Source organism: Pipra filicauda, unplaced genomic scaffold, assembly GCF_003945595.2.
Source record: "Pipra filicauda isolate LSUMZ 115617 unplaced genomic scaffold, ASM394559v2 scaffold385_size793830_pilon, whole genome shotgun sequence".
Taxonomy (NCBI): domain Eukaryota; kingdom Metazoa; phylum Chordata; class Aves; order Passeriformes; family Pipridae; genus Pipra; species Pipra filicauda.
This window is the reverse complement of record NW_024104515.1, coordinates 629629-695478: the sequence shown is the minus strand read 5'-3', so window position 1 is coordinate 695478 and position 65850 is coordinate 629629. Positions and strand designations below refer to the sequence as shown.

Here is a 65850-nt window from a genome sequence, read left to right as displayed (position 1 = left end):
GTTCTGGCTGCCCCGCCATGGGCAGGGACACCTTCCACTAGACCAGGTTGTTCATAGTCCCATTCAGCTTGGTCTTGAACACTCGCAGGGATTGGGAAACTCAAATCCCGGACTGCAGCATCCTCTGTCTCAAGGGACCAGGGACAAGGACTTCCCTTTGCAGTGCCAGGGTGCCCACCCGTCACTGCAGCTGTGCAGGGGTCGGCAGGGAGGTTGGTGTTTCTCGTCACAGCACAGTGGAGGGGAGGGAGCTGATGTGGAAAATTATGCAGCAAGATTCCTCCATTAATGACAAGGAAAAGGAAGAATCCAGTGAATGCATAGCTTCAATTGAGAGCAAGATGCCAGGGCTGCAGAGTTGTCTGGTGCAGTAGGATGTGCCAGAGAGTCAGCAGCACTGGCCGTCTGGGAAGAATGACAGGCTGTTTGAATAAGCTGGGAACAGCACAGCCTTCCAGGGCCTCAGAGAGGCAGGGATGCAGGGATGTATGAAATGCAGAGACATAGGAATGTGGGGATTCAGGGATGCAGAGATGCAGGCATGCAGAGATGGAGGGATTCAGAGATTCAGGGACATGTGGATGCAGGGATGCAAGTCCTGACCTCATGGCCCTTCTTCCCACCACACCCCTCTGCCCATGCAGACCCTCTCCCCAGCCCCAGGGTGCCGAGGCCTCCTCAGCTCAGCTCTGCTCTGCTCCTCTGACCCCGCCAGGGAACTTGGCAAAACAACGGGAGAGGATTGCCGAGCAGAGCCCAGCTCTTGATCTGTTCTAGGAAAAGAGAGGCCACACCAAGGACTTTCTGAAATTCCTTCCTGAGGCCTTGGCTGGGAGCTGCTGCCGCTTTGCTGAGGCATTCAGACCCTGGCAGCAATGGGGCTCAAGCCCCAGCCTGGCCATGCTGTCTTGCCCCTTCCGAGCACGCAGGTTTAGGGAGCTGCAGCCTTGGCAAGGGCTCTGTGCCCCAGCCCACACCCCTCTGCAGGTGTCTGGGTGTGGAGCCTCCCTGTTAGCCACCTCCTGGCCCCCCTTTGCCACCAGAGTCACGAGGTGGTGGCTTCTCCAGGCCACCAGCATCGCTCTCCCCGCCTCGCACTCGCAAATTCCTTTCACATGAACAGGAAATACGAGTTCTTCTCTTCTCTTTGTTTTTTCAGGAAAAAAAATATGTAAAAAAAATAATCTAATCAAACTTTGTTTGTTTGTGGTCTTGGTGATCTCCAGTTGTTTGGTTGAGGGTGGAACTCAACGTGATGCCATTGGGATGGCCACAAACTGGGATACCCCAAACCAGCTGCAAACCCAAGTGCTCCCAGCCCTGCCACTGTCAGTAGAGGTGGGGCTTGTCCCCACGTGGGGACAGATGGAAGTCCCCGTGGCTCCACTGGAACTGGGAGCACTGAAATCAGAGCGGGTTTGGCTGATGGAGCCATTGCTGGCCCCACTGCTGCCAGGCTGGCCTGGGGAGGCTGAGAGCACAGGGATTGTTGTGTGGTCTTCCAGGGGGGCTCAAATTAGCAAACCAGCATTGTTAAACAGCTGAAAACATCAGTAGCCTTTAATTATCCCCTTTTCCTCTGGGAGGAGGCATTTTGCACCCAGGGAGGCCGTGCCACACATCACTCTTTCATCACAATGTGATGGGATTTTCCCCCACTGCCAATGATTGGAAGCAGCCAAGATCCCATGGCACACCCTGCTCTGGCCTGTGGTAGACAAGCACCGCTGTGCCAGGACCCCAGAGACCCCCACCCATGGGAAGCACTGCTGTGACCCTCGTGGGACCCCGTTCTTGGATATGGCCTAGCACAAGAACATCCCTGCTCCTGCAAAGAGTTGATGCCAGTTTAGTCAGCAGCCCAAGGGGACTCTGAGCAGCATCAGTTCCCTTGAGAACCAGGATCACCCTCTGCATGCCAGAGCACCGCCAGGCCAGGGCTGGGGGCTCAGCAGGAGGGACCTTCTGCCTGCAGGAAGGTGATGGGACTTTACTATTGCAGTGGGTGGTGGGGTTGGTGCTGTTGAGAGCCTCCCAGACAGCCAAGGAAGAGCGGGAATGGATGGAGAGAGATGAGGGCACCAGACCATTATGCCCCTCTCTGCTGTGGTCCCCCCTGAGCCCAGACAGAGCCTGCCCCTGGTGAGGAGCTGTGAGATGCCATGGGGAGGAGAGGTGGCAGCTGAGAGCGCCCCGGGCGCGGAGGAGTCAGGGGATATTTGGAAATGTACTTTTCTTTTTTTTTTGCTTTCACAGTGCGGCGTGCATTTTTTACTTCATTTAATCTTTTTTGCTCAAATCCCCAAGTGAAGAATTCTTTCCATGAGCCAGAGCCTGCTGCCACGGCTCTGCGCCCAGCCGTGGCACTGGGGACTGTCCAGGGACCGTGCCCCTGTGTCCCTCCTCCAGCTGCAGCAGCACGGATGCTCAGGAGCAGACGTGAGGCTCAGGGCACCCCACTGGCACCCTCCCTGGTGCTGCTTCAGCTCCACTGTCCCACCCCAGCCCCCGTTTCTTCCCACTCTTGCCGTTCGGTGCTTTTTGGGGTGATGAACCTCCTCTGTGTGCTTTGAGTGGGAACTGCCCACAACCCATTTGAAACAGCTCAGGCTTTGTCTTTATTCCAGCTCCTGAAAATTGAATTTGTTAGTGGCATAAACAGGATATAAAAGGCTGAAAAAACATGAAAAAGGAGAGGGGAATGTTTTTCTCCATGACTTTGCCTGTGACCTGTGAGGACAACATCCCTGGTACCCCTGCATGTTAGTCAAACTCCTGATGGCAAACAGCCCCCAGGAACCAGCTCTGTCCAGCATCCCAGGGCACTACTGATCCTGGAGTTTTTTAATACAAAGGTCACAATTTCTGCTCTTTTCTCTTTTTTTTTTTCCTGGTGTTCTCCAAACTGCCGGTGGTTTATGGTGCTCTTTGACGTCAGCCACAAATGGGGCTGCCAGGTGGTAATAATTTTCCTGAATGTCGGCTAAATACAATTATCACTCTATTTTCACTTCAGAAATATTGAAGTTTGTGTTCCTCCTGTTATTAATTCTGAAAAAAAAGCCTTTACAATTCACCGTGGCACACGGCCGCCAGCCCTGGGGCACTGGCCGCCGCAGCAGGACTGGTGACCGTGGTCCACGCTGGCTCCACGTGCGCCACATCCCCAGGCTGTGCCGGAGGGGAGGGATGGGAGGCAGTGCCCAACAGACACAGGGACAGAGCCAGGAGCTGGGATGTCAGCAGGGTGAGGATGGAGCCCAATACTGGGATGGTGAGGAGGGACCTGTGTCCCTGTGGGACACCCAAAGCCCTGATTCCCGTGGACTACAAACTTAAAGTGGGTGTTTCCCATTCCTGTGCCAGCACAACAGGGTCCATAGAAGGACAAACTCCTAGACACGCTGTTTCCTCCTGGCTTGGTGTCCAAAGCATGAGCACATCCCTGTAGCTTTGGCCAGGACAGGCGGGAGCCGAGGAGCCTCCAGCTTTTGTCACGGAATTATCATATCCTGCTGCCAGGGTCCACAAGGATTGGAGTGATGTGAAGGTCCAAGTTCAGCTGCAGCCAGAGGATCCAGGGCAGTACCCAGAGCTGACACACTGGGGTCGGATTTTCAGCAAAATGGCTTAAAAGTAAACTCTGAGACAGAGACACCATCGCAGCCTTCGGCAGCTGAGTTCCAGATGGGCGACTCCAGCACCAACATCAGGCTCTCAGCCCTGGCATGTGCTGGGGTGCAGGTGCAGCCACACCCCCCAAGTTTTCCTTCCCTAAAGGCACTCAGATGGGCACCCCACTCGCTCCTGGCTGCACCTCAGCCTCCCACCACATCCCCTCTCCAGCAGCACGTGCACCGGGAGCTGCAGCTGCAGTGGGGCATGGGCAGGGCTGGCCATGGGCACTGGAGCCACGACTGCAGCAGCTGCCTCCGCAGCCCTCCCCGGGCTCTGTGGCTGCCGGGGGGAATTTCCCCATCCCCAACCAGGAGCCTGCCCAAAGCCTTTGTCTTCTGCTGAATTCCAGCTGGTGAGAGTCATCCACCAGAGTCAGAGGATTTACCCTCCTGGGGAATGATGTGCAAGAGGGAACCATGTAGTCACATTAAAATTATTGGAAAAAGGATGGGACTTCTGAGTGCTGTCTCACGTGGAGCCAGGAACATCCATCTGACTGATGCTTCCATCTGTCTTTCTCAATAGTTTCCTTAAATAGCCCAAATATTCAAAAAAAAAAAAACAACTATTGGAATTTGGCATAAATGGGTCTTAGGAGAACAGAAGAGGGCCAGCTACTAAAATACCGCTGCCTTGCTCCCTTCCAGTAACAAACACATGATTTTCATTGCAGGGAAGTCGATAGTCACATCTGCCACAGAGGATGCTCTGTGGTCACTGATGCTTTGGCTTTGCTGGGAGAGCAGTGCTGGCTGTGCCCAGGCTGAGGGGTACAGTGGGCACAGCAGAAGCACCCAACTCCTCTGGGGAATTCCAGCTCCCTGACAGCAAAATAACCTGCAGTCACAAACCACAGGCTCCCTGCCCTGCACCACACATCCCACCTTCTGCCTTTCCTTGGAGAAACTTTCCCTGAGTCCCCACTGTGCACAGATGGGGGAATGGCTGCAATGGCAGGAAGAGATTCTGGAGCAGTTTTCACACTGTGCCTCAGTTTCTTGAAGACCTCCCCTGCCTTTTGCTCTGTCTCACCGCCTGCCAGCTCTTCCTGGGAACCTTGCCAATGGGTGGGAGTTGGTTTATGGCCTGGCTTAACATGGGGGACTCCTCATCATCATGTTTGCTCTTGTTTCATCCATCTAGCTCTACTCAAGGAGCAGTGACAGAGTTGCAGTGGCGAGTTTCAGTGGCTTGCGTGGGATGGAAATTTATGTTGGCTGTGAGGATGGCTCTCAGAGAGAGCCTTTCTCTACAGGGATTCTGGAGCTGGGGGGCTTTCCCTGCCCCAATCCCACCCACTGCTGGACACGAGTTGGATAAAGACTTCAACAACCCCCAACCTTCATGTCCATCTCCTTTCACCTTCTCCACTGAACACCAAGGTCTCAGCACAATGGTTCGTGCAGTGAGGCAGTGCACCCTCCCTCCTCCCAAGGTTCTCCCCGTTCCAACACCCTCATCTCCTGGCTACCTGAGAGCGCTGCCCAAATGCCACCTCTCCTTGAGGAGTCCCAGCTCAGCCATAACCCTGTGACTGCAGAGGAGCCCAGCGTGGGGATGATGTCCTTCCTTCCCAGCGCCCGTCGGTGTTGGCCGGCACCGAGCCCACCCCGCACCAGCCGCCGGGTGTTCTTCCCGCTCTGACAGCTGTACGGAAATTGGAAGGCGATGCTGACATGTGTCAACAATAACCAGCGAACAAGCGCCAGCGGCGGCGGCTGTCCCCACCACCTCGAGGAGGCAGGCTGGCCACTCTTGGCTGAAATCACGGCACGTTGCGGCTGGAAGCAGGAGTATTGTTTCAATTATTTCTATTATATAAAGTCAGGCCATTTAATATATTCTGCCTCAAAGGGGCTCAACTAAAGAGATAAAATAAACACTGGAAATCTGCTCTGCTGACATGGAGCAGGAATTCGGTTTCGACACCAAACCTTCCCTCCCATCTCGCTGCTCGCCTTCCCTTTCCTCCCAGTTCCCTCTCCTCCTCTTGCTGCCCCTCGGCCTTCGGCACCACTTGACGCCAATTCCCTGTCTGGGTTTTGCTCCTGTTTTGGCAACTGGAGCACTCAAAAGCTGCACAGTCGCACCGGCGGCCAGGACCAGAGCAAGCCAGAGGAGCCGTGCTGGCGGGAGGAGAGCCTGAGCTCCAGAGATTGCTCTGGGATGAAGGATTTGATTTCTGGCAAAACTTAAACCTCTTGGGGTGCCACATCCCCTGAGAGCAGCCAGCATGGCGGGCAGCACAAACCCAGGAATGGCCGGATCATGGCAGGAGGAGGAGGAGGAGGAGGAGGAGAAGGAGAGCAAGTGTGCCATGAGCATGCTGCAGGATGCCCTTGGCTGACATCAGCAGTGAAGTCAGCCACCTTCACACCTTCCTTCTTGTCTGTGAGAGCTGATGGCATCCCAGCACCAAGGGATCTCACCAGCTCTATGCCAACACGGGAGGGTGAGATGGGGCTGCTGGGAAGGCAGGAGCTGCTTCCAGCAGCTCTGGCCAGGCAGGAGCTGCTTCCCACTAGAACTTCCCATGGCATCAGCCCAGTAGAGTTCTCCTCCCTTGCAGGGCTGTGCTGGTCCAGGTGTTCTAAACATGTCCACCTGTGGGAAGAAGCACCAGCCACATCAGGCTCTGGCACCAGTAGTAAATCTGCCACTTAGCCTTTCCCAGCAGGTTTCTCTGCTCCAAGCTCTGCCTCCCTAGAGTGGGGTCACAGGCAGTGGCACTGCCAGGGAGCCGGGTGGTGGAGGGAGCCGTGTCACAGGATGCAGTGAGGGCTGCGGAGCGGTGTGAGGTGGAGCCAGCATTTCATAAGAGCAGGGAAAGGGCCTCTGCAGAGCTGGCACAAGAGTGGTTGTGACTTTCCATTCCTGTGGGAAGCAGGCTGCCACCGTCCAAGCATCTGGGCTTGTTATGATGGGAGAGGAATGCCAAGTATTTTTCTTCCTTATCCGCTACCATCCGCTCAAACCCTCCTCTGATCAAACCCACATTCATCGACTGGGATGCACCAGGGCCCCTGCACCAGAGAATATCCCTCCCTGGCCTCGCAGCTGCTGGGAGCTCATGCCACCTGCAGAGAAAACCCTGCCCTCATCCACAGGCTCCCTCCATCCCCCTGCCCCTTCCTGTCTCTTTCTGCTGTCAGTCAGCTCCAGACATTTCATTTTCACTTTACTGCCTTGACCAGGAGCATCCCTGTGCCTGCATCCCTGTGCCTGCATCTGTGTCCACACCCATGTACCTGCATCCCTCTGTCTTCATCCCTGGTGCCTGCATCCCTGTGCCTGCATTGCTGTGTCTGCATCCCTGTGCCAACATCCCTGTGCCTGTATCCCTTTGCCAACATCTGTGTGCCTGCATCCCTGTGCCACTACCCCTGTGCCAGCATCCCTGCTGTCCTGTGGACTCGGTGGGACCACACTGTCCCCTCCAGAGCCCTGAGCATCCCAAAAGCAGCCACTGGGATGGTGCCACGGGCGCATGCCCTGGGGCGCCGGCCGTGCCGGGAAGCAGGCGGTGCAGCCTTGGAAGGTCATCAAGATTTTTCCAAAGATGAAAGTGTGCTCAAGTGTCAAACAAACTTTCTGAATTATCTTTCTGGACACTTCCTCCCTTCTGCTTTGGAAAGCGGATGAGGAACATTTCATTCCCTCTGCACTGGCGTGGAGCAGGGCTGCGTGAGGAGCCGGGAGCTGCCAGCAGCACCCGCGGCTCAGCCTCGCTTCTCCCCAGCATCACCCCTGAGTCACCACGGTGCTGCCCCGGCACCATCACCTGGGGTACCCCTCCACAATCCCCAAAATTCCTCCCGGCACAACAGAGGGGTGCCAGGCACCCAATTAGCTAGGGGACACCACCTCATCCCTTCCCACCACCATCTGGATTTGTCATAAATAGCCAAATTAAGGGAAATGAGAGGATTTCTCTCTTCCCTCAGGGACACCTGGCACCCACCAGCGGGGACGTGGGGATGGCTATTCTGCTCTGCTGCCCTTGGAAAATCCCCCATGATCCCACACAGCCAGAGATGGGCTGAGCAATGGCCACGTGTTGCCCTAGGGATCCAGCACTAAAGAGAGCTGTCTAATTAGTGCATTATCCTGTGAGGGGTCACCCTGGCAGGGCTCCTGCTGACATCCATTTGCCTGTGCCAGCAGCCAGAGAACGTGACTAGGGATGAGGCGCTTCCCTGGCCCTTGACCAGCATTTGACTTCCAGGTCTGGACAAGGAAATTCCCTCTTGGCTCCCAGAAAAATGGCACCCACATCACCTCCGGGTTAGAGCCATCCACACCATTGCAGCTGCCTGCAGCTGGGATTTGGAGACACTCATATATCTCCAATGCCCTGTTTTTCTACACTGGGATGGCAGTGCCATGCCCATGCCCACGGAGCCCTCCCCAGCCCATGCAGACCATGGATGGTGACGCCATCCTGCACGTTTGGTTGTTTATGGAAACTTTGGCTGAGCCAGAGGCTGCAAACCTGCGTTTTATGTGTAATTTTTCAATTTATTTAATAATTAGAAAAAAAACCTAAAGTGATTCCAACCATTATTACTCCTGGTTTTCTCCATTATTACTCCTAGTTTCCTATAACAAGGCCAAAGGGGTCTGAAATGGCTCCTTTGTTGTCTGATCATTAACCTTCAGGAATGAAACACAGCGGTGCCCGATGGGAACGGGGGAGAGAGATTCTCAGAGAGGGGGAGCAAGAAGGAGAAATTCAGGGAGTAGGAGAAGAGTAACCCCAATGCGCTGTCTCTGGGCACCCCAGGACACTGTGGGTGACCCTCCCCAGTGCACTGAGTTTGCTCGTGCTCAGTGGTGCCCAACACATTTGTCCCTCCCAGGTAAGGCAGACCTGGAGCATCCCGGGTGGGAAGGAGCCCTGCAGCCAGCTGGCACACAGGATGGGCAGGTGGGTGAGCATCTGCCCCAGAGGCATCCCTGTGCCCTCTCCAAGGGGAGGAGAGGGGCACCGTGTGCTGGTTTGCATTTGGAGATGCCAAGGGTGGGTGCACCGTCATCAGCGCTGTCATCGGGGCTGTCACTGGTGAGCAGTGGCCCTGAAGCCCTGGTCAGGAGGTCACCAGGCTGCTCCAGGGCACAGCTCCTGGCACAGGGCTGGCACATGAGGGCACGATGACACCCTTTGTGATGGCACCCATCACAGAGGGTGAGGGGCTTCCAGGACAGGGACCTGCTTCTATGGGTCACCTTGGGTAGCTGGCAAGTGGTGTGTCACAGATGAGCCCCTTTCCCCTCCTGTCCTGCATCCCCCTTGGGGGTGGTGCCTCCAGGGTGGATTTTGGGGTGTGGACAGCTTCGTGGGAGCCAGGAACAGCTCAGTGCAGCTCGTCTTGGCTTGGCACAGCTTGGCACAGCTCGGCTCAGCTCAGCTCCGCTCCCGCAGCTCGGAGGGAGGTGAGTTATGAGGCGCTCGGAAAATCAGAGTCAGCTGCAATCCTGGGGACAGCCGGGGCAGACCCACAGCCGCCGCCGGAGCTGCCGGAGACCCACCACGGCTCCCACTGACCGGCCTGCCGGGGGGCTCAGCCCTGCCCGGGGGGCTCAGCCCTGCCCGGGGGCTGCCACCGGCATCCCCAGCCCTGCCGGGGCCGGGAGAGGGGGGCTGAGCCTGGGGGGGCTGAGCCTGGGGGGGCTGAGCCGGGGGGGGGCTGGCTCAGGCAGCGTCACCCGCCTGGCTCCACCCCCCCAAAAATCGCAGGGGGCTTCGCTGTGACCCCGGCGCTGGGATGGCAGCGGGACAGTCGGACCGCGGCGGGACGGCGGGACAGTTCCCAGCCGAGGTGGTGGCTGGAGCGCTCCGGGGGGATCCAGCCAGGGCGTTTGCCAGTCGCTTTGTTGCTGCTGAGGGATTTTTTTTTTTTAGGATTATTATTATTTTGAAGGGGAGGGTGAGGAGGGGGGGCTGACACTGGCTATAAAGGCAGAGCTCTCCGGAGCAGACTGCACTTTCCCCGCCACCATGAGAGCTCCCCGGGCCTGACAGCCCCAGCCTGCCCCAGTGTCACCGGCTCATGCTGCCCTGAATCGTGGCTGCGCGCCCGGAGCCAGGGGTGGGATGGTGTGAGCCTGGAGCCGCTCCTCGCCCTCCCACCGCCCCTCACCGGCTCTGGCAGGAGCCGAGCCCGCCAGCCGCTTGGATGATTTGATTCCTTCCCTGCCCGAAATCACTCCTGCCCAGATGCAGTGGATAATATTCATGTTGCTGTTATTCATCAGCTCCATGGAAATGCTCACGCAGAACCGATGGAAGAAACAAGGTATGGTGTGTGTGGTGGGCTTGTCCTGCTCTGGTACTGCAGGGTGGCTTGGGGACACCAGGCTGCCTGCCTGGAGTGAGCAGGAGCTGTGAACTAGGGATGGAGGGTGCCAGGAACCAACATCCCCCAACCCATCCCTCGGGCCCCGTTGGGGACCATCTGCGTTCCCCTCTGGGTGTGTGGCACAGGGCTGGCTTGGCAGTGCAGGGAAATGCAGAGCCATCAGGGCTGGCAGGGGACAGGGGATGCTGCCTGGCACTGGGACCAGCTCTGCAAACCCCAGCAGAGCCCGACACAGTGGAGATAGCACAAAACGGGCTGATTTTCCAGTATTTCCCTTCTCTGCATTACACACCAAGTGTGTGGGGAGTAAAACCTCCTGGAAGGATGCTCAGAGCCACGTCAGGCACTGACTGTCCCCTGCCCATCCTTTCCCTGGGCAGAGGCACCAGCCAAGCTGCTGCTCAGTGCCCGGGCAAAGGCAGGGTGTGCTGGGGCTGTGCCGAGGCACGTGCACCCTCCGTTGGGCACTGGCTCATGTCCCTTCACCGGGCAGTGCCAGGCAGTGCCAGCCGGCTGTGGAGAGCAGGGCCAGGGCTGGTGCTCAGCTCTGTGCCATGAATGTCTCCGTTTTGGGGCCAGTGTGTGCCAGGGTAGGGATAGGACCTGGCAGGACCAGGGCTTGGGGTTGGAGCCTGGGCAACTTTCCTTGAACTTGTTCCATATTAAAGGCATGTGGTAGCAGTAGGTGTGTGTTAAGATGTGGGTGGCCAGGCTGGCAGCCGAAACACCCCTGGATGGGAAACAGCCTGGCACCAAGAGGGGCTCTGAGTGCCATGGGGTCACTGCTTCAGCTGCTGGTGCTTCATGCTAAGTGGCCCAATTCTCTGAGATGCTCAAGGGCCTCAGGTCCTGGCAGCACTGGGTGGTCTGACCATGGCTTCACACCCTAAATGCGTTATATCCCCCGGGATAAACAGCAGAGAAGGGTCAGCACAGTCTCTTGGGGTTGGGAGCCATGAGGGATGCTGCAGCACCCCAGAGCCACCCCACTGCTACTGGGAGCTCTGGCCTGGGTAGCCCAGCGTCCCAGAGACTCCATCCAGTGCCTACAGACATCAGGGTGGCAGGGCTGGGCTCAGGGTGGGCAGATAAGGAGATGTCCCACAGATGTCTAGCAGAGCTCAGATACCCACTGTGCCCCCTGCCCAGTGCCCATCCCAGCTCAGCCCTGCAATCTTCCATCGCCGCTAGGCAGAAGGAGAAGAAACCCCCCACTTGTCTCTAATCCCCAGTCCCGTGGTTTTGGCGTGAGCCACATTCTGTTGAGTGGCACAGCTCCGCAGTGGCTCATGATGTTGCTCCTGGTGGCAAAGGCGTGTGCCATGCTGGCAGCCCTGCAGGGTGGAGGAGCTTCTCCCAGCTCCACACCACGGAGCTATTTCCAAAGCCAGTGAGAGGAAGGAGGCCCTGGAGCCCTCCCAGGGCTCCCCATCTTCCCTACGCAGACTGGGGTGGAAGGAGAGTAGCAAAAGAAAAACATCAAAAAGAATTAGGGAAGGGAAAGAGGCTCGTAAATCCCAGGGTCTCCAGGGAAGCCGCTCCAGCTGCAGCCAGGAACACAAATGTTGTCAGCGTTTGGTAAATATGTAACGGAGACCATAACAACTTAATGGATCCAAGGTGCTTCGTTAGGGCTCCCAACAGAGGCAGCTCTAATGAAGGCTCCTGGCAGCGCTGCCGCCACAGCCCCTGTGCCCCGGCAAGGGGATAGGGATGAGGCAGCTTGGCAACAACTATATGGCACTGTGGCACCAGGGACTGGCTTGTGCCAGGGTCCAGCACACGGGACTGCAGGTCGATGTATGCCAGCATCCTCTGCCAGCATCTCCCCAGCTTCTCCAACTGCTGCTTCCACCATCCCCTCTGTCCCAGCCCCGTGGCGATGGGGCCCTTCTGCTGCAGCTCCTGGGGTCAGAGGGGACCTGTGCCAGGCATCACTCCCAGGGCTGAGCCTGTGTCTGTGCCAGGCAGCACCCAGCAGGTGGATGTGGCTTGGGGCAACCTGGTCTAGTGGAAGGTGTCCCTGCCCATGGTAGGGGGTCGGAACGAGATGAGCTTTAAAGTCCCTTCCAACCCAAAGCATTCTGTGATTCTATAGAGCCCAGGGTTCTAGCATGCAGCACCAGGGCTGCTGGCACTGTCACCACTGCTCAGTGTGGACCAAGGGAGCCTGTGGTCTCGGAAGCAAGCAAACGCTTCCCAATATCCTGGGCACAGTGAAGGCATTGGACATCTGTGAGCAGGAGCTTGGTGGCCCCTTATGGTGATGCCCAGATGGCCCCCAGAGCTCCCAAAGTGCCCCTAAGCTCAGAGTTTAGCTCCCCAGTTCCCAAAGTGCCCCAGTGCCAGGAGCATCCCTCTGGGCTGCTTTTCTGTAGGTGCAGGGAAACAGCTTGGGGAGCAGGAGGGTTAGTGGTGTCTCCATGGACTAGTGGGTGTTGGCACCCTGTCCTTGTCCCAGGGAGGAGAGACCACCTCAGGGTCAGCCGCCCTCCCCCTCCTGCAGGTCAGGATCCCGGGGAAGGCAGCCAGGGAGGCGGCAGAGGCTCTTGAGCAACCAGACAGATCCTTATCTCGGCTCCTCTTGAGTGCTTCCAAAATGCCCTTTGTCCCCTGACACTTAACAGGCATCAACTGATTAATCCAGGTCAGAGCATATTTCTACCCACTGACCCACTGGTTGTTTCACTTCCCACGGGATGGGCACAGCTGGCTGGGGATGGGCCTCAGGCTGGCACCCATGGGCAGTGCTGGGCACGGGGCAAACCCTCAGTCTTGGGGTGATGGAGGCCGTCAGTGATGCCCAATGGAGCGATGGCATCTGTGTGCCCCCACGCTGCCAGTGCAGGCAGAGGTGGGGATTTAGGTAGCAGAGGGAGGCAAGGAGGCGTCTGCAGGGGGACAGGACAGTGCTGTCACCCTGTGCGTCGCAGAGGGGCTTCCACGGGGCTGGGACCCTCCCTGGCACCTTGACACTTGTGCTGCAGCCAGGCCACAGCCCCTCTCCTCCATTTGTCCCTCCAGCGAGTGCCGGCCTGCTGGAAAACTGCACAGGCTGCATCCTGTGCTCTGAGGACAACGGCTGCATCACCTGCCACCACCGGCTCTTCCTGCTCATCTGGAGGGACGGCATCCGCCAGTACGGGATGTGTGTCCACACTTGCCCGCCCGGCTACTTCGGTGTGCGGGGTCTGGAGGTCAACAGATGCACAAGTACGTCCCGCGCCAGCCAGCGCCCCCCTGCTCCTACTGGTGCCCCCCTGCTCCTACTGGTGCCCCCCTGCTCCCCTCACCGCCCTGCAGGTCCCGGTGCTGTGGGAAAGGCGATGGCTTCATTTCCTGCAGCATCCCTGGCGGCAGGGAAGCACAGATCCAGGGGGCAGCCAGGGGGCTGGGGGGCTTCCTCCCCTTTCCCCTTGCCCAGAGCTGCAGCCTGCACCCCGCAGGTTTTGGGTCCCCGGTGGGGTGCTGGGGCTACCACGTGTGCTGGGCTCTCCCACTGACGGGCCGTCCCTCCTGGCAGAGTGCAGGTCGCCCAGCTGCGAGAGCTGCTTCAGCAGAGACTTCTGCATGAAGTGCAAGGACAAGTTTTACTTGTACAAGGGCCAGTGTTTTCGGCAGTGCCCCCCCAGCACTGCGGCACAGCCCGGCACCCGAGAGTGCCAAGGTAAGCAGCACCCTCACCCCTTGCCCACCATCCCTGGGGTGCCTGGTGCTGCGGGGTCACCGTCCTCGTTCTGCCCCCAAATCCCTGCAGAGACATGCGAGCCGGGGCCGTGGAGCGAGTGGAGCGCCTGCACCCACGAGAACCGGACCTGCGGCTGCAAGTGGGGTGTGGAGACGCGGGTGCGGGAGGTGCCGGAGGCTGCCCGGGAGGAGGGGGCTGCCTGCCCCCCGCTGCAGGAGAGCAGGAGGTGCCGCATGAAGAAGCACTGCCCGGGAGGTGAGCACCGTGTCGGGACTGGGGGCAGCTTCGTGAACCTTCAAAGGGATCCCCGAGAGGAGCTGCGGGAGTGGGACGGTGGCAGCAGGGGTCTGGCAGTGCTGGAGAGCCACGCTGTCATCTCCCAGGCATTTTGAGGCTGGTTCTGGGGAAAGCCGCCCGTCTCAGGCACATGTGCTGAGCAGCCCTAGAGCTGGCTGCTCCCACCTGGCAGCCCCTGAGACTGCCTGGGACTGGCCGGTGTCTCCTTCCACACTGGGCTGGGCTGGGCTGGGCACTGGCAGGAACCGCCACGGTGGAATGAGGCTGCCGAGCTCCGGCTCCCATCCTGCCACAATGTGAAGGGAACAGCATGGACTGGGCTTTCTGCACTGCAGCTGAGAGTTAGGAGGGTTGAGGGCCACAGGGGAGGTTCCTGCAAAAACCTCCAAGCCCCACAAGTACACAGAGCACTCGTGGAGCAGGAGGGTGTGACCCAGGGGATTTCTGATGGCTCAAGTTTTGGGAGACACCCCAGGGCAGAGTCCCTCTTTGTGGCTTATCCATCCAGATGTTCCCTTGTGCTCCTGCGCCTCCCCCCACCTCGTCTCCAGGCTGGGGGCTCCCCAGCTCAGGCATCCCCCCACCTCTTGCAGCACCCAGACCTGCTGCAGGGCCTGGCCAGGCTGTGCGTGCACGGGTGCAGGGCTGGCGATGGGAACCGGGACATGGCTGATGTCATTTTTGGATGCAGATGGCTGGACTGAAGCTATCCTAATAAATCTCCACTTAATAACTGGCAGAAAGGGGGATGCATGAGATACCGATCTGTAGGGCCTGGCAGCAGATCTGAGCCACTGAGGGTTGCGGTTCGGAGCTGCGGGATCGCTCTGTGCCGTGGGAAGCCCCAGCCGGCACCGCCAGCGTGGCGGGGATGAGGGAGGACAGGACTGCGAGGGTGGAGAGAAAAAAGGATGGAGAAGGGGGGCAATAGCAGGGGATGTGCGTGCTGGGCTGGGGCCATGGAGCCAGGAGAGCAGCTTCATCCCAGTGCCATCAATCATAAGTAATATTTTCCTGCTGACAGCACAGAGGAACTGATTCCCTTCCCCGCCCAGGCCCCGACTCACGTCTTTGGGGTGCCAGGTGGCATCGATTTTGAGGATGTTCCCCTCCCTGCTGGGCTGTGCCAGCTCTGGACCCACAGAGCTGGTGACAGTTTGATGCGAGAAGTTTGGCATGGGAGGACAGGCAGCTCCGGAGCACCATGTCCTGTGGCACCGTGCCTGTGCCTGTGCCCAGCCCTGCCTGGCACACAGCGGGTCCCACTGGTGGGGACTGTGGCACCAGCGTTTTGGGAGCACCCCATCGTGTGAGGTGACTTGGAAGGCAGTGGCACCCCAGAAAAGTGCTTGGCCTCCTGCCTCTGCTCAGGCCTCTGCTCCTGCAAACTGGGAGCCCTGAGGCTATGGTGATGGTCTCAGGGAATGGCAGGACTCTATTCTTGAGGCCACTATCTTGGATCAGCTTCAGAGACAGGTCTGGCCCCTGTCAGAGGGGAATCTGTGTCAGAGGGAATCCCATCAGTGCCCCCCAAGCAGCCCCATAGGAGAGGGCAGCCCCTCCGCGTGTGTCCGGCTCCGGGGCAGGCTGTTGGGTGTCCCCGCCATGGCAGAGCATGTTCCTGCCCTCGCTCCCAGGCTCCTGCCCCCCCGGCCAAGTGCTGCATTATGGGATCCAGATGCTGGAGGACGGGGAGTTCACTTGATGCAGCCGAGACACCCCCAGCCCGGGTGAGCCAGGGCAGGCGGCCGGACCTGACCGTGTGACGAGAGATTTGTGCCACCACTTCTGAGCCATCCGGGTGGCTGGAAGGGAGAAGCTGCTGCGCTTGGCCGAGACACAAACCCCTCACACCACTGTAAATCTGCCTTGGGTGTCTGTCCCGCTCTCTCCAGACGCTTGGCGTGCGTGCCATGCCCTCTCCTTTGTGGGTGGCAACTGTCTGGGAGATCAGAGCTGAAAAACAGCTGGGCAGGACAAGAGCTGAAGCCCTGGAAAGGGCTCTGGGACAACAGTACTGTCACACACAGCACTGGGGATGATCGTGGTCCCTGTGCCCCTCGTGCGAGGGCTGCATGGGGAGAGCACCACTGGACCCTCCCTATGTCACTCAGATTGGAGTGGACGCAGAGGGGGAAGGAGAGACAAAGCTCCCCAGCTTTTGGGGCAACCATTCTGCTCCTCAGCATGAACCCCCCCCTTCCCTTTGGAGCCCAGGGTTTATCGTGAATCCCTGTTTCTTTGGCATCTCAGCACCAACACCTTGGCCAGCTGGAGGGTGTGGGGGCAGCTCCTTGGGGTGAGCAGAGATTTGGGTCCCAACAGCCTGACCCTGGAAGGCTGACAGTGAGTTGGCCTTAATGGGATGCATCCAGGTTCCACCGGCATGTCGGTTGTTCCACCAGGATAGGGGGCACCCACACATGGAGAGCATTCCCAGGGAGAGCTTTAGCACCTATGCATGGGTGAACCCCAAGGCCACTCCGCTTCCCACCATGCCCAAATCGTCACACAGGGTCCATGCCTGGGTCCCATGGGGCAGCACCTTCCCACCTTCCTCTCCAGAGAGAAGGGAGGCACATTCCCACACCACAGCAGAGCTGGGCATGTCTGTGCCATGGCTTTGGGGTGTTGGTGCAGCCACTGTCCCTCTCCAACATCCCCAGTCCTTGCTCAGAGAGAAGTTGGGGTGTCTCTGGGCAGCACCTGCTTTGGTTGAGCTGCCCCAGCCCACTTCTGGGGGTTTTGGGGTATCAGGATTTAGAGTCCAGCCATGGGAGCTGTGGGGACAACACACCAGTGTCGTTCTGCCCATGCCACCAGTGCATCCAGACCCCCCCATAGACCCTTGCTGCTATTTCATGACCCTGAGAGGGCTCTGGGGTCCCGAAAATCAGAAACTGGGTCCAGCACGAACCTCTGAGGGAGGATATGGGATCAGCATCCCATGGATGGGGCTCAGGCTGTATCACATTGTCCAGCCAATGAATGAGCCCTCCTTTTCTCCTCCTTTTTCTGTTCCAGACAAAACCGAACCCAGAAATAAAAGCAAAAAGCGACAGAAGAAGCCAAAGACAGAACGGCACGTGGGTACCTAGCAGGCACCAGCACAGGAGCTGGAGCACCATGGTGGGAGCTCCCTACCAGCTCCTGCCATGGTGCCCTGGCCACATCACCCCCATTTTTCCATCCATCAAAAAAAAAAAAAATTGCACAATTTTCTCTGCCCCCCCTTCCCCCTTCCCCCTTTTTCTTTTGAGAAAATTTATGGCCTGTAAAACACTTCCTTTTCAGAGAATCTAATTTGTAGTGTCCAAAGCAAAGCCCTGGGGCTTGGGGAGGGGGTGGCTCCTTTATTCCTCTTTTTTTCCTTCTCCCCTAGCCTGCTCCTTCCTTTCCTCCAGATGGGTGGGATGGGGTTGGACCAAGGGTTGGACCCTGCTAATGAAGATGATGCCTGCCTGGACACTGTCCCCCAGGGCTGGGAGATGCCCTGTCCCCACAGGGTCCCTATTTTACAGGAGTGCTGAGGGCACAGCACACCACTGAGCTGCTCCAGGTGCTGGATAGGGTCCCCCATCCTCAGCTACTGGCACAGGGAGCCACGGGACTCCCAGGGTTGAGACTCCAAGGTCGGGACCCCACTGGGGACCGTGTCACTGCTCACAGCAGCCCAACCTGGTGCTCAGCATCCCCACTAGCACAACCACGGGGCAAATCCTGCTGTCCTGGGGCTCGGAGGGCGGCTGGACCCCCAGACTGGGAACCCTTCTGGGAACCATGCCAGCCCAGCGCTCATCATCTCCACGGGCCAAATCCTGCCATCCTCTGGCTGACAGAGAGGCTGGAGCAGCTTCCCTCCCCGGCTGGATGTGGGCACAGGAATGTGGGGTGACTGTGGCCATCTTTGGTCCAGGACAGGGACACACACACTGTAAGTGCCAGCCCAGTCAGGGGATGCCGCTGCCTCCTGTGCAGCGCTGCAGCCCCTCCCAGCCATCCCCGGGGGCACGACAGGGAGGTGCTGAGCCCCGCCGTGCCGTTCTGACCCTCCAAGCCGGCAGCCAGACTGTGCGCGTCCGGAGGACTGTATCGGTTTATTTACCACGTGTGTGCTCAAATCGCTGCCCCAGCGGCAGGCAGCTCTGCGTTTGGGGGTTTGCCGGGGTCCGAGCCCCCCATCCCTGCCCTGAGCGTGGGCGAGGGGTGGCCGCGGTGTGTCAGGGCTGCGGGGGCTGCACAGACCCTTCAGGACGGGAGCGCTGGGTGTCAGCAGCGAGCCAGTCCCGGAGCCGGCGCGAAGCTGCCGGAGCAGCTCCTCGGATCTCTTCGCGGCAAATAAATGGATTAACCCCCCGGCATCCTTCCTGCCTCCGTTTTCCTTATTCCCACGAGTTGCTGCCGGAGGGGGACCGGGATGCTGGCTGTGGCCACGGTGGTACCCCCCCCATGCCAGGCATGGCTCCCCATGGAGGGGCACCCTGTCCTGGCCCCCAGCACTCTGCTCCAGCCCCTCAGCACAGCAGGAGTCTGGGGAAAGATTTTATTTTAGGTTTTTATTTAAAGCACCATCAGCAACCCTTCGTGTCCGAGCCAGCGCTGGAGCAAGCAGCAAGTGGGACACTGGGACTATCATTCCACAGGGACTGGGAAGCACCAAGGGGCTTTTCTGGCTGATGGACAGAATTCCCCTCTCCTGTGATGCTCGGATATCCTCTTGGCAGCCTGTCCCCAACACTTGGATTGCCCCCTCCTGGGGAACACATTCTAGATCTATCCCACCACGTGGGCTGGCAGACGTGGTGACCCCCAATTCTGGTGGGAGCCCATCAGCACCCGGTGAACCCCCAGACTGCGAGGTGGGCACCCCAAACCCCACGCACTGTCTGGTTGTGTCCTGCCAAGCTCTGCCTGGGATACAGCCCCCCATCCTGGTCCCCACGGGCTGATCCCGTGGTTGGAGCAGTCAAATCCAGGCCTGGCTCCTGCTGGCATTATAAATAGCCGGGACATGGGGGGGAGCTGTGCTCCCCGGGATAAGGGGGGCGGGGGGTGGCAGGTCCCAGCGGGTGCTGATTGGGGGTTTCACCGGGTGCAGGGCCGGAGGGTGGGAGGGCTCGGTGCTGCCACGGCGCTGCCCACCCCGGGAGGTGCAATGAGCTGTGCAGCGAACAGCTGGGGGAGGAACGGGGGCTGCGTGTGCGAGAGTGTGTGTGTGTGTGTGTGTGTGTGTGTGTGTGTGTGTGTGTGTGTTTGTGGGCGAGAGACATTTATAGATCACGTGTGAAACTTGATCTCCCCAGAGTGGACTCAGAGAAGAGAAAAAAGATAGAAGTATTGTTTTTAAACAGATTTTTGCCTTTGTTTTTCTTTTTTTTCCCTCCCCTCTCCCCCTGCGAGGGCTGGTGATAAAAGGCCGCGGCGGCCAGCGCCGGCTCAGAGGGAGGAAATGCCGAAATCTCCTCGGCTCGACGCGGCGGCGGCGAGCGCCCACTGACCCACCCCGGCACAGAGCAAACTGCCGGTGCCTTCCCTGCCGTGGCACCCCGGCACCGTGGGGACCTCTGTGCCATGTGGGCGCTCCGCCTTGGCCTCGTGGCCTTGGCCTGTGCCACGACAGCTCTGTGTGCCACCAGAGCCCAGCGCCGGGCGCTGGACGGGGGCGGGCGCCGGCGCTACCACCGAGTGCAGCACGGGCACTGCAGCTACACCTTCGTGCTGCCCGAGGCTGACCCACTGCCCTGCCCGGCCTCCCCCGGTCCTGCCCCTGGCCCGGCCAACGTGTTGCTGCAGCGGGACTCGCCGGCAGGCACCGCACATGCCGGGCATGGGGCTGCCCAGCGCCTGCAGCACCTCGAGAGGATCCTGGAGAACAGCACCCAGTGGCTGCTGAAGGTAGGAGGTGGGGGGTGGGAGGTGGGGGCACGGGCAGCAGGGTGGTGTGGGCAGGGGTCTGTGTCCAGCACCCACACGTGCAGCATCCCCGTGCCATTTCTTCTCCAGCTCCCTGCCTGCTGGAGCTGCACAGCTGGAGATATTTGGGACTATGTGCACCTGAGCGGCCAGGTCAGCTTTTCCCTGCAGATGTGCAGCTGCTGTCAGGCACTGTCTGCGTGGAGGGGATGGGAGCTGCAGATCACTCACCCAGATCTCATCCCACTGAGGCTGTATTCCCTGTCCATTCCTGCCACAGGGCTCCTTGGGGTCCTAGCTAGGTTAGCCATGCCAGGCACCTCTTGGAGCTCAGCATTCCTCATTCTGGGTCAGGATATTAGGAAGGGGGTTGGCTGGTGGCAGAGTGAGTGACCTAAGGGCAGAGGCCACCAAAATCTCTCCAGATTCATCATTTTCCCTCCTGTGGGTTTTGCCAAAGCTCCCAGCACTTGGTGAGACTTTGTGCAGTACCTGTAGCTCCTGGGCAGCCCTGTGACCCATGGGAGAGTGCAGGGTGGGGGCAGTGGGATGCCACACCAGAGGGGCTGTGTACCCACAGGGTTTCCCTCCCCTACCCCACACCCCAATGCCTGAGACAGGAAGCAGCATTTCCTTTCTGAAGCCCCCATCAGCCGAGCACAGCTGCCTGCGTCAGACCCAGGAATAGCTCATCCCAGGGGACACCTCTTGGGGGGCCCCTAAGCCCTGCGCCCCACGCCTGAGTGCCTGGGTGCCTGAGCTGATAAGAGGGAAAGTGGCTTGTCCCCAGCTGTCACCGACTCAGCAGAGCCACATCCAGTGTCCTGTGGTGTCCCACTGGGGCACAAGAGGTGTCCCACTGATGAGCCTCTGCAGCCTCATTTCCTGGGTGATGCCCCAGCTGAGGTGTGTGCTGAGCCCCCGCAGCATTTGGAGATGGGGCCAACACACTGAGTTGGGGTCCTGGGGGTGACCTGTACCAGCCACACTGTTCTGGTAGCCACCCCGGGTGTGGGGGACAGGGTGGGCAGCAGAGACGTGTAGGGTTGTTCCTTGTCCCATCCTAGAGGACAAATTCCTCAAAAGCTGGGAAAACGCTGAACCATGGCTCTGCTGGAAACCAGCCCAGGGGGTTGCAGACGGATCAGCAGGGCCAGCGACAACCCAGTGGCACTGAATCTCCACCACTGTGGGACCTGCTGGGTCTGCTGGGCACACGCAGCCCTGGGATCCCTGTGCCCTGGGGTATCTGCCTTGCTGTCCCTGTGCCATGGTGTCTTTGTGTCCTGTGTGTCCAGCCCTGTTCTGAGCTTCTCCCGCCATGAGGGCAGCCTTTGGACACGGCCGAACAAGACAGAGAGCCAGGAGTCCCACCACAGCTGCTGCCCCAGTGTGGGGCAGCACATCTGGGCAGCTGTGGCAGCAGTGCCCCCTCACCCCAGCCCCAGTGGGGTGCTGGGTCCCATCTCATTCTATCCATCCATGCCATCATGAACATCCCACCCCATTCCATCCCATCACAAGCATCCATCCCATCCCACCCTATCCCACCCCATCCCACCCCATCTTGCAGCACAGCTCTCTCCTTTTAGAGGCAGCTTACAGCTATGTTTTTTTCTGTTGTTCCCTGGCTTCCCAAATTTCAGTGGAGCTGCCCAATGAGGCTTGTTTTGGTCGAACTCCAGCCCTGAACAAACAAACCAGGGCTCAAAGGAGGCATCGGGTTCAGGGACAGATCGTAAACAACATCGCATCCCTGTCTGCTCTGCCCTGGCATGGGGAGCCCTGCAGGGTGATGAGGAATTTGAAGGTCCCCTGAGACCCAACAGGGCTTCCCAGCAGCCCCAGCACCAGCCTCCTCCAGGAACCCCATCCATGGCACTGGGGGGCTGGTCCAACCTCCCCCTGTGCAGGCCCCCGTGGCCGTAGGACACATGGACGTGACAAGGACCCAGCACACAGGGACACGTTGGCTGCTCCTGTTTCAGGAGGAATTAATTTTAGTTCAAACACAAACATTTGATGGTGCCACTGGGCCTGGGTGGGCTCAGGGTGGGATGGGGTCCCCAGTGGGGCAGTGGCAGTTTGGCAGCTCTGGGGCAGCAGGGGCCGGTGCTGCTCACGCTGGGATGGGTGCAGGGGTGTGAGCAGCAGGTGGGGTCTATCTCTCTACTTCTGGCTCAGGGATCCCCCAGCCAGTGCTTTCGGGATGCTTAGAAATGCCAGGGCAGGGACAGGTGAGGGACAGGGACAGGAACTAGTGAGGGATGTGGCTGCAAGAAGACAGCACAGGATCATGCAGCCATGGCCAACAGGATCTTGGCATAGGGGCAGAGGGTGACTGGGGTTCCTTCTGCTCCAGGGCAGCTCTTTGGGGTGATCCACAACATGACAGTTCGTCCCCCTACTGTTTTGCTTTTATGGTGGAGGAATGAGTCTGGTGGGACCTTCTGAGCCCAGGGGAGCCCCATGAGGTGAGGGGAGGACAATCCCAGATTCCCTGTCCACAGCACACAGCCTGTCCCACTCGTGTCCCCTGTGACACCCATGGCAGGGGACACTGTGTCCCACTCCAGCTCCAAGGGAGCTGGATCCAGGGATGGGGGCCAGGATCCAGGGCTCCCTCTCTGGGGCTCTCAGCCCTCACTGTGCCAGCCTGACCTTTTCCACGGGTATGTTCTGCCCTCAGCTTGCAGATATGTTTATTTAAAAAAAAAAAAAAAGTCAAAAAGCAAGACTGAGAGGGAGAAAAGGCCTCCCTGAGCCCTGTGAAGCAACAAGATTAACGACGTGGTTAAAGGGAAACTCTCCAGAAATCCCTCAGCTCGGGGAAATGTTTTCCAGACGCGGCTCTCCGACCTTTCCCTGCTTCCTCCCTGAGAGCACATTTCTGCGAAGCAAAATCCCCAGGGAAGCGGGTGCAGGCAATGCTGGCTGGGACACCCAGCCCTGAGACCCTCCTGCCCCAAGACCCTCCCGCCCCTCCACGACTGCTCGTGGTGGGGTGATGGTTTTGCCACTGCCTGGTGCTGGGGAGAAGGGAATGGGGCCCTGCCGCTGGCAGCGGGATTTTGTCACGCCAAACAAGTGCAGAGCCCTGTGCCACCAAGCCGAGCATCCCGGCACCGCTGCATTCCCACCATGGTGCAGAGCATCCCGGCACCACTGCCTGCTTGCCACTCCGCCCAGGAAGCAGCATCCCAACCTTGCCGATTCTGGTCCACAACCCCACGAGATGAAGCGGGATGTGGGGCTCTCCCTGCATCACTGGGGAGCTCGGGCAGGGAAGCAGGATCTGGGCAGTGCAGAGACAGTGGGATCTGTGAGGTGCAGAAAGCTGGGCAGCCCCGTCCCCCCTGCTCTCGGGGGCTGCTTTCCCAGCGTGGGCGGCAGCGCGGCCCCTTCCGCTCCCTGCGGCCCCCGCCGAGGGACTGTGCCCCCATCGAGGCCATCGCCCTGGGGAGGGGCTGAATGGGAACCTCATGGCAGAGTGTCCAGAAATAGCAAAGCCTTTGGGAAAGGCGGCTCCCCCGCGGGCTGGGAAAGCGGAAGCGTCATCTCAGCTGCGTCCGAGCTGTGTCGGCAGCCAGCTCCTTCCCAGCCCTGAGTGCTTCCCCGTGGTGGGGCAGCACCAAATGCCAGACAGCCACTTTTCCTGGCCCATGGTGGCCTCCCACCCTCCACTTCCCCAGCCCTGGGAAACCAGTGGCTGGGGGCTGGCAGTTGATGCCAATGCCAGTGCCGATGCCAAAACCAGCCACTTCCTGCCCGGCTGCTTGGCACGGGCCACCCCACCTGGGCATCAGCCCCAGCTTGCCAGCACACCTGGGCACACACAGGCCTATGCCAGGTCCCAGCTGGCACCGCAGCCCAGGAATCTTGGCAGCCAAGGCCTGAGGGGGCTCCCCTGCAGCAGCTCAGCTCGCTCTGCCCTCTGATAAGTTTCAAAGGGCCCCCGGGGTGGGTCCTGCCGGGCTGAAGCACACAGGGCTGTGCCTCGGGGCTGTGCCCAGCAGTGCCAGGCTCGGCCAGGGCGCCAAGACAGGACCTGGTGAGGTGCCCAAATGACCCAGTGCATCGCCACTCCTCTCCACAGCTGGAGAGCTACATCCAGGGCAGCATGAGGCCGGAGGTGGCGGAGCTGCGGCAGAAGCAGAACCAGACGGCCACCGTGCTGGAGATCGGCAGCTCCCTCCTCAACCGCAGCGCCGAGCAGAGCCGCAAGCTCACTGACGTGGAGGCCCAGGTGTGTCCCCACGTCCCCACCACCCTGAGACTGTGGTGGGTGGCACTGTTTGTCTGCTGATAAAAGTGGGGCGATTCCCCGAGGTGACACAGGGTTGAGTGTACCAGTGCCAGAGGTGCCAGGGCTGTGTGCCAGGGGCTTGCCAGCCTGGTGACATCGGGGGTGTGGTGGGGCCCTGGCTGCTGATGCCAACACTTCCCTCTGCTCCTGAGGCAGGTGCTGAATCAGACTTGGCGCATCGAGATGCAACTCCAGGAGAATTCCCTGTCCACCACCAAGCTGGAGAAGCAGCTGCTGCTGCAGACCAACGAGATCCACAAGCTGCAGAACAGGAACAAGTAGGGGTTGGGTTGGCTCAGGGATCCCCACAGCCTTTGAACCCCACAGGGAGGCTGGTGTCTCCCACCTCACACTGCACTTTCAGGGGACTTGAACCCCTCCAGGCACTGGCTGGGGTCCCTGAGGGGGGGACAGCCCCAGAATGGCCCCTTGGGCCTTGGGTTCCCCTGACTGGGCCCATCCCAGAGGTGGGGGTGAGATTCAGTGTGTGTAGCAGGGGATAGGGACAGCAATGGGTCCCCACAGGCATGCCAGGACACTGCAGCTGGGGCTGGGTCCACTCTGCCATCCCCATCACCGCTGCATCCCCCTCCCAGCATCCTGGAAGTGCGGGTGCTGGAGATGGAGACGAAGCAGCAGGCGGAGCTGGCAGGGGCCCACTTGGAGAAGGAGAAGCTGCAGCGGCTGCTGAGCCGGCAGAGTGGCACCATCGAGGAGCTGGAAAAGACGCTGCTGGCTGCCAGTGCCAACACCAGCCTGCTCCAGCGCCAGCAGCTCCAGCTCCTCCAGTCCGTGCAGAGCCTGGTGCGCCTCGTCTCCCAGGGCAGAGGTGAGCAGGGTGTGGGGCAGGGTGTGGGCAGGGTGCGGGTGGTGGGAGAACATCTTCCCCTCTCAGGAGGGTGCCGGGACACCCCTGTGCTCAGCTCAGCTTGAGTGATTTCACCCCAAGAGTCACAGGATTACAGAATGGTTTGGGTTGGAAAGGACCTTAAAGCTCGTCTTGTTCCAACCCACCCTGCCATGGGCAGGGACACCTTCCACTAGAAAATGGGCTGCTCATTGCATCCAAGAAGCAGCTTGGAGCCCCCAGGGGCAGTGTCCATGGAAAAACCCCAGGGTTAGGCTGGCAGTGGCCCTGGTGGCACAACTGCCTTGCCCAGCCCTTGGGAGATGACGCAGAAGGAAGAAAAATAGTCTGTGGGCACAAAAGAATCCAAAGGAAGAGGAAAGAGGAGCAAAACCAGGCAGGGCTGTGGGGCTGGCAAGGTTTCTGTCATCTCACTGTCCCTTCTGCCACAGCCATGTCACCTGGGCAGGAGCAGCAATTCCAGGACTGTGCCGAGGTGCGCCGGGCAGGCATCCGCACCAGCGGCGTGTACACCTTGCACATCGCCAACCTCAGTGAGCCCAAAAAGGTGAGCACAGCCTGGAGAGGACACCTCTACAGCACCCCGGGGTGCTGCACACCCCAGTGCCACCCAGACCAGAGTGGGTATCCCTGTTGTATGGCACATCCCAGGGCAGTTGTCTGTCTGGCCCCAGGGGCTGTTCAGGCCTGAAGGCAGCACCCACCCAATAAAGGCAGGGCTGGCACAACCTTCCAGACGGAGGGAAAAAATTGATTTTAAAGGCAACCTGACCTGTGAACACCATGCCCCAGCCCCTGACCACAGCCATGGAGGGAGGAGAGACCCCCCCCCAGCCAGGCACTGGGCACAGCACATGCCTGACAGCCCCTCAGCAAGCCCTGGTGCCCATGGAGTGCCCACACCAAACTGCCCAGCCCACTGGGGGATGCACCTGACTGCCCACTCCAAGCCAACCCCAGCCCGTCCCCCCTCTCCCCTCTACAGGCATACTGTGACATGGAGACAGACCAAGGGGGCTGGACTGTCATCCAGCTTCGTGCCAACGGCAGCCTCAGCTTCCAAAGGAGCTGGAGGGAGTACAAGCAGGTCTGTGCCCACCTGGGGAGAGGGGCACCCTGGGGGCACCCTGGGCAACCTGCACTCACCCTGCTGTTCCCCAGGGCTTCGGGGATGCAGCAGGGGAGTACTGGCTGGGTAATGAGGCCGTGCACCTGCTGACGAGCCGGGTGCCCTACACCCTGCGAGTGGAGCTGCAGGACTGGGAGGGCGGACAGGTGTATGCCCAGTACGGGAAATTCCAGCTGGGAAGTGAGCGGCAGCTTTACAGGTAGGAGAGAACACTGTGGAGGTGGCCACCCCGCGCTCTTTCTTCTCTTCCTGGACTCCTGAGAAGTAGATTTTTAATGTATAGAATTGCATCAAGGCAGCGGGATTTGCTATCCCAGAGTTCCTATCCCGGGCAACAGCTTGCACTGAAGGTCACTGCTTGGGCAAGTGGGGTCACACAGCCATGGTCCCCACACACTCCTGGGGGGCATCCCCAGGCTGCCTGTGTCTAGGGCTAATGATGTCCAGCTTGCCATGAATGTGTGCTCCTGGCCATGGAGGGTGGCCGGCAGATGGGGGCTTCCCTGCTGGGCTGGAAGTGGGACCAGGCCCTGGAGATCTCCTGCACCATCCATCCCATGCATGCACCAAGCTGACCCCCAGCAAAGAGGACTGGAGGAGATTGGAGGGGAGTCCTCTCTGCCCCAGCATAGCACAGCCTTCACCCTCGGGGACCCCACCAAGCTGGATCTGCAGGATCTCTGCCTGCATCCCTCCGTGCTGTGCTCAGCTCGTGGCATCCACGGCCTCCCCGAGCAGAGCTGGGGGGCTCTGTGACCCCCCCCCAGCAGCCGGCAGTGACGGTGACTGTGCTCCTGCTGGGCGCAGGCTGTCACTGCAGGACTACAGTGGCACGGCCGGGCAGCAGAGTGGCCTGGCCCTGCAGGGCACCCAGTTCAGCACCCGCGATGCCGACAACGACAACTGCCTCTGCAAGTGTGCCCAGATGCTCTCGGGAGGTGAGTGGAGCGGGGGGACCCCCACGCAGCACCTCGGGGTGCCCGATCACGATGCCACCCTCCCTCCCTGCTCCCTCCCTGCAGGATGGTGGTTCGACGCCTGTGGCCTCTCCAACCTGAACGGCATCTACTACCCAGCCCGGAACAACATCCGCAAGCTCAACGGCATCCGCTGGCACCACTTCCAGGGGCCCAGCTACTCCCTGAAGGGCACTCGCATGATGATCCGACCCACCAGCTTCTAATGTGCCGGCAGTTGGGGCGGCACTGAGACGGTGCCAGCAGAGAGGGAAAAGCCCAGGACAAGGGATGGTTGAGGGAGACCGAGACCCCCCTGGCCACTGCAGGGAACCTTTTCCACCAGTAATTTTTTTTCACTCTTGTTTATCCAATTTTCCAGATGCCTGCAGTGTCACCATGGCCATGCTGGAGGGACTAGGGGCAGGGGTGAGGGGTGCTGGTGCTGCAGGAGCTGGCCTGGGGGCCCTGCCATGAGACAAAGCCAGCCCGGCTGAAGTGGGCTCCAGCACATGGAAACCCCCTGATCCCACCTCAGCTTCTCTCCACAGATTTCTGCTGGGACTCAGGGGTTTGCCCTGGGGACAGGGGTCCAAGAGCCCCCCACCCCCAGTGATGAGAGCCTCTGGGACCACTGTGCACTCAGAAGGGCTCCAAGGCATGGTGGGGGCTTTGCCTTTTCACTGATTTTGGGCATTGTAAAGCCCTCACCATCCTGCTTTCCTGTAGGATTAGAGGAGCTGGGTAGGACAGAGATCTTCACAAGTACCAGGGCTGGTGGCATCCCACCATCCCCTCCTGCCCAGGCACAGCCATGCAGGGGGACACAGGCTGTCCCCTTCCGAACGTAGCTCAAGCCACTGTCTTCCTGCATGGCAGGACAGGCACTGCTCCTCACAGGATGGGGCCGGTCACCAGAGAGGACAAGAAGAGCAGGGGGTGCCTGTGGGGACCCTCAGGGGGCCCAGTCCTGGGATGGCTGACGGCCCAGTGCTGGAAGACACTCACTGGGAGCAGACACTGCACTGGCAGGGGGCTGGCAGAGCCCCAGGATAGCCAGGATGGGTCTGGAGGTCACAGGTGGGGAGGGGGCCGCGGTTTAAGATGGGGCTGGGGGTGGGAAGTGGTGGGTGCTGGCACTGGCACTGGCACCGGCTGTGCACGCAGCAGCGGGGGGGCTCCTGCTGCCTCCCCTCATCTCTGTCCCGAGGCACCCGCTAATTAACACTGATTAAAGCACGTGACGTCGTTGGCGCTTCCAGAAGATGCTCATCAGTGGGGAATAATTAAAAAATGGAAAACACAGGGGGCGGTGCTGCCGGTTTTCCTTCTGTCCTGGCTGGCTGCCTGCACCTCCTGCCTGCGCATGGGGCACCCATGGGAGATCTTGGCTTGCGGGAGGTGACAGTGATGGGCATTTCCCCTCCTCCCTGGAAATAACCGGCAGGCTCAGCTGCACTCCCCATGAAACCGGAGCCACCGGGAGGCAGCTGCCAGGGAAAGCGATAGGGAGCACAGGGCTGTCCTGCTGTCCCCAGCAGGGACACACGACAGGGGGGCATTCCAGGGGGGCACATGCTGCTGGACATGTCTGTGCCGGGGTTTCATGCTGGCAGTCCCGTGGGTGCCAGGTCAGATGGAGACTCCTGCCTTAGGAACACGGCTGCTGTCCGTGCATCTGCATGCACACAGAAATCATGCACACAAACACATGTGCACGTGGACATGCACATACCCTTGGACATGCGTCACAGGATCATGCCTGCACACATGAGCACACAGGGCTTTGGGCAGCCACATCAGGTCCCGGCCACGCAGGACATGGGGCAGCGGAGCCACACCGAGGACAGGCGGTGCCTGGGGGACATGTGGCTTCTTGGCCCATTCCCCCCCTTCTCCTTAGCCATAGCAGCAAATTTAGACCAAGCCCTGGGACACACCAGGCTGAGGAATCCAGCAGCACAGCCGGTCCCAGCCACCAGTGGGGATCCGGTTCCCTCAGAGATTTCCCCAAGGGCAAAGGCTGTCCCCGAGTGGGTACCTGGGGTCCCTGTCCCCCTCTGATTTCCGGGGTGTTTTCCCCAGGGAGACACCTGGTGTCCCATGTGCCATCATTAAGGATCTCCTGGGTATGTGTGTCTTCCCCAGAGCACTTCATCAGGCTGACTCACAGCCAGATGCCATCCGGTCACCGTGTCCTGTCACCGTGTCCTGCCACAACATCCTGCCCTCCACATCCCCAACACTCAGACCTGCCAATACCTCAGCAGGAGCTGGATGGATCCTGCTCCCCAGGCAGCAGATCTGGGTGGACATGCGCAATGCAGGAGTTGGGCTGGGGTGCTTCTTCATGGGGGCTCTTTTGGGGCCTCCAAGTGCTGGGCGGAGGCCCCAGTCAAGGGGGCCCCTGGTGCTGCCCCGGCCATGCGAGGCTGCCCTGGGAGAACACACAGGTGTTTTTCATCTTCAAAGCACTCCCTGCACCAACTTTCATCCCAGCCCGACTGGGAGGTCTCCACTATCACCACCCCCATCTCCCAGTCTCGGGGGAGCCAGGACCCAGCCAAGCTTTGCTGGAGAGAGGCAAGGAGGCAGGGGAGGGCTGCATGGCACAGAGGGGAATCCCACTGACTGGGGCTCTGCCGGGACCTGCCAGACCCAACCGCCGCCCTGCCGTACCCGCCGGGCCCCGCGCTGGCACGCCACGGCACGGCACCCATCGCTCCTGCCAGCACCCACCCGCTCAGCACCCCCAGTCCTGCAGATCCACAGGCACTCCAAGGGTCCCTGCCCCATCCCAACCTCCACCGCCTCGAGAGACAACGCACAGCCTCCAAAACACAGACATTTAATAAACCTGGCTGCATTACCATTATTATTATTTACAGATCAAACACTGGGAAAAACAGTAGAAAAGAGGAACTCTTGTCTTCATAAATACCAGGCCCAGCATAGTGGGGGCCGCACACCCACTGGCAGCCGAGGGGGGACACAGGCACCCGCAGCCACTCACACACACACACAGCCCTGGGTGGCTCCAAGCAGGGGATCAGGTTTGCCCCCTGAAGCACCCAGCTTCTCCCAGACCTTCAGCAGTAAGACAGGGCCATCAGGATACAACCCCCACCCCAGGCAGTGGGATCCCCTCGGTGGAGGCTGCAGAGAGGCAGCTCCTTCCCCAGGGCTGTGTCCCTGCTCTGTGCAGGGGGGAACCAGCCCCTTGCACCCCACCCATGGGTGTTGGTGAGGAGCACAGCAGGCAAGAACCGCCAGCAGTGCAGGCAGGGCAGCCACACATGAGGTTCCATGGGTTTTGGGGACCAGCCACACATCCAGGGACACACAGTATCCTCTGCCTTCCCGCGGGCTGGCAGGGGCCTGATTCTTCAGTGCTGGCAGAGGGTTCTGACGATGGATGGCCAGCCACTACATTGGGCCAGTGGCGCTTTGGCACAGGGGGGGCTGAGTTCAAGGGTCCTGTCACAGGTAAGAGGTCCCTGCTCCTCCCAGGGTACAGCCTGTGCTCTGTCCCCTTCCAACATAGCCCGCTTGCAAGCAACCCATCTCCAGTGCCCACCACGGCACTGCTACACGTCGGAGACCTGCTGGGGCTCCCTGGCCTGGCGCAGCCCATAGAGCCACTTGATGACACGGGCATTGCGCTCAATGACAGAGATGCCATAGGGCACACGCTCGGCCGGTCGCCCCTCCGGTGTGGCAGCGCTTGGCGGGGAGCGCCCGCCCTCCGAGCTGGCCGTGCTCACGCTGTGGAACTTGAGGGACACGATGTCGGAGCTGGCGCGGGCGAAGCGCTCGGCCCCCATGTCCTGCATCTCCTCGGGGTCGAGGCCGCAGTAGTTGAAGAAGCGCTCCAGGTCGGCGGTGGCCCGCGAGAGCCGGTCGCTCAGGTCCGACTTGGAGCGGTGCAGCAGCGGCTGCCGGCGGGCGCTCTCGGGGCGGGCGGGTGAGCTCCGGGATGGGGTCACAGGCAGCCCACCTGGGACAGGGGACGCGGGCACCGGTGTCACTGGGCTCCTCGGAGCTCCACAGGGACGGACGTCCACCCTCCGCACGGCCACGCTGCCGGGGGGCCTGGCGGTGGTGGGGCTCTCTGGCAGCTTGCCAGCCCCCTCCGCCGCCGGCACCTCTGCCCGCCACCTGCACTCCCTGCCCAGCGGGCTCTCAGCCTTAGGGAAGGGGCTGTCACAGAGGTTGATGAGGTTGTTGAGGATCTCCAGGTCAAGGGAGGTCTTCGGGCTGGCAGCCTCGGCGCGGCGCGGTCCCGCGGGTGCCCTGCGGCTGGGGGTGAGCGCAGCCCGGCGCACCCCCGGCGTGAAGAGGGGCTGCTTGAGCAGCAGTGGCTTCACCGGCTCCTGCTTGGTGCTGGCGACCCGCTGACTCTTCACATACTTGGCCTTGTCGGCCTCCAGCCTCTCCACTGCGCTGGGCTTCCCGGCCCCCGGCTCGGCGTGCCGGCGGAAATACGCGGGGCCCTTGCGGAGGATGCGGACGGGCATGACCGAGGTGAAAGGCGCTGTCACCGTCACCCCCTTCATGGTGTCGCCGGCTTGCAGCGCCTCGACGGGCATCCTCCGTGCCGGCACCGGGACAGGGGGTGGGCGGCCGCCACGGGCAGCGAGGGGCTCACGTGCCGTCGGCTGCGAAGAGGGACCGGAGTGAGCGCGGCGGCGATGCTGCCCCTGCCCGCGCCCCGGCCCCGCGGCAGACAAAGGCTGCCCGGGCTGTGCGGTGCTACACTGGCTGCGCCGCCGGCCCCGGGCTGCCTATTTGAAGGCGGACACCACGCCTCCACCGCCGCCGAGCCTCCCCGACACGTCCCCCGGCCAATCCGCGCCGCACGCCTGCTTCAAACCGCACCGGGGCCAATGGGGCCGGCCCCGGCGAGGGGCACCCTGGGGAGCGAGTGGGGCGGGGAGAGCCCAGCACCCCTCAGCGATGCTCTGCCCGCATCGCATATGCCCAGGGATGCACCGTCTGCATCAAGAGGCGCACTGAATGTGCCCAGGGGGTGCATCACCCACATCAAGGGGTGCGTTTCCTGCACCCAGGAATCAATCACCCACTCCCAGAGGAGCACTGATTTCTCCCAGGGGTGCATCGCCTGCTCCTAGGGGAGCACTGGTTGCTTCCAGGGGTGCAATCACCCACATCTTTACATCGCCCATGCCGAGGGGTGCATTGCCGACTCCCAGGAGTGCCTCCCCCATGTCCGGGGTTCCATCACGCACCACCCTGCCAGGCTGGGGGAATCGGTGCTCCACTCTCTCTGCTGTTCCCTCAGCTCTAGGCCCTCTTGCAAGCTCCATGGCTGCCCTTGCAAGCTCACAGACTCACTGCTCCCACCCTGGAGCTCCTTGGAAAGTACGGGTGGGGGTTTCCACCAGTGCTTCCCCGGCCACAGTGTGCTGGGAGCAGCATGGGGCCCTGCGCACCCCGTGTCCTTGGGCCCCTGCCAACCCCAACAAGCGCAGCCGCTGCTACAAGGCAGAGGCACCGTGCCCGCCCACAGCAGGAAGGAGGGGCACACCGAAAACAGCCTGCACCCCTCTGCAGCCCCCGGCCCAGGGGTGGGCACACCTGGAAGGGTCTCAATACCCAGAGAAGCTCAGGCAGTGGCAAGGCATGAAGGGGGACACATGGCTCAGACCTCCTCCCCCAAGCCCCTTCCCGAGCTGCTCTGAGATCTCCCCTGGGGGTCCTGATTTGGGGCACTGCTGAGCCCTGAGGAGGTGAGAGAGCAAGCCCCAGCACTCACCGGGAGCAGTGGTGGGTATGATGGGCACCAGTGTGCTGTGGCCCCACTCGCTCTCACGGCAGCCCCGAGCAGGCAACCGTCACGTCACTCGCTCACCTCCCTGCACAAACTTCCTGGGTGCAGCCCAGATCCTGTCCCAGCTCTGGCCGCAGGCGGCAGGAGTCAGCCCCGGCACCCAGAGCCCCGCCGAGCCATGGCTGAGCCATGGCTGAGCCACAGCTGAGCTGTCTGCACCCCCTGCCAGCCCAGGGGTTACAGTGTGTCAGCCCCAGCCCCTCCAGAATCTGCACCCCAGCAGGGTCCCTGTACAGCACACGGTGCATCCGCCTGACACGCTGTGACAGGCGAGAGGCCTGGGGGAGGATGGCTGTCTGTCCCCGTACTCGTGCCCTGCCTGGGGGGACACGCTGCCTCCTGACCTGGAAAGTGTCTGCAGGGGGGCGGTCAGGCATGGTGACAGCTGGGGATGGTCCCAGCACCAGCACAAATCTTCCTGTGTCCTCTCTGGAGCATCTTTCTGCAGCCCTCTGCAGCACCCCTCGGGTCCAGCACTGCCCAGACCCTGTGCCAATGGCCAGCCCTGCTGCCCTCGTGCCTGTGCCCAGCACAGGGAAGGTTCCTTGGCTGCAAATGCGCCCCCCAAGCAAGGTGAAGGAGGAAAATGTCCCCATGTTGAGCGCTGGAGCCCAGCTCAGTGCCAGACACTCAGCCCTGGGGCCAAGCCGAGGGTGACTGTTGGGGCACAGGGACGAGGACACAGGGTCCCCCAGTGCAGTCACCTGTGGCCGATGTGGGGTCCCCTCCCCAGCACGGACAACCAGGTTAGGCACAACCTGCTGCTCCACATTCCTGCGGTGCTGAGCCGCTGTGCTGGCACGGCCGGGCTGCACCGAGCCAAGGTGAGCCGAGCGGAGCCGCCCTCCAACAGACCCAAAAACATTATCCCATGCTCCAAGCCCAGCCAGAGCTCTGGGCAATAACCAGCATGGCCCCAGCTCCTTGCCTTCCTGGGCCAGGCAGCCCAGCCAGGCTCACTTGGCACACTGGCTCACCTCCTGCCTGGAGGAGCTGCTCCAGAGGTGTGCGGTTGTGACCTCTCCCCCCACCAGCTCACCCAGCCCCACTCTGCTGGCACAGGACTGGCACGGGACCGGCACGGGACCGGCACCACCTCTGCCACCCACCTGGATCGGCCCTGCGGCGTGGGAGCCTCCTCGGCACGGATCAACTGCTGCACTGCTTCCCCCTGCGCTCTTTCCGAGGGTGTCCCGATGGTGTCCCAATGTCCCCGCACCTCCTGCTCCCCAGCCACGTCCTCCCCGTGTCCCTGTGGGACGGCGGACGGCGGGCACTGGAGCAGCTCTGTGTGCGGCGGCTGCTGCTGAGTCAGTGCCAGGCGAGGACGCCCTCCAAGGCAGCTCAGCACTCACATGGGATCGAAACCACGGGGCATTCCTCCATGCCAGGCTGCGTCACGCAGCGTGACAGTGCCTGGTGACGTTCCAAGTGCCGGTTCAGCCCACGGTGCCGGCTGGGCAGCCTGGATGCACATGTGGCCTGAGGTGCTCCCACGGACAAAGCCAAAACCCTTCTGAATGTCGCTGCCCACTGCAGGCAGAGGATCCTGATGCTGTGTCAGGGCTCAAGGGAGACAGGGAAATTCCCAGCCCTCCCGTGGTCACCTGAGTCCCCACGCATCACCGGCATGGCCAGCTGGCAGGGCCTGCTCTGATGTGGAAAACTTGCTTTATTTCCCTGTGCACCTGACAGCAAAAATTCCAAAGTGTAGGAAAATAATCTGGTGAGCAAGAAGAGAGGTGACACACTCTCGCAGCGTCACCAAGCCCGCAGCCACCTGAACCCACTGGCCTGACCCCAGCCCCAGGGTGGCTCCTGCCCCATGGTACTGGCATCTCCAGTCAGCTCTGCATAGAGGGAATGAGCATTTGGCCCACGCCATGGAGCTCAGTTACAGCCCTGCATTGTTCAAACTGCTCTTGGAGCAACACAAGGAGCTGGTGGAGGGAGAAGAGCCAAGGGAAGCACGCAGTAAACAGCTGTCTGGGAGCCAGAGGGCTGCCCTGAGCTCAGATCCACACAACGGGCTCGGCTGGAAAATCCCTGCCCGGTCGGTAGGCGAGGGCAGAGCCCTCAGGCTGCATCCCCCCACGGCTGTGAGGCTGCACGGGTGCAGGCAGGGGGCTGTTGGAGCTGCCCGGGCACGTCTGGCCCGTTGGAGCAGGGCGTTGGAGCCAGGCAGCGCCCCGTGCCTCGCCCTCCCCAGGAGCATCCCGGGACATGCTCCGGGAGGGCAACCTTCTGTAGGAATGCTTCCCCAGCACCTGGTACAGCACCTCCACTGCTGCTCCAGGGACAGGGGCACAGTGTTTGGAAACAGAGGGACTGGCACTGCCTTTGCTCTCACCTCCCACAGACATTCCTCCGTGCCACTCTCAGGACCTCCTGGACGGTAAGTGCAGCTGCAAATGAGCAAAAACACACTCAGAGGCAAATTCCCCCCTGGAAGTGCTGGGTGAAGGCGGCTGCAGGTGCCTGGTAGCACCCACTGGGGCTCAGTGCAGTGTGGGCAGCCCCATGCAGAGGCACCCCCAGAGCTGGGAGCCCCCAACCCCTTCATTTTGGTAGGTGCTAATTCCTGGTGTTTTATTTCAGCCCCTTGCCACATCCTAACCCAGGGCAAACCACCCTCTGCTCCTGCCTGAGTTTCCTCAGCGAGAGCTCTGCAGAGTTGCTCTAGAAGTACATGGGGACATGATGGGGAGGCTCCTGCTGTGCCCAGCATCGCCCTGCTCCCCGTGGGCAGAGGGAAGGATGCTGCCTGCACCCGAATGTCCCCACTCGGTCTCTGCTCAGGGAGCCAGGAGCCGGGGAGGTGACAGATGGGGACATGCCGGGCACGAGGCCTTTGTCTGGCCGGTGGCGGCGGCACGGACCCGCAGATGGCGGCTGCCGTGGGGCCGTGGCCACAGCCCGTGGCCAGGCGAGCGCTGGGCCCTGGGGATCCGGCCCTTTTGTTGGGGTCTCACCTCCGGCAGCGGCCCCTTCCCGGCCGCCCCCCACCAGCCTTTCAACTTTCAACTTGACCTGTTCCTTTCACATGGAAATGAGATGCAAATGGAGCTGGGGCTACCGGGGGTCCAGCGGCTGTAACCCGCCAGCAGGTCCCCAAGTCTGGGGGGTCACACCCACTCAAATGTGGTGGCCAGTGGTCTCTGGGGCGAAGGGGTCCCCTTTGTCCCCCAGCAATGGAGCAGCAGCCCCCCCCTGCCCAGGCAGACAGTCTCCACCGCTCCCAGCTGGAAGCGGATGAGTCTAGCCGGGGCTGAGCTTCAGGACTGACCCTTGCTCTCCCGGGCTGCCGATCCTCCCATGCCCTCCCACCATCCAGACAGCCCCATGGCACGGGCAGCATGCCCAGCCTGGGGAGCCCCGCTGCACCCCCTGCCCTGCACTGGCTGCAGTTGGGATGGGGTCCCCAGTCCCGGCTGGTGAGGAGGGGGCTTCCAGAGGGTTGGTCATCACAGCCCAGTAAAGTCCCGCAGGCAGGGACCACTCGGCTACCAAATGTTGCCATCTGCCTCCGGGGCCTTTGCTCGCATCTGTTGGGGGTGTGGAGGGGTGAGGGGCCGGGGGGCCGGGGGCTCAGCTGCGGGGCGGGCAGGGGGCGGAGGAGGCACGGGCAGGGGGCGGAGGAGGCACAGGCAGGGCAGGCAGCACGTGTCGGGTGGATTTGGGTGAGGAGTGTGAAGGGACAGCATGGGGGTCCCGCACCTAGCACCCCCTCCACCTCCACTGCCCCTGCCCTGCAGCCGTTTGCCCTTGGGAAGGGTCTCACCACCGTCTGCGCTGCTCCTTTGTGCTGCCAAATTAAACACAGGGCAATTGTTGTCTCCTCTCCATTCCCTCCCTGTCCACATCCCCACGGACACACAGCAACCTCAGCTGCCCCGGGGCCAGTTCGAGCTCCCCACGCCCAGTTTCCCCCAGCGCTTTGGACCTGTTCCCTGCCTTCCAGGTCCCCTGGGCTTTTGTACTGCTTTTTAGTGGGACAGAGGTAATTTTGTCCGTGGGAGCCAGTGTGAGACTGTTTGCGAATTGTGTTGAAAGCTGATAACCCGGGGGTGTTGGATTATGGCTGAACGGTGCTCACACAGTACAAGAGACTTTTCCGCTTCTCACACTGCCCCACCAGTGAATGAGAGGGCTGGGGGTGCACAGAAATCGGGAGGGGACATGGATGGGACAGCTGCCCCCCTGACCAAGGGATACTCTGGACTGTAGGACATCCTTGCTTTCCCTATTAAACTGACTTTATCTCCACCTACTACTTTTGTCCCTTTTACCCTTTCCCATTCTGTCCCTCATCCCACCGGGGGATGTGAGTGAGCAACTGCGGGGTGGTGGGGGGGACGAACTGCCTGCTGGGCAGCAGCACCTCAAACTTTGACCATCCCCCACCACGGGCACCCACCGTCCCTGCAGTGCCAGGGGACACTCTTGTCCCCACTGCACTGAACAGCCCTGGCTGCTATCGGTACTCCCACAGGAGCAGTAGCCCCCGAAGGGACAGGGAGAGGCAGGCAGGCAGGGCAGGCAGGGAAGCAGGTCAGGGAGGGCAGACAGGGAGGGCAGCAGGGAAGCAGGCAGGCAGGCGGGAGAAGGCAGCTCCAGGTTTCGCAGGGCTGCAGCCCGCTCTCCCAGCGACACCCGGTGGGTGCTGGGGGAAGAGCTGCCATGAGGCATCCTGGGGCGGTGGGTGCTGGGATGGGACGGGGGGTGGGGGTGGTGCTGGGGGTGACCTAGAGTCTGTCTCCTCACCCGGCTGGTGCAAGTGGTTCATACGCTGGCTCACAGTTGGGTTCCCGCAGTGTTCCAAGGTGGGACAGCTGCCACACTCGGGGGTCCCCGGGGGCCCCATGCCAACCCAAGACCCCGCAGAGACCCCCGATGGGGACAGGAACCGTCACTGGGAGACACTTGCACCTGCAAGAAGAGTCTGTGATAGGTGGGAAGCAGTTCAGGCGGGGACAAGGGCAAAGTCCAGGACACCGCCAAGAATAATCACCCCCCTGAGCTGGAGACTCTGCCAGCTGGGACCAGGACGAGGAGCAGAGCAGGGCCAGGCTATCACCCGTCCGCATCCGGAGGTGGTGACGCGCCGCCTCACGTCACAGCTCCGGCAGCCAGGACTGGCTCCTGCCCGCGTGGTGCTGCCGGTTTCCCAAAGCGCAGTGAGTTACCCTTGGGAGATTACCGAGGGACCGGTCAGACCGGACCCCACTTCCTTCCTGGCTCCCGCTCCCACCCCAATGCCTCCCCGCGGGGCCGGGGCCATGGGTGGGTTGTCGCTCCCGCCAGGCTCAGCCCCGTGAGACGTGTGTTTTCCTCTGGCGGGCTCAGCGCCACGGGAGAGGGCTGGAGACGGCTCTGCGGGACTGCGGGGGCATGGAACGTGGGGGCACGGGACGTGAGAGTCCTTCCCAGGAGCGGGATAGGAGCGGGCAGGGGATGTGTCCGGATCCCAGCTGACTCAGCTGGGAGCTACGAGCAGAGGCTGGGCTGCAGGTTGGGCTGCTGGGGCCTTTATCCCGCGGCCACCCGAGACTGCCGGGATCTCGGGGACCAGGCTGGGAGGAGACGGGCGCTGCGTTGTCCTGCCCTGCCCATGCAGTGGGAGGTACAAGACCTCCATTCCCAGCAGAGCAGCTGCCCAGGCCACTCAGCGTCCAGGTGAGAGCCCTCTTTACCCTGCACCAGGCTGTGCTGAGCCCCGATGGGCTGTGCTGAACCCTTCAAGGCTATGTCGTGCTGCAACGTGAGCTCGGGCAAGTTCAATGCCCTCCTGGGTACCGCACCTGCTGCTGCCAAGCCCTAGCCCTCCGGGATGAGACCAGGTGGAGCCCAGAAGATTCCACACCCAGGGCAGGAGGGCACAGTGTCATCACTTGAAGGGAGCAGAGGGGTCCACAGGGCTTGCAGAGGGCAAAGGCGGATTGGGCTGGGCTGTGGATTCCGCACCCCCGTGGCACATGGGAGGGAAGCTGTTCTGCCTGCCTGCCCACGTAGGCAGCGGTCACGGGAGGACAGGGTTGGGGCTTGGTGTGGTCAGATCTCACCCCAACACTCATCGAAGTCTCTCCTCGCAGCACAGCAGCGTCGCCCCTGGGCCCAGGGACCCAGCCCTGAGCCATGGCACTGCTCACCCACCTCCTCGCCTGTGCCTTTGGCACAGGCTCCTGGGTGGCCATCAATGGGCTGTGGGTGGAGGTGCCTCTGCTGGTGACGGTGCTGCCGGAGCAGTGGGACCTGCCCTCCTACATCACCATCATCATCCAGATGGCCAACGTGGGACCACTCTTCGTCACCCTCATGAACCGCTTTCGGCCTGGCTTGCTGAAGGAGGTGGCTGTTATCTACGTGGTCGTGTCTGTGGGTGTCATAGCCTGCTTGCTCCTCTCTTTCCTCTGGAACCACACTTCTGTCATCGCTGGGAAGTCCCACAGCATCGCCTTCCTGATCCTCACCTTCTTCCTGTCCTTGGTGGACTGCACCTCCTCCGTCACCTTCCTGCCCTTCATGATGCAGCTGCAGCCCCAATACACAACCACTTTCTTCATAGGCGAAGGGCTCAGTGGGCTGATCCCTGCTCTCATCGCCCTGGGACAGGGCTCTGGCATCTCCAGCTGTGCCAACGTCAGCTACGAGGTCAACATCACCACTGGCAATGAGACTGTGGAGAACACCATCTCCCAGCTGGAGACCCAGTACCTCCTACCCAAGTTCTCCACCCTTGTCTTCTTCCTGCTCATGACTGCAATGATGCTGATCTGCTTGCTGGCCTTCTTCTTCCTCAGCCGGCAGCCCAAGGTGTGGGAGCTCTCCCAGCAGCAGCTCTTTCCCGGCAACATTGTGCTGAACTCATTTGACCAGATCCTTGATGAGGCAGCTGACTCGCAACTGAGCAGAGGCTGCTCATGCTCAAAGGATCCCAAGGGCCAAGGGGACATCCTGCCAGAGAAGGTCTCCTATTCCCTGACCAAGCTCGCCTTCATCTACCTCCTCATCACCTGGGTGAGCGCCCTGACAAATGGGGTCCTGCCGTCGGTGCAGTCCTACTCCTGCCTGCCCTACGGCCACACCACCTACCACCTGACAGCCACACTCAGCTCCATGGCCAACCCCCTCGCCTGCGTCGTGGCTGCGTTCCTGCCCAGCAGGTAGGTAGTGGGGTGCAGGGAGATGCAGCAGGATGCACCCCGGAGGATTCTGCCTTAAGAACGGCCCCTGCTTTGCAGGGGCTTGCAAAGAAGGCACTGAGTGGGAGAGAGTCTGTGGGGTGCCCATGCCCTGGCAGCACAGACACCCCAGGAATGGAGGATGAAGCCAGCAAGGAGCTGTCTTTGCCACTATCCAGGGATGGGCTGGTGGTGTTCCCAGTGTCACTCACGTGTCCCTTGCAGGTCCCTGTTCCTGATGGGCTTCCTCACCATGGCAGGGACAGGCTTTGGTGCCTACAACATGGCCATGGCGGTGATGAGTCCCTGTCCACTCCTCCAGCAGTCCCAGTGGGGCGATGCCATCATTGTAAGTCACGGGGTCCCTCCCACCCGGGAAGATCTCTGAGGCCACCCCTGGATCTGTCCCCCAGCCCCACAGTTGGGAACCTCCCCCAGCCCTGCTGACCTCTCTCCCCCCTGTGCTGCCAGGTCCTCTCCTGGGTGCTGTTCACCGGGACGCTCACCTACATGAAGGTGATGGCCGGGGTGATCCTGCGGAGCCACAGCCGCAGTGCGCTGGTGTGGTACGGGATGCTGGAGCAGCTGGGCTCCCTCCTCGGGGCACTGCTCATGTTCCCCCTCGTCAACATCTACAGCCTCTTCAAATCCGCTGACTACTGCAGCCTGCAGTGCCCAGTGGGACGGGCACCCCAGGGCTGATCCTCCTGCCAGCACAAACTCCCAAAACCAGCGAGGCTGGGTGGCTGGGAAGCAGCGCTGGGACTGGGATGGCTGCAGGCATGTCTCCCCACCAGATTCTGCCAGGTCCCCAGGCAGCAGCAGCTCCGGGGCTTTGTCCCCAGCCTGGGTACAGGGTGTCCCCATCACATGAAAGCAATAGAAAGTGTTTGCTCAGCCCTCTGCCTCCCTGCTGCCCCCCATGCTGAGGGAGCTGCCTGTGCCAGTGCCCCCCGCCTGGGTACCTCTCAGCTGGGGCCATGTCCCATCCCTTCCCCTGGGAGGTCTGTCACTGTTTGGCATCGTGCCCTAAAGCCCCCCTGGACTCCACGGGTGGGCACAGCCCCAGCTGCACCCAGCAGCTCCAGCAGCGTTCCCGGTCCTGTGCTGTGGCAGCTGCCCCCAGACAGGGGGTTTGCAGCCAGCTGGGGGGAGCGGGGACAAAGGCAGTCATGGGGAGGGGGGTGGCGGGGGGACACAGCGCATTCATGAGGGCCCCAATAGCAGCTGGGGAAACTGAGGCACGGTGGAACTGGGGGCACGTGCTTGACATTTGCCATCCTCTGCTGTGGCCCTGTCTGTGCTTTTTGCACCCTCCCTGCAGCCCTGTGCCTCGCTGCACCCCATCTCGCCCCGCTGCAACCCAAGAAGGGCAGTGCTGGGGGTGCAGAGCTGGAGAGGGGCCACGGCAGAGCCCCGCACTGGAGCAGTGTGGGCACAATGCCCATCGGCGGGGGTGTCACACCACCAATGCCAGGGCTGGGCCACCTGGTACCCAGCTGTGCCCTGACTGTGCTGGCCAGGTCAGGAGCCAGGTGAGCACCAGGGTATGGCAGGCACGGAGGGTCAGGGGGCAGCGGCAGCTCCGGGATGGGACAGCGCCCGTGCCTCGCACACGCCTGCGCCCCTTCCCTGGGGCACGAGGCAGCCGGGCCTTTGTCCCCGGCCCTTTGTCTGGCATCTGCTCCCCGTGCTGGCGGCAGCACCAGACCACGGATTGGAGCCACTTCGGGGCTCCGGCTGCGGCCCGGCCGCCTCCGGGAAGGACGCACTTGGAATACCTAATGGCCAGCAGCCTCCCAAGCTGGCACTGGTGGGGGTCCTGCAGCTGAGGCAGCAGAGAGGGCAGGAGTGAGGGCAGCGGGCTCTGACCCCCAGCACCACTGGGCATTCCCTGGCAGCTCCCGGCTGACCCCACAGCCCCACACATCCAGGATTCACGGGGGGCAGGGGCTGAGGACCGGTGGGAGACGTGGGGGCACAGCAGGGCAGGTTGTCTCATCCTGGGAGTGGGATGTGTCCCTTGTGGGGAGACTGGGAGCCAAAGCAGAGTCCTGACCCCTCTCCTCCTGCTCCCCAAAAGGATGCTCCTCCCCTGGGGAGCCCCCCAAACCCTTCGCCCACCGTACCCCCACAGACCCCTCCCTCTTGCTGGGGAAACAATTGCCTCCGATGGGAATTATTTCCATACAGCTGCTCGGGAAGGCACAAACCCGTCGGAGGAAGGCTGAGCCTTTCTTCTGGCGCTGCCCCCCCTCCCCACGGCGGCGGGGGCAGGTTTGGGGGGGCCCGGGCACTGCCGTCAGCGCTATCAGCTCGGCAGGGCTGGCTGCGGTTATTACCATACATTATCGCAGTCCCCTGCCTCCAAAAGGAGCCGGGGCTGCTCCCCCCTCCCAGCACTCCCTCCTCCTGCCTTTTACACTTAATTACCTCCCTTATTACACCGCAGCCTGGAGAGAGACAAAATCCCAGGGCAGCGGGCGGGCGGGCAGGCAGCAGGCAGCGGGCAAGCAGTGGACAGGCAGCAGGCAGTGGGCAGGCAGCAGGCAGTGGGCAGCAGGCAGGCAGCGGGCAGCATTCAGGCAGGCCCAACTAGGGCGTAAGTAATTGTCCATTCTGCAAACGTGCCTTCCAGGAGAGAACCAACACACGCACAGATAAATAAATCAGGGAACAGAGGCCGAGAGCCCGGTGTGTGTGTGTGTGTGTGTGTGGGACGCCGGGAGCAGCCCGGCAGGCCATGTCCCCCCGGGCCGCAGCCCTCTGGGAGCGGTGACCTTGAACTTGGCAGAGCCCTGACGTCAGGGCAGCGCTGCGGGGACAGATGGGGCTCATGGTGCTGCCAGCGAGCCCCGGCCAAGCGCTGCGGGAGCGAGTGGAGAGACCCCAGCCCGTGTGGGGATCAGTCCTGGGACCCACAGCCCCGGGACCCACAGCCCTGGGAGTAGAGTGGAAAGACCCCAGACCATATGGGGAGCAAGCCTAGGATCTCGTGGAGTGTGCAATACTCTGGATATGGGATACTGTGGGATGGGATACTGTGAGCTATGGGATGCACTGAGCTGTGGGATGCTGTGAGATGCTGTGGGATGCTATGGGATATCAGATGCTGTGGGATTCTGTGGGGTATCAAATGCTGTGAGATGCTGAGCGCTGTGGGATGCTCCAGGCTGTGGGATGCTGTGGAATGCCCTGGGCTGTGGGGTACCACACAAAGCAGTGAGCAGGGGCACTGCCCGATGCAATGCAGGGCTGACTCCAGCCATGTCTCTGGGCACGACTGAAGGAGCAGACACGGCTGTGAGTAGTCAGGCCCAGAGTGCCAGCTGTAGAGGTGCTGCTTTTGGCCTCTAGACCTGATGCCACATCCCTGACCAAAGGGGCTGCTGCCTCCCGAGGCTGATGGTGCCCAGGGCTGCCCCACTCCAGCCATGCCAGCGCTCTGCCTGCACTGACAGCTGGGGGACCATCCTTATTAAGTGCTGCAACACATTGCACAGGGCTCGGGGAGAGCAGAACCCTCTGCCAGCCAGGTCCCCGTGTCACCCACTGGCCCTCAGAGAGCGCAACTCCAGAGAGAGGCAGCGCCGGACCACCGGCTGCCTGCAGGGGCGAGGGGAAGGGGGGAAGTGGGAGTGGGGGCTCCCGCGGGGAACAATGCACTGCCACGAGCCCGGCTATTGTTGTGGCTGCGAAGGTCACAGTGCTTCCCTGGGACTGGGATGGAGACAGGGACATGGGTGGGAAAAGGGATAGGAAAAGAGGGATGGGAACAGCGAGCAGGGATGGGGACAGGACAGAGGTGGGACAGGGAAGAGGGAACAGGGATTTGTACGCGCTTGTAATTTAGGTTTTTGATATGAGGACGGAGAACAAGAGACAGGGAAAAGGACAAGGGAAAGGGGTCAGTGGAAAGGGACTGGGGACAGAGATGAGAACAGGGAAGATGGAAATGGTAACAGGGAACAGGGATAGGAACAAGGAGCAAGGACAGAGAAAAGAGAAAGGGTCAAGAAGCAGGGACAGGGACAGAGGACAGGGATGGAGACAAGAGAAGACAAGGGACGGGACAGGGATAGGGACAGGCATCGGGATGAGGACTCTCACCCCGCAGCCCCGTCCTTCCCTGGCCCTGGGGGCTGGCGGCAGGGAGACAAAGGCGGTGGGAGGCAGCGGCATGTCCCACCCCCCGGTCCCCCCGTGTCCCCATTGTCCGTGGCCGGGGTGGGGGGAGAAATCCGGGGGAGGGACCGGGGACCCCACACTGCCGTGATGCCCGGGGCGCCCCGCACTGCCGGCGGCTCGAGGGGCTCCGGGGGGGGCTCCGGGCGCGGCCAGGCGAAGCGGCCCCCTCCCCCCACGACCGCTTGCCTTTCTCCCCCTCCTCCCCCCCCGTCCTCCCCTCCTCCTTCTCTTCCTCCTCCTTCTCCTCCTCCTCCTCCTCCTCGCCGCCCCGCCGCCTCCCCGCCCCTCGCACTCGCCTCCCCGCGCCTCTCCGTGCGCACCGCCGGGGCCGAGCGCCGGGGCCGGGGAGGGGGGGGCCGGGGCCGGGGCGGGGGCCGGGGCCGGTGGCGGTGCCGGTACCGGAGGTGTCCAGCGCTGCCCGGCCCCGCCATGCCCCGCTCCTTCCTGGTGAAGAAGCTGAAGGCGGAGGCGTTCCCGGCCACCGGGGCCCCCGCGCCCCCCTACGCCCCCCTGGAGCCCCCCTACACGCTGCCTGGCCCCGCCGCCGGCGATGGTGAGTGCGGGGCCGGGGGTCCAGAGGGGCCCCCCCGCCGCTATTGTCTGTGCGCCCGGCGGGGCACCGGGCAGGAGACTCAGGGGGACGCGGGGCAGGACGGGCCGGGGGTCCCCGCGTTGTGTCCCGCGGCGAGCAGGGGGTGCGGGGTGGGGGGTGTCATCCCTCGTCGTCTTGTCCCCCGCTCCGGGGCCACCGGGCGCTGTCGAAGTTGGTCCTTTGGGGAAACATCCCCTGCGTGACAGCGTCAGCCCCGTGGGCAGCCCCGAGCCCCCTTTCCGCCCTGGGAGCACCGAGACGGGCTCCTTCCCATGACAAGTTTGGGGGTGCACGAAGCAGCCGGGTTGCGGGGGCGACGAGGGGCGGCGGGGGCGGCAGCCTCGCCGTGCCGGCGGGTTTCATTGTTCGCAGCGGTGCCCCGAGCCCCCCTGGGAACGCGGTGGGGGCCGGCGTCCCCCCGGGCACGGGGAGCAGGCGGGGGAGAAGAGGGGGACACCCCCGCCGCAGCGCTGGGAGAGGTGCGAAGGGCTGGGCTAGGGGTGGCCGGGGTCCTTAGAGCCCCATCCTGCGGGGGGAATCTGGGGTGGGCTCGGAGTCCCCCAGGCTCGGCAGAGCCCCCCGACGGGGCGGCCCAGAGACCTGTCCTAGAAGAGGGGACCACGGGAGGTCAGGGGGCTCCATTCCTTAGGCTGGGGAGTCCTGGATGCTCGGGGGCCAGGAGACGGATCTGCATGCGGGAATGGGCCTGATCCAGCCATGCACAAGCCAACATTACCCAGCCGCTGCGGTGCCTGTCCCCCCTTTTGTAGTGCTCCCCAGCCCTTGATGGGTTTTCCCTACCCGGGGCCAGGGTTTTAGACCCGTCTGGCCAGGGGGTCCTCTGTTCCCCCCTCCTCAGGAGCCAGGAGCCAGTGGGGGAGGGATGTGCTGCAGCTGGGTAGAAGCTGCCGACGCTGCTCTCCTGGAAATAACCTTGCTGCATGCACGGAGGCAACGTGAGAAATTGCTGAGCAGAGCGCTTTCTGCACAGCCCGCGCTGTCAGCACGGCGCGGGGGACGGGGGGGCCCCACCACGCAGCCCCCTCCCCACCACAGGCATCCCCGGCAGCCACGGGACAAACGGCAGCGGTTTCTTGCCCCAGGCAGGGTATCCTGTGGGTGCTGGCCGGGGATCTGGGTTTAGGGGATGCTTTGCCACGGCTGTTCACCCTGCCCCACAGCATGCACTGGTGAGCCCAGCCGTGCACCGACCCCAGGCCCCTGACAGCCCCTCTGTTACCAAGCAGCTTGCAAGGACCAGTGTGCACAAGACAGGGGACTGCTGGGACCAGTTTGGTGGTCCTGGAGTTCCAGGGTGTCCACCAGAGTTGCTGGCCCAGTGGGAAGGGGACTGCACTGCTGCTCCTGCGGTGACCTTCATGTGACAGGATGGAGGGACCAGGATGCCAGTGAGGCGCCCTCTCTGCCACAGATTGGGAGTCCCACGTGTGAAGTGGGGTCATGAGCAGCACCAATGTCACATGGGGGTGATGCCGGTGGAGTGGTACCCGAGCCCTACTCCACACCTGGGGGGCTGTAGGTCCCCCTCCTTGGTGGGAGTGCAGGATCCCCGGTGCTGCCTTCCTGATACTGCCCCATCTCTGGAGAATAGACCCTGCACGGACAGCAGAGATGTGTATGGCTTTCCCAGCCCCTTTGCTGGGGAAAGTGGCCTCGTCCCCCTCACTGTGGTTGCCCACGGAGCAGAGCTCATTACCAGCACGGCCACAGTGAACAATGAGGCTCCCGGCACTGACAGCTGTCTGGTGGCTAATGGCCCCCAGGGGCTGCCCACAGCCGGGGCAGGCACATCTGGACGTTCCATGGCCCCATTCCCGATTTCCACCGCTATGGGATGGGACCCATCCTGCCAACAGATGCAGACAGGAGCCAGGGCAGGACAAGGCAGTTCCAGTGCTCAGGTGACTCAGTGGGGACTGGGACCAGTGGGGGAGGGACAACCCCAGTTCTGCACCTCCAACAGGCAATTTTGGATCATGTCTTTCCCCTGTCCCTGGTGAGGCTGGCCCGGAGGGGTGGTGACCTTGCTGTGCTGTTCCCACAGGGTACCTCCAGCACTGCCTGGCACCAGCTGGCTACGACACAGACAAGAAGCAAGGTCTGCCACCACCACCGCCGGACCCAGCCTATGCACCTGGCCACGAGGAGTACAGCGACCCCGAGAGCCCCCAGTCCAGCTTCTCCGCCCGCTACTTCAACGGGGAGGCAGCGGTGACAGACAGCTACTCCATGGATGCCTTCTTCATCACGGACGGGCGGTCGCGCCGGCGCAGCGAGAGCCAGCGCCGAGGCAGCCACCGCCACTCCTGCCCCGAGTGCGGCAAGACCTACGCCACCTCCTCCAACCTCAGCCGGCACAAGCAGACCCACCGCAGCCTGGACAGCAAGATGGCGAGGAAATGCCCCACCTGCGGGAAGGCGTACGTCTCCATGCCCGCCCTGGCCATGCACGTCCTCACCCACAACCTCAAGCACAAGTGCGACGTGTGCGGCAAAGCCTTCAGCCGGCCCTGGCTGCTGCAGGGCCACATGCGATCCCACACCGGGGAGAAGCCCTTTGGCTGCTCCCACTGCGGGAAGGCCTTCGCCGACCGCTCCAACCTGCGCGCCCACATGCAGACCCACTCGGCCTTCAAGCACTACAAGTGCAAGCAGTGCGAGAAGACCTTCGCCCTCAAGTCGTACCTCAACAAGCACTACGAGTCCGCCTGCTTCAAGGGCTCCGAACACAGCTGTGCAATAGGGAACTAGGCCCCCATCCCCCTGTGGCGCATCCCCATCTTCATCCCTGTATCCAATCCCCATCCCCATCTCATCCCGTGCCTGTCCCCATTCCCATCCACATCCCACCCCGTCCCCATCCCCATCCCATCCTGGTCCCAGTCCCCACGCCAGCACTCCTGCAGCTGCAGACAGCCAGTTTGAAGCTGTGCTGAGGCTGGAGGACACATCCCTGCAGACTCACTCCCCACCTGGGAGAAGGATACCCTACTGCTCCCTGGGAAGGGGGTACCCCACAGTGGGACCCAGCTCCAAGCCTATGGGTCCCCGAGCTCCCCCTGCAGCCAGGCAGGTTTCTCTGCAGGGGACTCACCTGGGGACCTCTTCCAGATCCAGGATAGATTTCCTCCCCCAGCTTGTGATTTTCACCTTTATTTATTTAATTTATTACTATTATTTATTTAGAGCTGCTACTTCTCACTCCGGGGGATCCTGGGGGAGAAAAGACATTTTTCTGCTCCCCACCAGGAGCATACCCTCCCCTTGACCCCAACCCTGATGGGACCATGGGCAGATGCTACTGCTGGCTCAGCAGGACTGATGGCTGCTGAGGCTGATGGAAGGCAGGGCTACCAGTCCTCCTTGGAGGCTGGGGTCCCTGCAGCCCACCACCCAGGGCACCCTGCTGCCCCCCTGCCCTCTGGCACTGTGTTTACCCTGGCACTGTGGCTCCACAGGCCCAGAGTTAGGGGAAGAGCAAGGGGCTCCCAGCAGAGATCCATGGGACATGTCCTCCATTGGATCCCAGCTCCTGGCTTGGCCAGGCACAACTGGCCTCCGCCACAGTGATGGGCTGGGAAATACCTGCCCCAGACAGGTGCAGCCCCCCTTGCCGTGCAAATGGCTGGGCTGGCAGCTGGGCTGGAGACCCAGCCCTGGGGCAGGCAGCACCCAAACCCCCAACTGTCCCCCCATGTAGCCCTAACCCTTCCGCAGCCCCTTCTCCAGCCAACTCCCAGCTCCTCGCCATCACCCCCCCGCCTGCGCTCGGGAGGAGGGGGTGAGAGTAGCCGTAAAGTTTGGGTGAGTCTATTTAAATGTTCTTATTTATATTATTTATAACTTATGCTTTTCACTATTTATTTGCCAAGACTGGCCGGGCCGGGCCAGCACTGGCTTGCAGGAGGTGGCAGAGCTGCAGCAGAGCTGCCGTGCCCAGGACAAGCTACGGTGGCACAGACGGGGACAGGACCCCGAGAGTGGACAGTGCGGCAGGGCCCGGGGAGGGCACGAGCTGGCCCAGCAGCCTGGGCTCCACGCCCTGCAAGCCTCCCCCAAAGGCAAAGCCCTTCTCCTTCGTCTTCCTTACTGCCGCAGGCTCCTGCTTTGCTCCGTGCCTCGTGCCAGCCCGGTGGGGACAAACCAGCCACTCTATGCAACCTCCTGGTGGAGCATCCCCTCACCGGCCCCGGAGCAAGCGCCGTGCACGGCATCCCGGAGCGGGGCCCGACCCACGCCTCCGCCTCCTACCTCGGGCCGCGAGCTGCCACAGCCCCATCACCCTGTGCCAGTCCTCGACACCTTGGGGCTCAGCCCGGCACGTCACGGGGCCGCACTCGTGCACCCCCACACCGTCTTCCTGCACCGTCTTCCTCCCTGCACCGTCTTCCTCTCGCCGCCTCAGTGCCCGCGTTGGTCACGGGCTCAGTGGGGATGTCCCTGTCATGCTCCTCGCTGCCGTGGCACGGTGGTCATGCATCCGCACCCCAGGCAGGGGACGAGCATCACCCCGGCCACGCAGGCACCCACCGGGCTTTCCCCACCACGCCGGCGCCGTTCCACGGAGCACGGCGTCCCGCGGCCGGCAAGCTCGGAGCACCGCGCCGCTGCCCCTCTCTCCTGTAAATAGCAGATACTACAGCAATAATTTTCCGTGCATGATAGATTTTTTCTGCCAGGTTTTGTACTCGCCAGCCCCAGTACGACAAGTCTACTGAGATCCGGCCGCCCGCAGTATTACTTGTAACGCAATTCAGGGATATAAAAGGGATTTCTGCCACTAACCACGTGTCTCAGGGGATTTGTGCCGCCGGTGGTGGGTGGTGGCACGAGAGCTGCCAGCATGCCCATCCCACGGTGCCCCATGCCCACACCTAGTCCTGGGCTGGAGCATCGTGGACAGAACTGCCCCAAAGTGAGGGGCGATGTCCTGGCAGCCTGCTGGGAGCAGGTGGCTGAGGCACCCGGAGCATCCCATGCTGCCCGTGTGGCTGTGCCAGCCCTGCAGCCAGTGGGCAGTGCAGCCAGACAGCCCCCTGCCGTGACAAGGGGGGCTGTTATGATGCCATCCTGCTCGTGAGGGCGCCGGGGGCTGTAAGCACGGCAGAGCACTGACCTGGAAGTAAAGCGGTGTGTGAAATCCCGGCAGCAGGCGCAGAGCCCGGTGGGCAGCCCAGGGGGGGCCGACGATGCTCACACACCCCTGGGGCTCCACCTCGCTGGATGGGGAGGATTCGGCGAGCAGATTTTATTTCAGCTGTTGCCGTGCTGGCATCCACTCCCATGGGATGTGGTCAGGGATGGTGGGAACAATCCAGCAGAGACCCTGCTCCCAGGAACTCCCTCTCCTCTCTCCCCTCAGCCTTCCTCGCATGTGAGTGCCAAAGGGGGAGGGCAAATTTTTTTTGGTGTCCAGCTTGTCAGCAGTGCCCTCGCTGAGTCCTGCACTCCCAGTGACATCTGTGCAACCATTCACCTGCAAAGTCATCAGCAATTCACCCTGCAAAATACTAATCCCGGAGCCTCACAAACCCATCTCTGACCATCACTAGCATGTTTCCTAGTCAGCTCCAGGGTTGGGGACCCTCCATGTCCCCTAGGAGCCAGGGTGAGGGCACCGGGAGCAGCCATCTGCCGGCATCACAACCCCACTGTGGATCCAGGGTGCCCCGATTGCAGCAGCTGATGGGGTGGGGGACCCAGTTCTTCCTGGGAGCCTCTCCCCGTTTAGGACACTGGTCTGAAGAAATGACCTAGAAAGATTCAGGGCTGGAATGCCGAGGTGTCTGCCCCAGCTGTGGAGAATCCCAGCATTGCTGCTCAGCTCTGGGGCTGTGTCATGCCTCCTCTTCCTCGCCGAGGACCCCACAGGCGTCAGCGTAGCTGGAAGGGGGCTCTGGGGTGGGGATGTGTTCCTGGTACAGTCAGGCAGGTGGGGGGCACATCCCAGCTCCCAGAGGAGATGCTGCAGAATGATCCTTAGTGTGCCAGCATGGCCAGGTGGGAGAAGAGACCCCCGGGCAGCTTTCGGTGTGGGGGGGCAAGACAGGGACCCCCAGCACAGCTGGTAGAGAGCTCAGCTGCCACGTGCCGAGGAGTGTCCCGTGGGGATGAAGAGGTGAGGGCAGCCCTGACTGCAGGCTCGCAGGAGCAGGCAGAGGGCCAGCTGGCTCTGGCACCCGTCCCGGCAGCCCGTCCTGCTCCTTCACTGTGACTCTGCAAAACAGCGGGGCGGGGGCGGTGACGATGACGATGGCTGGGCCAGGAGGAAGTAGAGCGGCCCGGCTGGGCGCTGCACTGCTCGGGGCAGAGCAGAGGGCTCGGCTGGGCAGGAAGGAGGAAGGCCAAGGGCGGCTGACAGCAGCAGCCATGGCCGAGTCCGATGATCGGAGCATTCACACACAGCACATCTCGACCGTACACAACGTGCCCATGAGCGTCCTCATCCGGCCCATCCCGCCGGAGCTGGATCCAGGGAAAGTGCAGAGCCTGGTGGAGACCCTGCAGGTGAGTGCAGCCCCCCCCCGGGGTGCCCGGGCAGCCCTTCCCACACCTACCCGTGCCACCCGGGGGGCACTGCAGGGGAAGCTCGCAGCACCCAAGCCCCAGCACAGGCAGGTCGGGGGGTGTCGGGGTGGGTTGGGGGTGCTGGAGTGTGTTACTCTTGGATGTGTCTCTCCCTTCCCAGGAAGATCCCGAGCGAGTGCCCCCCATCGACGTGCTCTGGGTCAAAGGCAGCGAGGGCGGTGACTACTTCTACTCCTTCGGGGGCTGCCACCGCTTCGCAGCCCACCAGGCACTCCAGCGGGAGACCATCCCTGCCAAGATCATCCCCTCTACCCTCAGCGACCTCCGAACCTACCTGGGCTCCTCCACGCCCCACCTGCGCTAGCCCAGCATCCCGAGGATGCACCCGCAGCCCCCGCTGTTGCCGTTGGTTCCTACCCGGGAGCCCCTGGTGAAGATGGGGTTGGGGTCTCCCAGCCCTGAGGGGGTTCCCGGGGTCCCTCCAACAGGGATGGGGTCAGTGTCCTCCCACCTTGGGGCGCGGGTCCTCGGGGTTCCTTCAGCCAGGATAGAGTCAGGGTCCTCCAACCCTGAGGGGAGTCCCTGGAGTCTCTCCAGCCGGGATGGGGTCAGGGTCTCGCCGGTACCGGGAGGTGTCCGGGGCGGGGCGGGGCCGGCAGGTGGCGATATTGTGCCGCGCTCCGCCACCACGGGAGACTGCGGGGACCGGGACGGGACGGGACGGGATGAACCAGGACGGGACGGGATGAACCAGGACGGGGTGAACTGGTTGGGGTGGGCTGAACCGGGGCACGGCTCAACCGGGAATAGCTGAACGGTGATGGAACGGGCGGAACCGGGGCATGGCTCAACCGGGAATGGCTGAACAGGGACAGGAGGGGCTTAACCGGGGCACGACTCAACCGGGACGAACTGAAGCAGGTCACACTGGAACTGGGACAGGTCGCAGCCCGTCCGAGGCACAGATGTACCGGGAAGGGATACAGACGGACCAGGAAGGCATAGAAGCAAAACGGGACACAGTCGAATCAAGACACAGAGGTACTGGGAGGAGGCACTGCTGAACCAGGCAAGGCCAGTCCCCAGCCCTCTCACGGCGACTCTGGGCACACCCTGTGCCCGGATCGGGGGGACCCTAGGCTGTGCCTGCCCCAAAAACGTCTGCTCCAACCCTGGACGCATCTCATCGTCCCCCTGTCCCTGGGGACACCTCCAAAATGCTGGGGTGGGGACATCTGCTGCTGCACCTGGAATAAAGGTGATCAAAGCCCCACAGCTCCTGGGCCTGGTGCTGGGGTGTGATGGGATTGGGAGCAGGGACACAGTGACGGAGCACGGCACAGCACGGTACAGCATGATGGCCTGGCACCAGCAAGAGCAGTGGCTGTGGGCACACAGAACAGGGACAGATGCTCTGCAAGGGGATGGATATTCTGCAAGGGGAGGAATGCTGTGCGGGGACAGTGCTCTGCCAGACAGCCAAGCCATGCAGCTGAATTCAGGGTCAGCTCTGGCCTGGCGGTGGGATCACATGTGGTCCCGCCGCGATGGGATGGTGTCATGTCTGCAAGAACCACGTCGTCACCCCATGTACAGGCTGGAAAAACCACCCCAAGCATCCCCTGGGCATCTCAGCATCCCTCCGAGTCGGGAACCTCCGTCCAGGGAGGGGAAAGGCTACTGACTCACCCACCACACCATGAGTCAGCAGCAGGACTGGGACAGGAACTGCAGCCGGACACTTCTGCCTCCTCAGTCATGCTCCTTCCTGGACAGATCCTGTCCTCCCCGGGGCAGAAACGGGCTGGGATGGAGGGCATGGCCCCCAGGCAGCAGCTCTGCAGCGTAGTGTGCATGGCAGGAGCTGGCAGTGCTGGCACTGGACAGGGCACGCTTCACCGCTGCCTCTGCGTTTCCGCAGGATCCACTGGGGAGGAAGAGCAGGGTGGGCTGGGAGTGCTGGACAAGGGAAGGGACCGGGGGGGAGACTCCAGTGCGGCAGAGCTGCATGTGCCACATCAAAGTGGCTGTGCGCCGGGAGGAAGCCCTGCAAGCACTCACAGAGAGCAACCCTGGCCCGCGGCTCCCTGATGGGCCATAAATTTCTCCGAAGAATTGTGGCGTGCTAAAAAGTTTCCTCTTGTTAGAGAGCGGGGGGTGAGGGGAGGAGGCAGCAGCTCCTGCTGCAGCTCCTGTGGCAGCGTGGACATCTCCAAGGTGCCCCAAATGGGTGTCCAATGGCAGGGATTGGTATTTGCCCAGGTCCTGTGTGCCCCCAGTGCTGGGCATCTCACGTGGACTCTGCTCACCCCTCTCCCACAGTTTGTGCCCCTCTTCCCTCAGATGAAAGACAGCTCAGCAGAGCTGGGACTCCACAAGTGGAAATGAACCAAGGATGCACAGATGCTGCAAGTCCTCTCCTTGCACACCATGGGGGCTTCTTCCACCTGGGAGACCCACTGCAGGATCTGGTCTTCCAGCTTCCCACCCCCTGCAAACGGTGACGGGGGTCTGTGCCAGCGCCAGGGTGCCCTGTGACACTGCTCCAAGGGCTCACTGGTACCAGGACCAGACACTGCGTCCAAGGTTCTGTGTGAGCATCTCCAGGCCTGACTGGTGCATCCCCGGTGCTGGCATGGTGTGGGCAGCGGGAGCTGGTCCACAGCTGGCGCTGATGGTGCCACAACCCCCTGGCTGGCATGGGAGTGGGGTTTGCCAGAGCCTGCGATCCCTGCATTGCCTCCTTCCGTCCATCCTCCACCTGTCCCCCTTCCCTCTGCCTGACCCGCGGGGTCTCCGGTGTCGCCGGCTGACAGCCGATCCGGCTGCTTCCAATCCATTCGTTCCAGGGCAGGAACAAAGGCGCTTTGTGGGCTCCCCCCAGCCCAGGACGGGTGGGGGGGGTCCCGGCTCCGGAACTGGGACAGACTTCCCCGCACGACAGGCGTGTAATGCTTTCCAGACCGGCAGCCCTGACCCACAGGTACAGCCCGGGGGTGGAGGGGGCTTGGTGCTTCCCACACTGCCTGGGAACCCACCGGGTCACCCTGACACAGCCCTGATACTGGAAAATAGGAAAACACTCCTGCTCCTCCAAAGGTTTCACAAGGCCTGGCCCCCATGAGACTCTGACTGCTCCTCCCCACCCAGGGGGGCTCCAGGGGTTCCCAGGTTTACCAGCCCTGGTCTCCCAGTGTTAGGGAGCAGGGATAGGCTCCCCTGGAATGACACCCCAGCCCTGCTGGGCTCAACGTGGGGTAGGAGGCACCTGGACTCAGAGGATGCGTGTGCCCAGCAGGGATGGGGCAGCTCCTGAGCCCATGGCCTCACTGGCCTGAGAACCCCAAAATTGGAGAGCCACAGGCAGAGGGGCCAGTTCTGGACATCCCCCAACACCAGGGACTGGTCAGGGGCTACAGGCAAGTGGGGCCAGGCAGTCCCTTAGGGGACTCAGTGGAATGGGGTGGGATGGGGAGGGATATGATGGGATGGATGGCATGTGATGTGGTAGGATGGGATATGACTGGACAGGGTGGAGTGGGATGGGATAGATGTGATATGGTGGGATGGGATGGGATGGGGTGGGGTGGGGTTGGACCAGTCAGTCTAGAACTTCTTCACTGGGGCTCAGCAGGGTCAGACCCGATGTCCTGGTGGCCACATGTTCCATCAGTGCCGCAGGTCTGGAATCCATTTGCCTCGCCGGCCGTGGTGTTTTCCCAGCAGGCCCAGAGTGGCCCCACAGGGCTGGGGGCAGCCCTGGCCCCTGGCCCATCTGCTCCCTGTTTATTTTCTTACACTTAAGTATCACCTCAAAGATAAACACTCCCTGGAGTGGGGGCAGGGGGCATTTTTCTGGCAGTGGAGGCAGGACCCAGCCCTTGGGGTGCCCAGCACCCCAACCCCTTGATGCCCCCCAGCTTGGGAGGGCCTGGTTGGACTAGGGTCAGGGTTGCAACCCCATGCTCAGGCCATGTCCCCTCCATGGCATATGTCCCACACAGGATCCTGTGCATGCCTGACCCACTGCCCAATGCTACCCTCTGCCCGGGGGTCAGCTTGTTTGGCTGGATCAGCCAGGAGCGCTGCGATGCCAAACCCCACCGTGTCCTGGCACCCGCTCAAGCCGGCGGAAGGTTTGTGATTCCGCAGCCTCGGCTGAGCCTCGTGCTGCCTGGCTGAGTCAGAGCCGAGGCTGCAGTGCTGGGGGGGCCAAGGGGGTCCAGGCATGGGGATGCACGTCCTGTACCACATGCCTGCCAGGCAGCACAGGAAAACACGGCCACTGCTATGCATCCTCCGTGCAGCATTCACGGGCAGCTGGATAGGCAGGGAGCAGGCAGCATTCCCTGCTTCCCATGGCTCCTGTTGGTCTCTCAGCCAGGGCTGACAGCTCCTTCTGTCCATCCATCCCCCCTGTGCAGGGTCTGGTGAGGTGGTGGTCACACGTGTGTGCCAACCTGGGGAGATCATTGCAGCAGGAGGTGGTGGCACTCGGGGTCTACATGGCACCCTGCACACGCATCCTCACGCACATGTACACACGTGTGTGACACTCTGCAAACACGTGCACACACCCTCATAGTCATGTATATCCACACACAGACACACACGATTATACACATCATGCACACGTGCCCACACACTCCTGGATGCACAGATGTGCACAGCTGCTCACCCACACACACGCACGCATGTGCAACCCCTGCCCCTCGCTGAGCCATCTCCAGTGCCTGCTGCTCCTTCCCTGCCTGTGCCCCACCATGTCCCAGATCCCAGCGCAGCAGCACAGGCCACCAGCACCCCACACACGGCTGTGCCCCCCAGAAAAGCCCTGGGGCAGCTCGGCTGAGAGCAGGGACTGGGTGACACCCCCCACCCCAACCTGTCTGTGTCAGCTGGTGGCCATGTGTGGGGTGTGCAGCTGAGTACACAGCCCCTGCCATCCGTCTTGCTGCCTGTCAGGGCCAGGGGTGGCTGTGGCCCCCCCAGCACAGCCTAGCAGGATGTGGGGGTGGGAGGGGGGCAGAGCAGAGATTCCCCTCTCTGCACAGGCACCTGCCTGCTCCGTGCCTGTCATGCCAGGGGCTTGCCCATCCCCACCTCCACCCCTGGCACTGCCTGCACATGCCCTTTTACAGGGCTCTGTGCCTGGGCGGGGCCTACAGAAGAGGGTCAGTGTCCTTCATGCATGGTGAAAGGTGTCAGTGTGGACACAGAGCAGACCCCTCCATGACCCCAGCTCCAGCAAGATCCCTGGCCCTTAGCACAGCCTCGTATGTCCCCAACCCTAGTGGGAACCCCGTTCCCTGGTGCAGCCCTGCATGACCCCAGCAGGACCCCCAGCTTGGCTCTCTGCTCCCCTCACTGTGTGATTTACAGGCTCTGCACAGGCAGACAAATGGTGAAGGAAAACAGGGCAGGGGGGTCCCGCCGGCCGGGGGCTGCCTGTGCCCCGCAGGGGGCAGAGGGGCCGTTTGCTCACAGCTGGCGGGAAGGGAGGCAGTGAAGTGGTACCAGTACCAGGCAGCACATCTGCCGCTGCCATGGTCAAGCAGCCACAAGCCCTGGCACCACCAGGAGAGCCCCATGGGGAGCCCAGCAGCCAGGAGGGCATTGTGGGACATGATGCCACCCCATCCCACAGCCTCCAGCCCCCCCCACTGACCACCTTGCTGTGGGCTTTGCAACATGCCTGCTTCGTTCTGCGGCCACTGTCCCAGCCCTGGCAAGCCTCCAAGACTTCTACTGGCATCTCCCTCTGGCTATGGGGCTGCCAGACAGTGGAGACTGCAGATGGCACTGCCAAGTCCCCAGGCCATATCCCTGTCAGCCCTGGGGCCATCCACCAGGATCCAGGTCCTGCCCTCCATGCGTCTTTGCTGCTTGACCTGCCATGCCCGGAGCATCGTGGAGGAGGAGGAAGAAGGGGAGGAAGGCAGGTAGGAAGCCTCCTGCCCACTTGGCTCAGCTGGCTGCCTCCCTGACTGCTCCAGGGGGTGCTGGGCTTGGGGCTGGGGGGTTGAAGGAAGAATGGGACCCACACAGACCTCCTTGGTGAGGATGAGCAGGAGTGACCATCATCTGTGGTACTGAGTGCTCAGGAATGACCAGGAACCACTCTCAAGCTGGGGGACATCCCCAGCCCTCCGCAGGACACCGGTGATTGCTGCTGCTGCCAGCTCATCTCTCCCCTTTCAGGAAAAGACTCTGTGTTTCCACTGCCGGTGCACACCTTCCTCCCGGGCGGGAGGAAACGCTCCTGGCAGTGCTGCCGGCAGTGCTTCCCAACCCTCTCAGTGTCCCCCTCCAGTCTCCTCCCATGGCGAGCAGGTGGGGTGCCAGGCCCTGGGAACAGGGGGGGCAAGGGGTGCATTCCTCCAGGGCTGCACCCTCACCACTCCCTGCCTGCCCTGGACATCCTCCTGGGCACAGACCCTGTCCCTGTGGGGCACAGCAGGGTGTGGGGCACAGCAGGGTGTGGGGAACAGCATGTCCCCCACTGGCAACCCCTCTGTTAAACACCCCCAGTACCTGCTCCCAAGTACCTGCCCTATCTCAGCTTCTGCACCCCGTGTTTGCCCAGTGCCACCCTGCATGAGGCCCAGAGTTGGCAGGGGACAGCTGGGCAGGGGCTGGGGACACGCTGCCCGAGAGCTGTGGGCATCGCTCCATAGGTGCCAGAGGCCATGGCACAGGGAGTACTTGCCAAGTGGTGGCCCTGGCACTGCCACAGTTCAATACCACCATGGGCATGACCCAAAGCCTGGCCCTGGGGTCAAGGTGCCCGTGGGCAAGCCAGCGTGCCAGAGCGGGGCCAGGCCGGTGGCCAGAGCCAGCGCTGGCTCTCGGGGCTGGGGCGAGGACGCTGGCCGCTGGCCACTGGCCGCTGGCCGGAGCTCGGGGGGCCGGCTGGGGGTGGGCTCCAGAGCCAGCCCCTCCCCGGCCGTATAAATCCCGATTCCCCCCGCAGACAGTCGTCCCAGCCCTGCTCGGCTGCCGCAGCGGAGCGGCAGCGGGAAGGCGTCCGGAGCCGGCCGTCGCGGCTGTGCCGGCGGGGGAAGGCTCCCCGCAGCCCGGGGGGTTCCCCCAGCAGGGGCGGGGGCGCGGGCGGGCACCCCGCCATGGCCTTCACCATGCTGCGCCCCGTGGCTGCCCGTGTGCTCTACCCCGACCTCAGCATCCTCTCGGAGGACGAAGAGAACCGGAGCGAGAGCGACACGTCGGACCAGTCGTTCGGCTGCTGCGAGGGGGCCGAGGCTCGCCGCAAGCTGCCGCGGAAGCCGGGGCCGATGGTGATGGTGAAGCAGAGGCAGGCGGCCAACGCGCGGGAGCGGGACCGGACCCAGAGCGTCAACACGGCCTTCACCGCCCTGCGGACCCTCATCCCCACCGAGCCAGTGGATCGGAAGCTGTCCAAGATCGAGACCCTCCGCCTGGCCTCCAGCTACATCTCCCACCTGGCCAACGTGCTGCTGCTGGGCGAGGGCTGCGAGGACGGGCAGCCCTGCTTCAGTGCCATCTACGGCTCCAAGGGCGATCTGGACAGCAAACAGCCCCGCAGCATCTGCACCTTCTGCCTCAGCAACCAGCGGAAAGGGGTGAGCGGGGCACTGGGCTGGGGGGCCCTGGCCTGAGCGGGGCAGGAGGCTCAGCACATCCCCAGGGGACAGGGGGCAGCAGACCCTGCCTGGGCCGAGCAGGGCAGGAGCCTCGGCATGGCTCAGTGAGAACTGTAGCCTTTGGCTCCAACTCCCACTGGAGGTTTTGGCTGCTCCCGGCCAAATCCTGCTCGTAGCCGCACGCCCACAGCTCCAGCTCGCGTCAGAGGGCCGGGCTGCTCCCCCACGTCCATCCGGGCTGGGAGGTCTCGGGGGCTGAACAGTCACCCCAGAGCTGGAGGCAACTGGCTGTCCCTGGGGAAGCTCAAAGCTCACACACTGACCCCATCCCCATCCTCATCTCTATTCCCATCTCCATCCCCAACCCTGCCAGCTCACCGACACCGTGGCAGGGCTGCCCCCAGCAGCTCCCTGATGTGATGGGGACAGGCAGAGCTCCCCATCCAGTGTCCCCATGCAGGATTTGTCACCAGCACTGGCACAGCTTCCACACAGTCGGGTGGCTGAGCTGGGGCTTGGCACAGCACCCCTGCCCTACCCTGCCTGGCCAGCTGACACCCCCAGCACCCTGTGGCTCAGGGGGCACCTTTCCCATGGTGAGTCCATCCTGCTGCCCACACCTGGGTCCTGGGTGCCCTTGACCAGGGTGGGCTGCACAGGGTGAGGGCCTGGCAGCTGCTTCTTTCCATGGGCATCCCTCGGCAGGGCTGTGAGCAGGGATCTGCCTCTGTCCCCACAGACCCTCAAGCTGTCCCACATGTAACCCCAAGCAGCTCAGCCACAGGTCACACTCCAACCCTTGGGCCTTTTTCAGTTTCTGCTGCTCTATCTTTAATTGCTCCCCTGCTCCTGCCGCCCCCTCAGCAGCTTCTCCAGCCCTCCTGGGAGTCCTCTGGCCCGACCCGACCTGGTAGAGCTGCCCCTAGCTGGGACCTTCCAGCCAGGGCTGAGCTGTGACCCTGGGCTGCTCCTCAGGACTGGAACCTGGGGGCTGGCATGGTGCTGGACACCCAGGGGATGCTGCAGAGGCACTGGGGCCCGGGATCCTCTCTGGCACCCAGAACTCTGGGGGGCAATGGCAGGAGCTGGGCTGAGATCCAGCTCTGTGCCTCCCAGCTCTGGGGCTGGGCTGGAAATGGGCTCTGCTGGGCTGGAAATGGGCTGGGCCAGGCTAGGCTGGGCTGGAAATGGGCTATACTGGGCTGGAAATGGGCTGGGCCAGGCTAGGCTGGGCTGGAAATGGGCTATATTGGGCTGGAAATGGGCTGGGCTGGAAATGGGCTGTACTGGGCCATGCTGGGCTGTGCTAGGCTGGAAATGGCCTGGGCTGGAACTGAGCTCTGCTGGGCTCTGCTGAGCTGTGCTGGATTATACTGGAATGTTCTGGGCTAAATCTGGGCTATGCAGGTCTGTGCTGTGTTATACTGGGCAGTACTGGGCTGAAGTTGTGCTGGTGCACTGGGAGGTGGGGCTGAGCCTCCTCATCCCAGTCTGGACTGTGGGTCTGCCTGGGGCTGTGGGTCTGTCCTGGGGTGGCACTGGTCCTGACCACACGTCCTGAGCAGCCATTAGGGCTGTGTCCTGCAGGGTGACAAGGCCATGGGGACCCACCTTAGGGGGCTCCACCACAGCACCCACCTCCCAGTCACCCAGCCAGCCACTCACCAGGTGTAGCCCCATCTGTCTTGTCTATCTGTCTGTCTGTGCATCCCAGGCAGCACTGAGCTGCCCCAGGAAAGCAGAACTGGCCGTCTCAGAGTGGGTCCCCATGGATGACTTGGTGGGATGAACAGTGGGCAGGAGCGGGGTGCCCACTCCTGGACACCCCACGATACCTGAAGCTCTCTCTTCTCTCTCTGCAGGGCGGTCGAAGGGATCTTGGGGGCAACTGCCTGAAAGTGCGAGGGGTCACCCCCCTGCGAGTGTCACGGAGATGAGCCGGGGTCCGGCAGCACCCGCCTGAGACAGCGGCAGAGCCGGCCGGAGCCCGCACACACCAGCCCAGAGACCGCAGCGGGGAGGGAGGGAGCTGAGCCCAGGCTGGCACCACACCGACACCGGCCCTGGAGCTGGCAGTGGGGTGGGAGGACGCTCCCATGGCCGAGGCTGCCCGCGTGGGGCAGGGCCGGGGAGGGGGGTCCCTGCGCCCTGGGGCTGGACTGGAAGGGGCCCGTGCGTGGCCGGCGTCGAGGCGCTCCAGGGGGACGGTGTCGCGGCCCTGGGGACGCTGGTTGTGCACGTGCAGCCGCTTGGAAAATAAAACCTTATTTTTCTGATGGGCCGGTGCCTGCCTGCTCCCCCAGCGTGGGGCAAGGTGGGGGTCCCCAGGATGGCCCTGGATCCCCAGCCCTGTACTGCCGCTGCTCTGTGCCGCTGGAGCCAGTGCGACTGTCCCAGCTCTACCCACAGTTGCACTCCTGGGCCACAGTGGGATCCATGTGGGGTGAGACCCTTAGGGCACAGGTTGACCCCACATCCCCAGGCTCTGATGACAGCTCTGGCCCTGTAAAGGCTGTGGAAGGCCCAGCACAGGCAGTGCTGTGCCACAGGACGAGGACAGCACTGCCAATCCTGTGCTGCAGCCACGAGCACCCGGGTGGTGGGTCGGGGTTGGTGTCGCTGCTTTTGTGCCTTTCCCTCCACCTGGTACATCATGAACAGTGCAATGTCACCATCACCCTGACTGCCAGCACTGCCACCAACACCATGACTGCCACCAGCACCACAACTCTCCCCACTTCAACCGCCACCGCCGCCATGACTGCCTGCTGGCACACCGGCCACGCAGAGCCGTGCGTGGCGGGGCTGCAGGCAGCAGCACCTGCACGGGGTCAGGTGGGGACACTGGGGGTTCCCAGGCCGGAGCCCCCCACGGGATTCTGCTCGAAGGGGCCGGGCTGACTGGGCGGCGTGCAGTGCCGAGCCTGGGAAAGGTGCCGTGCTGGGGCTGGCGGCTCCCAGGGGCCGGCGTGTCCCGCGGAGCAGAGGCAGCTGTGGATGGGGTGGCTGGGGGCTCCCCTCAAGGGCTGAAGAACCGGAGCTGCCCCATCTCCCTGGGGTCCTGGAGCCAGCACGGAGCAGGGAAAGCGTGTTGGGGGTCCTGCTGGAGCCTGCCCTGGGCAGGGGGCTCCATTGGGAGCCCACAGCACCTCTCGGTCTGCTGCTCACGGAGGTGAGCCTGCCCCGGGCTCCCTCCCCCGGGTTTGATTTATGGAGCTGACAGCGCAGTGCAGCTGTGAGAGCTGGTCCCAGGCAGGGACCGGGGTGGGTGGGAGAGGTTTGTTCTCAGCGTGGCTAATGTGTCCCAGACCCCAATAAACAGCCGTGAGATTCTCCAAACAGCCCAGGACACAGAATCCCTGCCCCTGGGTTTATCGGGGGGCAGGAGCAGCAGGGGGGGTGTGCTCTGCAAACAGCCCGACCTGCACATGAAAGGGGACCGTCCTCATGAAGCGGTGGCTCCAGAGCTCCCCGAGGGGCCAGCAAGGGATGGTGGTCCCAGTGCTGGGGGCACAGCAGGTCCCAGCACTGAGTGCACTGGTCCCAGTGTGTCCCAACCGCTGGGTTGTGTTTCCCAGGGCTGAGCACCAGTGTTCCAGTGCCAGCAACTAGAGCTCCAGCAAGCTCCAGTATGAAGACCATGAGTCTCAGTGAGTCCCAGCACAGGAGCTGTGCATCCAGTATGTCCCAGTGCCAGGGACTGGGGCCCTAGCAAGCCGCAGTATAAAGGCCATGCATCCCAGTATGTCCCAGTGCTGAGACTGTGGAATTCAGCGTGTCCCAGTATGGCAGACGTGGATCCCAATACACCCAGTGCCAGGGATTAGGGCCCCAGCAAGTTCCAGTCTGATAGCCCTGGGTCCCAGTATGTCCGAGCATGGGAGTTACGCACCCAGTAACTCCCAGTGCTGGGACTGTGGATTCCAGCACGTCCCAGTGCTGGGGCTACAGATCCCAGCATATCTCAGCACTGAGGCCACAGGTCCCAGTGTGCCCCAGTGCCAAACCCCCAGGTCCCAGTGCATTCCAGCCCCTCCCAGCACCACAAGAGGGAAACGGTGACTCAGAGGCGCTGGAGCTTGCTGGGCTGGTGGGAGCCGGGCGCCCCTTTGCCCCGTGTGGGGTGAGTACTCTGGCCATGGCCACCGATCGCCCGCGGCCGCCGCAGCCCCACGCCGAACCCAACCGCGCTGCCTCTCGCTCCCCTCCCATCCTCTCCCCTTCCTGCGTGCGGACACCCTTGGAAAGGCTCTTGGCCGCTTTCTCTGAGACAGGAAGGTGTCCCCGAGTCTCAGGAAGGAAAAACACTCAGTGCTGAACCCACAAAGACCGTCTCTGAGGGGCCAGGGCTGGAGAGGCTCCAGGCCTGACATCACCTGGGAACTGGAACCAGAACCGCAGCTGCACTCCGCGCCTGGTATTTTTTTCTTTAACTTGTGTTTTTAAACTTTCTTTTTATAGATTTTTATTTTATTATTTTTTTTTCTCCTTTCCCTTCTCCATTCCCCTCCCAAATATTTCAGGCTCTCCGCAGGCTGGCCAGCCAGGCTGGAATGCAGCAGGGCTGCACCCGTGGGTGCCGAGAGCTGTTGAGCTGATGGGATGGATGAGGCCATGTCTGGCCAGGCAGGAGCTGCTGGAGTCACGGGCTCACCCCCCAGTGATGGGGGGCCAGGACCTGATAGCCCCCAGCACCAGTGCTGGTGGAAAGGGATCTGCGGCCACACAGGGACCCGGGGGGATCCATCTGACCATGGGGTGTGGGAGGATGGAGGGCAGAGGGGTTGGGCAGAGCCTGCAGACAGTGGGCAGTGCTGCTCTCCTCACCCACCACCCCCAGGATGCTGCAGTGGGGTTAAGTCATGTCCGAGCCTGAGCCTGAGCCAGCTGAAGAAGTGGAGCCAGCCAGGGATAGGGGACACAAAAGCAGATTCCGGCACCAAGATCCAGCCCTCCTCAAGCCGTGTCCTTCGGCAACACCTTTGGGTTGCCTGGCCCTCACTGGGCTCCCCCCCAGAGCACAAGCTCAGGATAAAGACCCTAATGTGTCCTGCGGTAAAGCTCAGCCACTTGCTGCCAGGGGAATCCTCCCTGTGGCGCTGACCACAGAGATCGACCGGTTGCCACAGATCACCCCCATGTTGGACCAGGGGCCAAAGGACTGGGAAGGGACCCCCAAGGTCTAGATGGCAATGGGTAGGGAGAGGGGAACAGGGGGACAAGGTTCTGCTGACCAGGGCAGGGTGGAGAGAAGGACTGGGGAGGAATGGGCACTCAGAGGTAGGATGGGAGGGAGAAGATGGGACAGGATGGGATGGGATGGGATGGGATGGGATGGGATGGGATGGGATGGGATGGGATGGGATGGGATGGGATGGGATGGGATGGGATGGGATGGGCAGATCAGACCAGAGTTCATTGTGATGACCACCAGGCTGGAGTGCTGGGCAGTCCCCGCCTCCCCATGCCAGCAGACCCAGACTGTAGTAACCCTGCCAGCACCCTGCCAAGGTCCCTGGGGAAGAAACTGGGCAAAGGGTCTGCCTGAGATCCCCAAGACACCTGCCAGATCCTCACCATCCCAAGGGATGCACAGCTGAGATCCTGCACATGCCAGGGGTGCAGGGGACGCTGCTGCAGCGCTGCTACCACCCTGCCACATCCTCCCCCATGCACTGGACCCCTTAGAGCCTCTCGCCCCGCCGGGACCTCGTGCCGGCCGCGGTCCCTGGGGACACTGGCCCCGCAGCAGGGACAGGGTGTGAGGCCGTGGCGCGGGGTGAACGCCAGGTTAATCTCCCGCTGGAGCTTCCCTCTGCAAACAATAAGACAATGCCCGGCCGGGGCCGCCTGCGTAACCAGCGGCGCGGAGGGGAAGTTGTAATATTTGGATTTAGCACTCAGTAAATTAAGGAAGAAAAAAGGAAAAAGCACTGGGGGTAATCAGAGCGGGGCTGGCCCCGTGCCCTGCCCCACGGCCAGCAGCCCCGGGGGGCTGAGCCCAGCCTGGGGACAGCAGATGAACAGGCCCAGCAGCCCCGGGAGTCAGAGAGGCCGGGCACAGCTGGGAGAAGGACACATCCCTGAGGGCCAGGCAGAGGACAGGCATGTCCCTACCGTGGGGACACCAGCCTGAAGGGTCACGGCTTGGGTGCCCAGCAGAGCTGCAGGCAAACATCTCCTGCCACACCAGAAAAGGGATCTGGGCCAGGAGGTTATTTTAATCCAGATCTCTTCATGGGAAATAAAATCCTATTTCTGCAGCTGTGGTGGTTGAGCAGGAGAGGGCCCGGGGGGGGGGGGGGGCAGTCACCTCCAGCTGGCAGTGTCTGGCAGGGGGTGACAAAGGAGGGGGCTATCCCCTGGATGGATGTCTTCCCCAGCACAAGCCCTACAGGGGTGCTACCTCCCCAGGGCCTCACACCAGGGCCCACACTCCACCAGACAGGCACCATCGGTGCAGATGGGGCTCTCAGTGGGGATGGGGAAAGGGTTGCACTGCAGAGGACCCCTGTGGGTGCCTGGAGCAGGGACAGCACTGCAGGGCTGGGCTTAACCCCTCTGAAATGTGGTGGGGATGCTGGCTGCCCTCCCACCCTCCAGCAGCAGGGTGAGCTCACAGAGGTGAGCAGGACAGGGACACCCCAGGGGGCCAGTTTGGGGTTGCAGGGCT

General features: G+C 62.3%; 7 protein-coding genes across 10 annotated transcripts; 6 read left to right on the top strand and 1 right to left on the bottom strand.

Annotated features, from left to right (window-relative positions):
- The first annotated feature begins 9039 nt into the window (after window positions 1-9039).
- On the top strand, window positions 9040-18381 carry RSPO4 (R-spondin 4). Of its 2 annotated transcripts, XM_039384927.1 has the most exons (6): window positions 9040-9111; window positions 9934-9974; window positions 13062-13250; window positions 13561-13704; window positions 13795-13980; window positions 17047-18381. In XM_039384927.1, the coding sequence occupies exons 2-6, from the start codon at window positions 9938-9940 to the stop codon at window positions 17118-17120; spliced, it is 630 nt and encodes a 209-aa protein (XP_039240861.1). In that variant the 5' UTR covers window positions 9040-9111; window positions 9934-9937; the 3' UTR covers window positions 17121-18381. The 2 variants fall into 2 exon arrangements, with proteins under 2 accessions (XP_039240861.1, XP_027577612.1); XM_027721811.2 differs by lacking the exon at window positions 9040-9111 and having other exon boundaries at window positions 9348-9974.
- Window positions 18382-19411: 1030 nt separating this feature from the next.
- On the top strand, window positions 19412-28279 carry ANGPT4 (angiopoietin 4). 2 transcript variants are annotated; one of them, XM_027721798.2, is made up of 9 exons: window positions 19413-19917; window positions 24032-24181; window positions 24398-24519; window positions 24838-25070; window positions 25541-25656; window positions 26095-26196; window positions 26271-26437; window positions 27046-27176; window positions 27261-28279. In XM_027721798.2, exons 1-9 carry the CDS (start codon window positions 19594-19596, stop codon window positions 27419-27421), a joined length of 1506 nt encoding a protein of 501 aa, XP_027577599.1. In that variant the 5' UTR covers window positions 19413-19593; the 3' UTR covers window positions 27422-28279. The 2 variants fall into 2 exon arrangements, with proteins under 2 accessions (XP_039240859.1, XP_027577599.1); XM_039384925.1 differs by lacking the exon at window positions 24032-24181 and having other exon boundaries at window positions 19412-19917.
- A 1760-nt stretch (window positions 28280-30039) lies between these two features.
- FAM110A (family with sequence similarity 110 member A) lies at window positions 30040-37867 on the bottom strand. Of its 2 annotated transcripts, XM_039384912.1 has the most exons (3): window positions 37810-37867; window positions 35396-35450; window positions 30040-31852 (listed from the first exon to the last, which is right to left on the bottom strand). In XM_039384912.1, exon 3 carries the CDS (start codon window positions 31781-31783, stop codon window positions 30782-30784), a length of 1002 nt encoding a protein of 333 aa, XP_039240846.1. In that variant the 5' UTR covers window positions 31784-31852; window positions 35396-35450; window positions 37810-37867; the 3' UTR covers window positions 30040-30781. The 2 variants fall into 2 exon arrangements, with proteins under 2 accessions (XP_039240846.1, XP_039240844.1); XM_039384910.1 differs by lacking the exons at window positions 35396-35450; window positions 37810-37867 and adding an exon at window positions 34155-34280.
- A 1290-nt stretch (window positions 37868-39157) lies between these two features.
- Window positions 39158-40952, top strand: SLC52A3 (solute carrier family 52 member 3). Its single transcript, XM_027721803.2, has 3 exons — window positions 39158-40208; window positions 40452-40575; window positions 40698-40952. The coding sequence occupies exons 1-3, from the start codon at window positions 39181-39183 to the stop codon at window positions 40926-40928; spliced, it is 1383 nt and encodes a 460-aa protein (XP_027577604.1). The 5' UTR covers window positions 39158-39180; the 3' UTR covers window positions 40929-40952.
- A 3772-nt stretch (window positions 40953-44724) lies between these two features.
- SCRT2 (scratch family transcriptional repressor 2) lies at window positions 44725-47851 on the top strand. Its single transcript, XM_027721810.2, has 2 exons — window positions 44725-44967; window positions 47072-47851. The coding sequence occupies exons 1-2, from the start codon at window positions 44844-44846 to the stop codon at window positions 47776-47778; spliced, it is 831 nt and encodes a 276-aa protein (XP_027577611.1). The 5' UTR covers window positions 44725-44843; the 3' UTR covers window positions 47779-47851.
- A 3134-nt stretch (window positions 47852-50985) lies between these two features.
- Window positions 50986-52830, top strand: SRXN1 (sulfiredoxin 1). Its single transcript, XM_039384922.1, has 2 exons — window positions 50986-51534; window positions 51716-52830. The coding sequence occupies exons 1-2, from the start codon at window positions 51274-51276 to the stop codon at window positions 51917-51919; spliced, it is 465 nt and encodes a 154-aa protein (XP_039240856.1). The 5' UTR covers window positions 50986-51273; the 3' UTR covers window positions 51920-52830.
- A 5766-nt stretch (window positions 52831-58596) lies between these two features.
- On the top strand, window positions 58597-61451 carry TCF15 (transcription factor 15). The gene is made up of 2 exons (XM_027721813.2): window positions 58597-59156; window positions 61040-61451. The coding sequence occupies exons 1-2, from the start codon at window positions 58680-58682 to the stop codon at window positions 61112-61114; spliced, it is 552 nt and encodes a 183-aa protein (XP_027577614.1). The 5' UTR covers window positions 58597-58679; the 3' UTR covers window positions 61115-61451.
- Window positions 61452-65850: the final 4399 nt, after the last annotated feature.

What these genes read in the sequence shown, in the direction of transcription:
- RSPO4 (XM_027721811.2), top strand. Translation starts at nt 9,896, where the DNA reads ATGCAGTGGATAATATTCATGTTGCTGTTATTCATCAGCTCCATGGAA. An exon ending in GAACCGATGGAAGAAACAAG is followed by an intron (nt 9,975 to 13,061) that starts GTATGGTGTGTG and finishes TTGTCCCTCCAG; the next exon opens with CGAGTGCCGGCCTGCTGGAA. An exon ending in GGAGGTCAACAGATGCACAA is followed by an intron (nt 13,251 to 13,560) that starts GTACGTCCCGCG and finishes CCCTCCTGGCAG; the next exon opens with AGTGCAGGTCGCCCAGCTGC.
- ANGPT4 (XM_027721798.2), top strand. Translation starts at nt 19,594, where the DNA reads ATGTGGGCGCTCCGCCTTGGCCTCGTGGCCTTGGCCTGTGCCACGACA. An exon ending in GCTGGAGGGAGTACAAGCAG is followed by an intron (nt 26,197 to 26,270) that starts GTCTGTGCCCAC and finishes GCTGTTCCCCAG; the next exon opens with GGCTTCGGGGATGCAGCAGG. An exon ending in TGCCCAGATGCTCTCGGGAG is followed by an intron (nt 27,177 to 27,260) that starts GTGAGTGGAGCG and finishes CCCTCCCTGCAG; the next exon opens with GATGGTGGTTCGACGCCTGT.
- FAM110A (XM_039384912.1), bottom strand. Translation starts at nt 31,783, where the DNA reads ATGCCCGTCGAGGCGCTGCAAGCCGGCGACACCATGAAGGGGGTGACG.
- SLC52A3 (XM_027721803.2), top strand. Translation starts at nt 39,181, where the DNA reads ATGGCACTGCTCACCCACCTCCTCGCCTGTGCCTTTGGCACAGGCTCC. An exon ending in GCTGCGTTCCTGCCCAGCAG is followed by an intron (nt 40,209 to 40,451) that starts GTAGGTAGTGGG and finishes TGTCCCTTGCAG; the next exon opens with GTCCCTGTTCCTGATGGGCT. An exon ending in AGTGGGGCGATGCCATCATT is followed by an intron (nt 40,576 to 40,697) that starts GTAAGTCACGGG and finishes CTGTGCTGCCAG; the next exon opens with GTCCTCTCCTGGGTGCTGTT.
- SCRT2 (XM_027721810.2), top strand. Translation starts at nt 44,844, where the DNA reads ATGCCCCGCTCCTTCCTGGTGAAGAAGCTGAAGGCGGAGGCGTTCCCG. An exon ending in TGGCCCCGCCGCCGGCGATG is followed by an intron (nt 44,968 to 47,071) that starts GTGAGTGCGGGG and finishes CTGTTCCCACAG; the next exon opens with GGTACCTCCAGCACTGCCTG.
- SRXN1 (XM_039384922.1), top strand. Translation starts at nt 51,274, where the DNA reads ATGACGATGGCTGGGCCAGGAGGAAGTAGAGCGGCCCGGCTGGGCGCT. An exon ending in GCCTGGTGGAGACCCTGCAG is followed by an intron (nt 51,535 to 51,715) that starts GTGAGTGCAGCC and finishes CTCCCTTCCCAG; the next exon opens with GAAGATCCCGAGCGAGTGCC.
- TCF15 (XM_027721813.2), top strand. Translation starts at nt 58,680, where the DNA reads ATGGCCTTCACCATGCTGCGCCCCGTGGCTGCCCGTGTGCTCTACCCC. An exon ending in TCAGCAACCAGCGGAAAGGG is followed by an intron (nt 59,157 to 61,039) that starts GTGAGCGGGGCA and finishes CTCTCTCTGCAG; the next exon opens with GGCGGTCGAAGGGATCTTGG.